The following is a 72,089-nucleotide window of genomic DNA, read 5'->3' on the forward strand; positions in this document are numbered from 1 at the left end:
GGGCACACAGGGTCAGTCATATCTGCCCTGTGGATTGGCACACTGGGTCAGTCATATCCTCTCTGTTGATGGTAACACTGGGTCAGTCATATCTGCCCTGTGGATGGGCACAATGGGTAAGTCATAGCAGCTTTGTGAATGGGCCTATGGGGTTAGTCATATCTGCCCTGTGGATGGGCACAATGGGTAAGTCATATCCGCTTTGTGAATGGGCCTATGGGGCCAGTCATATCTGCCCTGTGGATGGGCACACGGAGCCTGTCATATCTGCCCTGTGGATGGGCACACAGAGCCAATCATATTTGCCCTGTGGATGGGCACACGGGGTCAGTCATATCTGCCCTCAGGATGGGGACACGGTGTCAGTCATACTCCCTGTGGATGGTCACACAGGGTCCGTCATATTCTTCCTATGGATGGGCACACGGGTTCAAACATATCTGCCCTGTGGATGAGCACACTGGGTCAGTCATATCTGCCCTGTGGATGGGCACACTAGGTCAGTCATATTTGCCCTGTGGATGGGCACACTGGGTCAGTCATATCCTCTCTGTGGATGGGCACACTGGGTCAGTCATATCTGCCCTGCAGATGGGCACAATGAGTAAGTCATATCCGCTTTGTGAGTCAGCACACGGGGTCAGACATATCTGCCCTGTGGATGGGCACACAGGGTCAATCATATCTGCCTTGTGGATGGGCATATAAGGTCAGTCGTATCCACCCTGTGGATGGGCACACGGGGCCAATCATATCCGCCCTGTGGATGGGCACACAGGGTCAGTCATACCCGCCCTATGGATGGGTACCAGGAGTCAGTCATATCTGCCCTGTGGAAAGGCACATGGGATCAGTCATATCTGCCCTGTGGATGGGCACACGGGTTCAGTCACATCCTCAATTTGCTTACATTATTGGCCTGAGTTTTACAGCGTTTCCACCACATGTTGCACTCGTCCTAGTCATATGAAACTTAGTGAAGTTTCATTGCAGGAATCAGCATGAAAGTCACATGCAAAAGCCACTTTCATATCAACTGATGGGGAATCACAAGAAAATCATGTTAAATATTCTCGTGATAAAAAAAAATAAATTACACCCTGTCATAAGTAAATTGCTCTGGTGGACTTGACTGCACAATTAAATGTTTGGCCAAAGGCAGCTTTTTCCTGGTGATTTTAGCTGATTTAGGGTTACATATACTGTATGTCACGACTCTGTTGTCTGGTGTCCCTGGGCCAGGTGCTCCTTCCCTGTCCCTAACTCTATGGTGCCTTAATTCGCCCTGTTCCCCCGATTTTTTCTGATGGTAAAAACGCCAGGGCCACGTACCTTGCCTTACCTCCTGAATCCGCCCTCAGTCTGTACCCTTCCACCACTGAGGGAAGAGGGAAGTAGTAGTGTACTGTAATACACCAACCAGACTAACAAGGTAATATGAACAGCAATAACGAAAAATACCAATCATACAAATATACGCACACAACAGAGGAATTCACGGTGGAGTGGAAGATGGGGTAAAACCAAAGTAGGAGAAGAAAAGGAACTATCACACACTCAAAACCTAGCAACAGATAAATCCACCAAACGCCTTCTCAAATAACAACCACCAACAATCTCCAACTATGCAACATAAGATTTCTCTGGCAATGAGTGCTAGCCAGGGCCCAGATTATTTAGGACAGTGGTGGCGAACCTATGGCACACGTGTCAGAGGGGGCACCCAGAGGTATATCCTCAAAACTAGCTTAGCCATCACTCTCCTCAGCCCGCTCACCATCTCCCTCATCACTAGTGCCGCGGCCACTCTCCTCTGCACGTGCACCGTCCCATCATATTGTGCGCTGTCCCATCATGCTGCACGCTGTCCCATCAGGCTGCACACCATCACATCATGCCACATGCCATCCCATCAGTCTACATGCGTGCTGAGTAGGGGGTTGGAGCGTGGGCTGAGGAGAGTGGCGATGCTATTGCTGAGGAAATGGCGCGTGCCCACCGGTAGAATTGTGATATATGAAAAGACCAGATCAGCGTTGCAACGGGCAAAGGTGAGTAGTAATTTTTTTTTGGTTGTGAGGCCGGTTTACAGTATGGAGCATCATGTGGGGCCATTATACAATATGCAGCAACATGTGGGGCCATTATAAAATATGACGCATTATATGGGGACATTATACAGTATGGAGCATTATTTGTGGCCATTGTACAATATGGAGCATCATTTGGGCTTATTATACAGTATGGAGCATCATGTGTGGCCATTATACAATATGGAGCATCATGTGGGGTCATTATACAGTATGGAGCATCATGTGGGGTCATTATACATTATGGAACATCATGTATGGCCATTATACAATATGGGACATCATGTGGGGTCATTATACAGTATGGAGCATCATTTGGGGTCATTATACAGTATGGAGCATCATGTGTGGCCATTATACAATATGGAGCATCATGTGGGTTCATTATACAGTATGGAGCATCGTGTGGGGTCATTATACATTATGGAACATCATGTATGGCCATTATACAATATGGGACATCATGTGGGGTCATTATACAGTATGGAGCATCATTTGGGGTCATTATACAGTATGGAGCATCATGTGGGGCCATTATACAGCAAGGAGCATCATGTAGGGCCATTATACTGTATGGAGCATCACGTGGGGCCATTATACAGTATGGGGCATCATGTGGGGGTCATTATGCAGAATGGAGCATCATGTGGGCCATTATACAGTATGCAGCATCATGTGGGACCATTATACAATATGGAGCATCATGTGGGGTCATTATACAGTATGGAGCATCATGTGGGGTCATAAAGTATGGAACATCATGTAGGGCCATTATACAGTATGGAGCACTATGTTGGGCCATTATAAAATATCCAGCACTATGTGAGGCCATTATACAGTGTGGAGAACTATGTTGGGCCATTATACAATATGAAACACCATGTGGGGCCATTATCAGAGACGTAGCTAGGGTTTTGGTTCGGGGGGCGAAGCTTCTGAGTGGGCCCCTAACCAGGTAACCTTCATTACAATTCGGTGACGCGCCCTAATAGAGGAGGAGAACGTCAGCAGATGACTGCGCTATTACTGAAGATAATCTCTATATAACGACCAACATAGATATTACCGCCATATGATCAGTTGTAGATACCAGATACAGAACATGTAAGAGATCACAGCACAGTTACAGATAATGTTTTACCGCTGATGTTCTCTGATGGAATCGTTCACTTTTCCCGTCTTTTCCATCTGGCACAGACCGACATGACAACTTCTTCCAGCCACGCCTCGGCTGCAGAGAATACAACAAAGACACATTTCACTTCTCATATTCCAGCCCCATCACCATCTACTCCCAACCTGCACAAACTCCTCATCCTGCTGATACCCCAAATACTAAGCCGCTGCTGCCGTATGTGTCCCTATTACTGCCCCTGATACCCCAATACTGAGCCTCTGCTGCCGTATGTGTCCTGATTACTGCCCCTGATACCCCAATACTGAGCCGCTGCTGCCGAATGTGTCTTTATTACTGTACAGTACCTGCTGTGCGGTTCTCTGTGCCTTCTAAATTCTAAAGCACCCCTCTATAATATAGTAATGCCGGGTATTTTGCTCCCTAGAAAGTAATATTGCCATGTGTGCCCCTTTGATACTCACAATAACCTGAGATCCCCTATAACAAGAAGTGCCCACTTTACATTTAATAATGTCCCGAGTCTGCCCCTCTGTATAGCTCCCCTATACAGTGTAATGCCCCCTCACTGTATAGTACCATCCACACAGTATACTGACCCCTTAGTAGCCCCCAAACTGTTTGATGGCTCCAACACTGTATGATGGCCCCTTCACTATAATCTCCACACTGTATGATGGCCCACTAGATGGACTCCATATAGTATAATGCACCAGATCATCCTAAATATAGTATAATGCACTCCCCATAGGTCTCCATATAGTATTATGCACTCCCCATAGGACTCCATATAGTATAATGCACTTCCCATAGGACTCCATATAGTATAATGCACTCCCCATAGGCCTACTCTATAGCACAAGGCAGTACCCATAAGCAGACTCTATAGCACAAGACAGCACCCCCATTGGTAGACTCTGTAGTATAAGACAGCACCCCATAGGCAGACCCTGTAGTATAAGGCAGCACCCCATAGGCAGATCCAGTAGTAAAAGGCAGCACCCCATAGGCAGATTCTGGAGTATAAGGCAGCACCCATATAGGCAGACCCTGTAGTATAAGGCAGTCCCCCATAGGCAGACTCTACTAAAATGCAGCACCCCATAGGCAAACCCTGTAGTATAAGACAGCATCCCATAGGCAGACCCTGTAGTAAAAGGCAGTACCCCTTATAGGCATATCCTGAAGTTTAAGGCAGCCCCCCTATAAGCAGATCCTGAAGTATAAGGCAGCCCCCCTATAGGCAGATCATGAAGTATAAGGCAGCACCCATATAGGCAGATCCTGAAATATAAGGCAGCCCCCCTATAGGCAGATCCTGAAGTATAAGGCAGCACCCATATAGGCAGATCCTGAAGTATAAGGCAGCACCCCCATAGGCAGATCCTGAAGTATAAGGCAGCCCCACTAAAGGCAGATCCTGAAGTAAAAAGCAGCACCCTTATAGGCAGATCCTGAAGTATAAGGCAGCACCCCTATATGCAGATCCTGAACTATAAGGCAGCCCCCCTATAGGCAGATCCTGAACTATAAGGCAGCCCCCCTATAGGCAGATGCTGAAGTATAAGGCAGCACCCCTATAGGCAGATCCTGAAGTATAAGGCAGCCCCCTTATAGGCAGATCCTGAAGTATAAGGCAGCCCCCCTATAGGTAGATCCTGAAGTATAAAGCAGCACGCCAATAGGCAGATCCTGAAGTATAAGGCAGCCCCCTATAGGCAGATCCTGAAATATAAGGCAGCCCCCCTATAGGCAGATCCTGAAGTATAAGGCAGCACCCATATAGGCAGATCCTGAAGTATAAGGCAGCACCCCCATAGGCAGATCCTGAAGTATAAGGCAGCCCCACTAAAGGCAGATCCTGAAGTAAAAGGCAGCACCCTTATAGGCAGATCCTGAAGTATAAGGCAGCACCCCTATATGCAGATCCTGAACTATAAGGCAGCCCCCCTATAGGCAGATCCTGATATATAAGGCAGCCCCCCTATAGGCAGATGCTGAAGTATAAGGCAGCACCCCTATAGGCAGATCCTGAAGTATAAGGCAGCCCCCTTATAGGCAGATCCTGAAGTATAAGGCAGCCCCCCTATAGGTAGATCCTGAAGTATAAAGCAGCACGCCAATAGGCAGATCCTGAAGTATAAGGCAGCCCCCTATAGGCAGATCCTGAAGTATGAGGCAGCCCCCCCATAGGCAGATCCTGAAGTATAAGGCAGCCCCCTATAGGCAGATCCTGAAGTATAAGGCAGCACGCCAATAGGCAGATCCTGAAGTATAAGGCTGCCCCCCTATAGGCACATCCTGAAGAATAAGGCAGCCCCCCTATAGGCAGATCCTGAAGTATAAGGCAGCCCCCCTATAGGCAGATTCTGAAGTATAAGGCAGCACCCCTATAGGCAGATCCTGAAGTATAAAGCAGCCCCCCTGTAGGCAGATCCTGAAGTATAAGGCAGCCCCCCTATAGGCAGATCCTGAAGTATAAAGCAGCCCCCCTATAGGCAGATCCTGAAGTATATGGCAGCCCCCTATAGGCAGATCCTGAAGTATAAAGCAGCACCCATATAGGCAGATCCTGAAGTATAAAGCAGCCCTCCTATAGGCAGATCCTGAAGTATAAGGCAGCCCCCTATAGGCAGATCCTGAAGTATAAGGCAGCCCCCCTATAGGCACATCCTGAAGTATAAGGCAGCCCCCTATAGGCAGATCCTGAAGTATAGGGCAGCACGCCAATAGGCAGATCCTGAAGTAAAAGACAGCACCCCTATAGGCAGATCCTGAAGTATAAGGCAGCACACATATAGGCAGATCCTGAAGTATAAGGCAGCCCCCCCTATAGGCAGATCCTGAGGTATAGGGCAGCCCCCCAATAGGCAGATCCTGAAGTATAAGGAAGTATAAGGCAGCACCCCTATAGGCAGATCCTGAAGTATAAGGCAGCCCCCCTATAGGCAGATCCTGAGGTATAAGGCAGCCCCCCAATAGGCAGATCTGTTGTGAATTTGGATTCTGGGCTCCCCCGGTGGCTACTGGTGGAATTGAACTGTGTCTTCATCTTCTCTGTTCACCTGTTCCCATCAAGATGTGGGAGTCGCTATATAACCTTGCTGCTCTGTTAGTTGCTTGCCGGTCAACAATGTTATCAGAAGCCTCTCTGTGCTTGTTCCTGCTCCTAGACAACTACTAGATAAGTTGGACTCTTGTCCATGTTTGTTTTTGCATTTTTGTTCCAGTTCACAGCTGTAGTTTCGTTACTGTGTCTGGAAAGCTCTTGTGAACAGGAATTGCCACTCTGGTGTTATGAGTTAATGCCAGAGTTTTAAAGTAATTTCTGGATGGTGTTTTGATAGGGTTTTCAGCTGACCATGAAAGTGTCCTTTCTGTCTTCTGCTATGTAGTAAGTGGACCTCAAATTTGCTCAACCTATTTTCATACTACGTTTGTTATTTCATCTTAATTCACCGCCAATACATGTGGGGGGGCCTCTGTCTCCTTTCGGGGTATTTCTCTAGAGGTGAGCTAGGACTAATATTTTCCTCTGCTAGCATTATTTAGTCCTCCGGCTGGTGCTGGGCATCTAGAATCAACGTAGGCATGCTACCCGGCCACTGCTAGTTGTGTGTTAGGTTTAGTTCATGGTCAGCTCAGTTCCCATCTTCCAAGAGCTAGTTCCTATATATGCTGATGCTATGTTCTCTTGCCATTGAGAACATGACAGTTTGACCGGCCCACTAAAGGGTTAAAATCCTTGGCTGAGAAAGGAGAGAAATAAGAAGTCTGCTGAGATTTTTTTTTTATTTTTTTTTTTTTTCTCCTTCTAATCTTTGAATGGCTCTGTGTCCACCTGTTTGTAATGGATCTTCAGAGTGTAACTGCAGGTTTGAATAATCTCGCCACGAAGGTACAAAATTTGCAAGACTTTGTTTGTCATGCACCTGTATCTGAGCCGAGAATTCCTTTGCCGGAATTTTTCTCGGGGAATAGATCTGGGTTTCAGAATTTTCGAAATAATTGCAAATTATTTTTGTCCCTGAAATTTCGCTCTGCCGGAGATCCTGCACAGCAGGTCAGGATTGTGATTTCCTTGCTCCGGGGCGACCCTCAAGACTGGGCTTTCTCATTGACACCAGGGGATCCTGCGTTGCTCAATGTGGATGCGTTTTTTCTGGCCTTGGGGTTGCTTTATGACGAACCTCATTTGGAGCTTCAGGCAGAAAAAACTTTGATGTCCCTATCTCAGGGGCAAGATGAAGCGGAAATTTACTGCCAAAGATTCCGTAAATGGTCTGTGCTTACTCAGTGGAATGAGTGCGCCCTGGCGGCGACTTTCAGAGAGGGTCTCTCTGATGCCATTAAGGATGTTATGGTGGGGTTCCCTGTGCCTGCGGGTCTGAATGAGTCCATGACAATGGCTATTCAGATCGATAGGCGTCTGCGGGAGCGCAAACCAGTGCACCATCTGGCGGTGTCCACTGAGAAGTCGCCAGAGAGTATGCAGTGTGATAGAATTCTGTCCCGAAGCGAGCGGCAGAATTTTAGACGGAAAAAGGGGTTGTGTTTCTATTGTGGTGATTCTACTCATGTTATATCAGCATGCTCTAAGCGCACTAAAAAGCTTGATAAATCTGTTTCCATTTGCACCTTACCGTCTAAGTTTATTCTATCTGTGACCCTGATTTGCTCTTTGTCATCTATTACCACGGACGCCTATGTCGACTCTGGCGCCGCTTTGAGTCTTATGGATTGGTCCTTTGCCAAACGCTGTGGGTATGATTTAGAGCCTTTGGAGACTCCTATTCCTCTGAAGGGGATTGACTCCACCCCATTGGCTAATAATAAACCACAATACTGGACACAAGTAACTATGCGTATTAATCCGGATCACCAGGAGATTATTCGCTTTCTGGTGCTGTATAATCTACATGATGATTTGGTGCTAGGATTGCCTTGGCTGCAATCTCACAACCCAGTCCTCGACTGGAGAGCTATGTCTGTGTTGAGCTGGGGATGTAAGGGGGCTCATGGGGATGTACCTGTGGTTTCCATTTCATCATCTATTCCCTCTGAAATTCCTGAGTTCCTGTCTGACTATCGTGACGTCTTTGAAGAATCCAAGCTTGTTTCGTTACCTCCGCACCGAGAGTGCGATTGTGCCATAGATTTAATCCCGGGTAGTAAATACCCAAAGGGTCGTTTGTTTAATCTGTCTGTGCCTGAACATGCTGCTATGCGAGAATATATAAAGGAGTCCTTGGAAAAGGGACATATTCGTCCATCGTCATCTCCCTTAGGAGCCGGTTTTTTCTTTGTGTCAAAAAAAGACGGCTCTTTGAGACCATGTATCGATTATCGGCTTTTGAACAAAATCACTGTTAAATATCAATACCCATTGCCGTTGCTGACTGATTTGTTTGCTCGCATAAAGGGGGCCAAGTGGTTCTCTAAGATTGACCTTCGTGGGGCGTATAATTTGGTGCGAATCAGGCAGGGGGATGAGTGGAAGACCGCATTTAATACGCCCGAGGGCCACTTTGAGTATTTAGTGATGCCTTTTGGTCTTTCAAATGCTCCGTCAGTTTTCCAGTCCTTTATGCATGATATTTTTCGCGATTATTTGGATAAATTTATGATTGTGTATCTGGATGATATTCTGATTTTTTCGGATGACTGGGACTCTCATGTCCAGCAAGTCAGGAGGGTTTTCCAGGTTTTGCGGTCTAATTCTTTGTGTGTGAAGGGTTCTAAGTGTGTTTTTGGGGTACAGAGGATTTCCTTTTTGGGATATATTTTTTCTCCCTCTTCCATTGAAATGGATCCTGTCAAAGTTCAAGCTATTTGTGATTGGACGCAGCCCTCTTCTCTTAAGAGTCTTCAGAAATTTTTGGGCTTTGCTAACTTTTATCGTCGATTTATTGCTGGTTTTTCGGATATTGCTAAGCCATTGACCGATTTGACTAAGAAGGGTGCTGATGTTGATGATTGGTCCCCTGACGCTGTGGAGGCCTTTCGGGAGCTTAAGCGCCGTTTTTCCTCTGCCCCTGTGTTGCGTCAGCCTGATGTTGCTCTACCTTTTCAGGTTGAGGTCGACGCTTCTGAGATCGGAGCTGGGGCAGTGTTGTCGCAGAAAAGTTCTGACTGCTCCGTGATGAGGCCTTGTGCCTTCTTTTCCCGTAAATTTTCGCCCGCTGAGCGGAATTATGATGTTGGGAATCGGGAGCTTTTGGCCATGAAGTGGGCTTTTGAGGAGTGGCGCCATTGGCTTGAGGGGGCCAGACATCAGGTGGTGGTATTGACTGACCACAAAAATTTGATTTATCTTGAGACTGCCAGGCGCCTGAATCCTAGACAGGCGCGCTGGTCATTATTTTTCTCTCGGTTTAATTTTGTGGTGTCATACCTACCGGGTTCTAAGAATGTTAAGGCGGATGCCCTTTCTAGGAGTTTTGAGCCTGACTCGCCTGGTAACTCTGAGCCCACAGGTATCCTTAAGGATGGAGTGGTATTGTCAGCCGTTTCTCCAGACCTGCGGCGGGCCTTGCAGGAGTTTCAGGCGGATAGACCGGATCGTTGCCCACCTGATAAACTGTTTGTTCCTGATGATTGGACCAGTAGAGTCATCTCTGAGGTTCATTCTTCTGCGTTGGCAGGTCATCCTGGCATTTTTGGTACCAGGGATTTGGTGGCAAGGTCCTTCTGGTGGCCTTCCCTGTCACGAGATGTGCGAGGCTTTGTGCAGGCTTGTGACGTTTGTGCTCGGGCCAAGCCTTGTTGTTCTCGGGCTAGTGGATTATTGTTGCCCTTGCCTATTCCTAAGAGGCCTTGGACGCACATCTCGATGGATTTTATTTCAGATCTGCCTGTTTCTCAGAAGATGTCTGTTATCTGGGTGGTGTGTGACCGTTTCTCTAAGATGGTCCATTTGGTTCCTCTGCCCAAGTTGCCTTCTTCTTCCGAGTTGGTTCCTCTGTTTTTTCAAAATGTTGTTCGTTTGCATGGTATTCCTGAGAATATCATTTCTGACAGAGGGACCCAATTCGTGTCTAGATTTTGGCGGGCATTCTGTGCTAGGATGGGCATAGATTTATCTTTTTCGTCCGCTTTCCATCCTCAGACGAATGGCCAGACCGAGCGGACTAATCAGACCCTGGAGACATATCTGAGGTGTTTTGTGTCTGCTGACCAGGATGATTGGGTTGCTTTTTTGCCATTGGCAGAGTTCGCTCTCAATAATCGGGCCAGCTCTGCCACTTTGGTGTCCCCGTTTTTCTGTAATTCGGGGTTTCATCCTCGATTTTCCTCTGGTCAGGTGGAATCTTCGGATTGTCCTGGAGTGGATGCTGTGGTGGAGAGATTGCATCAGATCTGGGAGCAGGTGGTGGACAATTTGAGGTTGTCCCAGGAGAAGACTCAGCTTTTTGCCAACCGCCACCGTCGTGTTGGTCCTCGGCTTTGTGTTGGGGACTTGGTGTGGTTGTCTTCTCGTTTTGTCCCTATGAGGGTCTCTTCTCCTAAGTTTAAGCCTCGTTTCATCGGCCCGTATAAGATATTGGAGATTCTTAACCCTGTTTCCTTCCGTTTGGACCTCCCTGCATCCTTTTCTATTCATAACGTTTTTCATCGGTCATTATTGCGCAGGTATGAGGTACCGGTTGTGCCTTCCGTTGAGCCTCCTGCTCCGGTGTTGGTTGAGGGTGAGTTGGAGTACGTTGTGGAGAAAATCTTAGACTCTCGTGTTTCCAGACGGAGACTCCAGTATCTGGTCAAGTGGAAGGGATACGGCCAGGAGGATAATTCTTGGGTGAATGCATCTGATGTTCATGCCTCTGATTTGGTTCGTGCCTTTCATAGGGCCCATCCTGATCGCCCTGGTGGTTCTGGTGAGGGTTCGGTGCCCCCTCCTTGAGGGGGGGGTACTGTTGTGAATTTGGATTCTGGGCTCCCCCGGTGGCTACTGGTGGAATTGAACTGTGTCTTCATCTTCTCTGTTCACCTGTTCCCATCAAGATGTGGGAGTCGCTATATAACCTTGCTGCTCTGTTAGTTGCTTGCCGGTCAACAATGTTATCAGAAGCCTCTCTGTGCTTGTTCCTGCTCCTAGACAACTACTAGATAAGTTGGACTCTTGTCCATGTTTGTTTTTGCATTTTTGTTCCAGTTCACAGCTGTAGTTTCGTTACTGTGTCTGGAAAGCTCTTGTGAACAGGAATTGCCACTCTGGTGTTATGAGTTAATGCCAGAGTTTTAAAGTAATTTCTGGATGGTGTTTTGATAGGGTTTTCAGCTGACCATGAAAGTGTCCTTTCTGTCTTCTGCTATGTAGTAAGTGGACCTCAAATTTGCTCAACCTATTTTCATACTACGTTTGTTATTTCATCTTAATTCACCGCCAATACATGTGGGGGGGCCTCTGTCTCCTTTCGGGGTATTTCTCTAGAGGTGAGCTAGAACTAATATTTTCCTCTGCTAGCATTATTTAGTCCTCCGGCTGGTGCTGGGCATCTAGAATCAACGTAGGCATGCTACCCGGCCACTGCTAGTTGTGTGTTAGGTTTAGTTCATGGTCAGCTCAGTTCCCATCTTCCAAGAGCTAGTTCCTATATATGCTGATGCTATGTTCTCTTGCCATTGAGAACATGACACAGATCCTGAAGTATAAGGCAGCACCCCTATAGGCAGATCCTAAAGTATAAGGCAGCCCCCCCATAGGCAGATCTTGAAATATAAGGCATCCCCCTATAGGCAGATCCTTAAGTATAAGGCAGCCCCCCTATAGGCAGAACCTGAAGCATAAGGCAGCACGCCAATAGGCAGATCCTGAAGTATAAGGCAGCACCTCTATAAGCAGATCCTGAAGTAAAAGGCAGCCCCCTTAAAGGCAGATCCTGAAGTATAAAGCAGCACCCTTATAGGCAGATCCTGTAGTATAAGGCAGCCCCTATAGGCAGATCCTGAAGTATAAGGCCGCCCCCCATAGGCAGACTCTAGTAAAAGGCAGCACCCCATAGGCAGACCCTGTAGTATGAGGCAGCACACCATAGGCAGACTCTAGTAAAGAGCAGCACCCCATAGGCAGACCCTGTAGTGTAAGACAGCACCCATAAGCAGACTCTGTAGTAAAAGGCAGTACCCCCATAGGCAGATTCTGAAGTATAAGGCAGCACCCATATAGGCAGATCCTGAAGTATAAGGCAGCCCCCGATAGGCAGATCCTGAAGTATAAGGCAGCCCCCTATAGGCAGATCCTGAAGTATAAGGCAGCGCCCCATAAGCAGATCCTGAAGTATAAGGCAGCCCCCCAATAGGCAGATCCTGAAGTATAAGGCAGCCCCCTATAGGCAGATCCTGAAGTATAAGTCAGCCCCCCTATAGGCAGAGCCTGAAGTATAAGGCAGCACGCCAATAGGCAGATCCTGAAGTATAAGGCAGCACCCATATAGGCAGACCCTGCAGTATAAGGCAGCCCCCCAATAGGCAGATCCCGAGGTATAAGGCAGCCCCCCAATAGGCAGATCCTGAAGTATAAGGCAGCACCCCTATAGGCAGATCCTGAAGTATAAGGCAGCCCCCCTATAGGCAGATCCTGAAGTATAAGGCAGCACCCATATAGGCAGATCCTGAAGTATAAGGCAGCCCCCCATAGGCAGATCCTGAAGTATAAGGCAGCCCCCCTATAGGCAGATCCTGAAATATAAGGCAGCACCCCTATAGGCAGATCCTGAAGTATAAGGCAGCACCCTTATAGGCAGATCCTGAAGTATAAGGCAGCCCCCCTATAGGCAGATCCTGAAGTATAAGGCAGCCCCCTATAGGCAGATCCTGAAGTATAAGGCAGCCCTCTATAGGCAGATCCTGAAGTATAAGGCAGCGCCCCTATAGGCAGATCCTGAAGTATAAGGCAGCCCCCCTATAGGCAGATCCTGAAGTTTTAAGGCAGCACCCTTATAGGCAGATCCTGAAGTATTAGGCAGCCCCCATAAAAAAAACAATAAATTCTCACCTCTCTTCCTCCTTGTTCCAGTGGTGCTCCAACCTCTCGCTCATCTTCTGACAGTGGGCACCAGGTGGTGACGTCATCGCGCCCTCTGTCAGCGTCAGTGACGCCAGATGCTGACACGTGGATGATTGGAGAAGGAGCGCAGTGCTCTTTCTCTCATCAGTGCGGTGACGGGCGGGGTGCCCACTACTGGCACCGGGCCCCCCCAGCCTGTTCAGGGGCCCCATAGCGGGCAGCAGAGCAGGGAGATCGATTCTCCCTGCTCTGCCGCAAAAGGTAACTGTATCGGTGCGCTGCGATACAGTTACAGTAGCGTAGCTCCGGGTGGGCCCCCTATGAGCATCGGGCCTGGGGCGATAGCCCCCTCTGCCCCCCTGTAGCTATGCTACTGTCCATTATACAGCGTGGAGCATCATGTTGGGCCACTATACATCATGGAGCACAATGTTGGCACATTATACAGTTTGGAGCATCATGTGGGGCCATTATACTGTATGGAGCACCATGTGAGGCCATTAAACAAGAATGGAGAACCATGTGGGGCCTTTATATAGTATGGAGTACTATGTGGCACTATTATACAGTATGGAGCACTATGTGGGGCCATTATACAGTATCCTTTATATATTTAAATTATGCCATTGGGCTACATGATTTTTACTGCTCTTACATAACATTATACTGTGTTATTCCACTATAATTCCAAAAGATACACAAATATGATGTAAGGGGGCACCACAGGCAGTGGGATACCACCAGGACCTATACTAAGGTAGACATTAACAAAGAAAAGCAGACTAGGTCCTATGAATGGGGATCACCAGAGTACGAAAATGGCATAAGTATAGACACAGCTTTATTAGGAAACAGAAATGACAAAAAACACTCACATTAAAAACATTTAAAAAGCATAAACATGCTATAAACAACAGCCCCTAATACGGCAATAACCCACATAGGACTCAAACATATAGTGGCAAGTGCAGTGTACAATCATAGTACCAAACCATAGTGCAGCGCCCCAGAGTCCTGGTCGTTGCAGTACTGTTGCTCCGCCACTAAGGGGAGTGATGGTATGTCCGATGACACTTAAGGAGTTCACCTGACCAGGTATCACAGGCACCAATACACTTCACAGTCTGGCCTCCAGGGAGAGCAAAGGGTACTATGTATTAGGCCACTCCTCACAATCTGGTAAAACTGGGGGTTGGATAGGAAGTTAGAGAGAAGCTGACTGGGTTGGAACCAGGCAACATCCTGTGGCAGAGGGTGTTGCGGGGAAAGATTCAGGGGGGTCTCTGTCAGGGGTGGGATCCTGACAGAGGCCTAGCGAACAAGACAGAACTGTCATGATCCATTCCGGAGTTTAGTTCTGTCTTCGGCTTGTGAACCTGACTCTGGAAACCCTTGGTTTGTCCTGCTGTGTACCCTGACTTGTCCTGTGTTTGTTATCTCCCTCTGTCTGCCCTTTCCCTGCGTTTGTCTGTTCTGCTTGATTCCCTGATTCTGATACCTGTGCCCGTGCTAAGAGCTCCCATAACCGGCCGGCCGGGGAATTGGTGCCATTGCCAATTCCGGATAGACCTTGGACTCATTTCTCCATGGATTTTATCACTGACCTCCCTTCTAATGGCAAAACTGTAATCTGGGTAGTGGTTGACAGATTCAGTAAACAGGCGCATTTTGTACCTCTGGCAGGATTGCCTAATGCTGAAACATTATCTAAGCTGTTTATTGAGCATGTTGTACGGTTGCATGGTATGCCTTTGAATGTGGTTTCTGATAGAGGGGTACAATTTGTGTCCAAATTTTGGAGGGCTTTTTGTAAAAAATTGGGTGTTTGTTTGACGTTCTCCTCTGCTTACCATCCTGAGACTAACGGTCAGACGGAGAGGACCAATCAGTCTCTTGAACAGATTTTGAGGTGTCTTGCTACGTCTCGGCAGGATGATTGGTGTTCTTCGTTGCCCCTGGCTGAGTTTGCATTTAACAATCGGGTTAACCAGTCCACGGGCACCTCCCCGTTCTTCTGTATACGGTTTTCACCCTCATTTTGGTGAATTTTCTAGGCTGGATTCAGGATGTCCAGGGGCTGATACAGCAGTGCAACAATTGGGGGAGGTGTGGAGGGAGGTCCAGAAGAACATCGGAGAGGCTCAGGGCAAACATAAACTTTTTGCGGATAAGCGACGGTCTGTGGGACCTATGTTCCTGGTGGGAGATAAAGTGTGGTTGTCTACCAGGAACATTCGTCTCAAGGTTCCTTCGGCTAAGCTAGGCCCCAGGTTTATTGGTCCTTATGAGATCATTGAGGTGATCAATCCAGTTGCCTTTCGCTTATGACTTCCTCCAACACTTCGGATTCCCAATGTGTTCCATAAGTCCCTTCTTAAGTCATTTTTACTATCCTCTGCTGGGCCTCCATCCCCTCCGCCTCCTGTCTCTGTGGATGGTCAGACCGAGTATGAAGTGGAACAGATTGTAGATTCTCGCATGGTCCGTAGTTCTATTCAGTACTTGGTCCATTGGAAGGGTTACGGTCCTGAGGATCGATCTTGGGTTCCGGCACGATCTGTCCATGCTAATCGACTGGTCCGGGCATTTCATGCACGTTATCCTGGAAAACCTGGGGGTCTGGTGGCCCCCCCTTGAGAGGAGGGTACTGTCATGATCCATTCCGGAGTTTAGTTCTGTCTTCAGCTTGTGAACCTGACTCTGGAAACCCTTGGTTTGTCCTGCTGTGTACCCTGACTTGTCCTGTGTTTGTTATCTCCCTCTGTCTGCCCTGCGTTTGTCTGTTCTGCTTGATTCCCTGATTATGATCTCCTGGCTTGGCTATTGACTCTGTTTGGATTTTTCCCTTTTGTACCGTATTTTGCTCGTCCCGGTTTACTGATCTCTTGCTACGTCCTGACTATCCTTTTTGTTTTACTCCTTTTTGTACTGACATGTTATCTTGTGCCCTGACTCGGCTTTTTCTGACTACTCTCTTGCCACTAGGTGGCATCTGTTCAGCTGCTCAGTGTGTGCAGTCTCGCATCCCGATAAAGCTCCCCCTGGTGAAGGTTGCGCTGTACTGCACTGCAGCTGCATGACAAGAACGTTAAGGAACCGCGCCTGCACTACATTGCGGCGGTATCTCAAGAAAGGACAGGAAGCGAGGTTTATTGTGGAGAAGTGAGAAACGAGATCACAGCAAAAAGGAGATAATACCAGTAGGAGTCGTGCCGTAAGATCGAGGCAACATCCTACTGAGGCGCGTAGCCGGTGGCCGGAACGCCGAGGAAGTATTAGGCTCCAAGCATTACTTCAAACCAACGGCAGGACAGTTAATTTTAGGTTGGCTGTCTCACCTAAATCACCTAAGCAGACATAGGAGGCAACTGTGGGAGAGGGTCGACACTAGGGTCCCGGAAGAACTCCAGGTCTACCCATCATACGGGTGCATCCTAGCCATATCATCTGGGGGACGGAGAGAACGAACATCAGAATATAAACAAGAGTTGTGAGAAAGAACATCAGAAACAGACACAACAGTTGTGAGGAGTATCCCGTGGTGCTCAGCAGGGAGGTACTACAACACACAGGCGCTAGAAGGTAGGCACTGATTTCCACCTGCAAAGGGAACTCTGGATGTGCCTTCGGACCGGCCAGTCTCAGCCAGCCCTGTTAGCAGTACTCTGGATTGAGGATCCTGAAGCCTTCAGTAAAGAGGTAAAGAGACTGCAACCCTGTGTCCTCGTTATTCATCGCGACCTGCACCACGCACCACCACCTTTAATTGGACGCCCCTTAGCAGGGTCACAGACCGGGTCAGGCCACCGTGACAACTCCAAGACCGAGACAGAGAGGCCCGGTACCGAGTGCCCCGCGGCCCTGCGTCTGGGGGCGCTCCAAACTTGGCGTCACGAACAGGATCTACTTAAGCCTGAAGAATCAGGTCATGTGTGCCTTGGAACTGTGATTGAATTGTGCTTGAACTGTGATTTATTGCAAAGACTGTGGAGTGCCACTTTGTTATGACCCCAATGGCAGAGGGTCTCAAAAGTACATACCAAGTCTGCAAACATAAAAACCAGCTCATAGGGCAGTGGTAACTGGGCTAACCGTATATCTAATCCTAGCACCACAAATAGCAGCAGCCAGGGAACGTGCCTACGTTGGTTCTAGACGTCTCGCGCCAGCCGGAGAACTAACTAACCCTAGAAGGGAAAAGATAGATCTTCCTTGCCTCCAGAGAAAAGACCCCAAAAGTTGGATACAAGCCCCCCACAAATAATAACGGTGAGGTAAGGAGAAAAGACAAACGTAAGAATGAACTAGATATTTAGCAAAGAGAGGCCCATTGACTAATAGCAGAATATAGTAAGATGACTTATACGGTCAGCAAAAACCCTATCAAAATTTCCACGCTGGATATTCAAGAACCCCCGAACCGTCTAACGGCCTGGGGGGAGAATACCAGCCCCCTAGAGCTTCCAGCAAAATCAGGAATCACATTTAGTACAAGCTGGACAGAAAATAAAAGCAATACAAATAACCAAAAAACAAGGAAGCAGGACTTAGCTTAATTTTGCAAGAAACAGGACCAGCAGACAGGAGCAAACAGAAGGGATCTGATTACAACGATGCCAGGCACTGGACTGAGAATCCAGGAAGCTTATATAGCAACACCCCTGGACTAACGACCCAGGTGGGTGCCAAACTGAGGAAAGACAATCCCAGAGTCATATCACCAGTGACCACAAGAGGGAGCCAAAAAAGTCTAATTCACAACACCACTTGCCGCCAAAAGTTCCCGCCAAAACCGCCACCATTGCAGCGCCACGAGGAGCGCAGAGGAAGAAGAAGGGCGTGCCATGAGACGAGACTATCAAAGCGGCGCCAAAAGTGGCGACCGCCCCCTCCGACTACTGCTGCGAGATGACGACCTGCCCAGAAGCAGAGGAGAACCGCCCCCTGATTTGCAACGGCGGGAACGAGAGGAAGGAGAAGCTACGCCCTCAGAAAATGGAGGGGCAGTGTGCATGTGCCACCGAAGATCCCGGAGCAGGGATGGCGACCAGCGAGTCCCAGAGCGATGGCGAAGTGATCCCGGCCTGTCCTCGCCCACCGAAGACGGACCCGAACCCACCGCAGCTGGAGGATCCGGACCTCTCGGAGCTACAGGCGGCGGAGCCGGGCCAGCCTATCCCGAATGTGGAGCCAGCCGCTGTGAGGCCACGGAAGTTGGAGCCGGGCGAGAGGGCCACATTAGAGGAACCGCAGTCCGGGCTACCCTGCGGCAGTGGGGGCGCTACAATTTGGCGTCACGAACAGGATCTACTTAAGCCTGAAAAATCAGGTCATGTGTGCCTTGGAACTGTGATTTATTGTGCTTGGACTGTGTATTGCCATTTACCGCCAAAATTCGCCATTGCCGCGCACGGAGGGAGGAGCCTTAGCTTCGTGGGCGGAACCGGCCAAAAGAAGCGCGGAACGGAAAGCGCGGTAAGGCGCCAATTCCGGAAGAGGAACTCCGACCTCCAGCAGGTTAGTGGGAGGAAGGGACAGCTATGTCCGAGTCGGGAGGAGAGGAGGTGGCGGCCGCAGCCGCGGATGCAGGGGCAGCTCCGGTCCCCGCAGCGGGCGAAGCCGCGGCCCTAATACCACCACCGGTTGCCGCAGAACCCGCTGTTCCCCTCAGCCACTCGGACACTGCCGCTAACACAAAAGCCATAATGCCCTTCTCTATGCCGTACCTGCCCGGAGCAGCCTGGCTCCCACGATACTCTGGGGAGTCGCATACATTCACTGACTTTAAGGAAGGGCTCTGCAGCCTGCTCGAGTTCTATCCCCTGACAGAGCCTCAGAAGGTTCATATGATAACTGGCCAACTCTTTGGGGCGGCTCTGAGAGAATTGAAGTCCTGGCCCGCCGAGGATAAGGGAACTGCACAGCAGATTTTTGCAAAGCTTAAAGCCACCTTTGATACTCGCACTGCTACAGAAATTAAACTGACTTTCTATGGATGCAAACAGCGACCACAGGATAGCTTACGGGACTATGCCCTCAATCTCCAGGAGGCGATGCGGGCCATTAAGCAGAGTGACCCCGGCAGCATGCAGGATGAGGATAAACTCCTGAAGGAGCGGTTCATTGAGGGGCTCCTGTGCAGTCACCAGCGGGGCCAATTGCACTTCCTGGCCATGCAAAATCCAGACTTGACTTTTGCGCAATTCAAAGATAAAGCTATCCAGGCATGGCAGGAGCGACAGCCCAGCCGCGCAGTACCACCCAGGCGCCCCGCTCTCACCTACCACCAGGAGGTGGCATCGGATACCCCAGTTGCCGCGGAGGCCGACGCCCAGAGCTTCGAGGACGACTCCCCTGCAGGACTCAGTCTTCAGATGCAGGAGCTGACCAAGAGCGTTGCTGCCCTAGCCCGGACGGTGCAGTCCCTACAGGAGGCCCCCAAGGAAAAGATCCGGCTAGCCTCCAGACCAGAAGATATCCCCTGGACGCAACAGAAGAGGACCCCACCGACCAGAGGCCGGGACAGCGATCGCTTCCATCAGGACGGACGACCCATCTGCCGCCGCTGTCACCAGGTGGGCCACCTTGCAAGGTACTGTCCTTTAAACGAGCAACCCCTGGGGCAAAGGGCCAACCCCCAGGAGTAGGACGGTCAGGCCCGCAGCATTGGAGAACCAAGTATATTGGAGGACGACCAGTTCTCCCTGTAGTGGTTGATGGAATCCCCTTGAACGCTTTGCTGGACACCGGTTCTCAGGTGACGACTATACCTTACGTGCTTTATAAACGGTATTGGGAGGACACTGATATTACTCGTGGCCCTGATGATGATTTCACCATAATAGCCAGTAATGGTCAGCCGTTGCCACAAGTGGGGTATAAGGAGGTCACCATCAAGGTGATGCGGGTGGAATTGAAAGCCCAAGGGATTGTGATTGTTAATATTGATCGTCGAGAATGTAATCCCATGATGACTCTTGGTACTAATGTTATAGAAAATTGTCTTGCAGAAGTTATTGTTTTGTTGCAACAGGTGGCAGAAACCGCTGGCCACAGTGAGCAACGTGCCCTGCAGAAGGAAATCAGAGCTCTGATGCAGAGACAGCAGGTAGAGCTGACTGGTGGTGAGATTGGTCGTGTCACTGTGAGTGATTCAAACCCCATCGCGATACCCCCCAGGAGTGAAATGTTAATATGGTGTCGGGCAGCCATAGGCCTCAGGGGAAAGGACTACCAGGCCTTGGTAGAACCCGTATATTCAGACAATAGGCCTACTATTCTGACAGCCCGGGGGGTGGTCGACGTTCGCCAGGGGAGAGTGCTCGTACGTGTCCTCAATTGTGGGGAGGAAGAGGTTCACCTCACCAAGTATGCCACGCTTGCCAAATTGTTCACTGTTAATAATAGTGTGATACAGACACCTGAACCCTTGGTCCCGTCAAACGTGGCGGAGGACAACGGTTCTGCAGAGCACTCGAAAGACTGGTGTCGGGAATTGCATGTGGGCACTGACTCTACCCCATCCCATCAAAAACAGGGGGCCTACAGGGTGGTACACGAGTACGAGCAGGTATTCAGCAAACACCCCTTAGATTTTGGGCAAGTGAAAGGGATCCAACATCATATCCCCACGGGAGATCACCGACCCATAAAAGAGAGATATCGCCCTGTACCCCCAGCTCATTACCAGTGTGCCAAGGACATGTTGCGGGAAATGAAGGAGGCTGGGGTGGTGAGAGACAGCTGTAGCCCCTGGGCAGCTCCGTTAGTCCTTGTTAAAAAGAAAGATGGTACAATGAGGATGTGTGTTGATTACAGGCAGTTGAATCGCATTACACATAAGGACGCATACCCACTGCCCAGGATAGAGGAGTCTCTGGCTGCCTTAAAATCTGCTAACTACTTCTCTACCTTAGATCTCACCAGTGGGTACTGGCAGGTTCCTGTAGCGGAGGCGGACAAAGAGAAGACGGCCTTCACGACGCCAATGGGTCTCTGCGAATTCAATTACATGCCATTCGGATTGTGCAATGCTCCCGGGACGTTCCAGAGGATGATGGAGTGCTGCCTGGGGCACATGAACTTCGAAACCGTGCTGCTGTATTTGGATGATGTCATTGTGTTCTCTAAGACCTACGAAGATCATCTGAAGCACCTGGCCGAGGTGTTTGAAACCCTGTCCAACTTTGGCTTAAAGGTGAAACCGTCCAAGTGTCATCTGCTGAAACCTAAAGTGCAATACCTGGGCCATGTGGTGAGCGCTGAAGGAGTGGCCCAGGACCCCGACAAGGTCACGGTGATCAAGGACTGGCCAAAGCCCAGTGACCTCCACGATGTCCGGCAGTTCCTCGGGCTGGTAGGCTATTACCGGAGGTTCATTAAGGACTTCACCAGGAAGGCTGCACCCTTGCAAAACCTGTTGGTAGGCCAGCCAAAGAAGACCAAGGGGAAGAACACCCCCTTTGATTGGAACGAGGAGCTGGAGGGATCCTTCACTTGTTTGAAGTCGGCACTGACGGGAGAAGAGGTACTGGCTTACCCCGAATACGACCAACCGTTTGTGCTGTACACAGATGCCAGCAATGTGGGATTAGGAGCCGTGCTGTCCCAGGTCCAGAAAGGCAAAGAAAGGGTGATCGCGTACGCCAGCAGGAAACTCCGTCCCACGGAAAGGAACCCTGACAACTACAGTTCCTTTAAGCTGGAATTCCTTGCCATCGTCTGGGCAGTGACAGAGAGGTTCAAACACTACCTGGCCTCCGCGAAATTCACCGTCTTTACGGATAACAATCCGCTAACGCATCTGGATACTGCCAAACTTGGAGCCTTGGAACAGCGGTGGATGGCCCGGCTGTCCAACTACGATTTCACCATCAAGTACCGGGCAGGACACAAGAATGCCAATGCCGATGCCTTGTCCCGAATGCCCAATTTGCCAGAAACGGGAGAAGACCCAGAGGCACTTGAAGAGGTGGAGCTGCCTGCGTTCCATCGCCCCAAAGCCACTCAGAACTCTCATCATGTGAAGAACAGGCACAGGAACCAACCGGATGCCACGCTGAATCCCCTGCCCCATCACGGGTGGGCGGAGACCCAGGATGGTGACCCCGCGGTCCGTCGGGTGAAAGAGCTCTTGACGCAGGCAGGGTTGCATCCCGGCCCAGATGATCCACAGGAAACCCAACAGCTGTGGAAGGGGAGAAGCAAACTGTTTATCCATGATGGCAAGCTGTGCAGGAGGAGCATCGACCCACATACTCATGAATTGGTGTGGCAGATAGTGGTGCCAAGGCGAGATGCGCCCATGGTTCTGGGAGCCTACCATGATGGAGCCGGACACTTCGGATGGAGGAAGCTAGAGAGGCTACTCCGACGGAGGTTCTATTGGATTGGCATGAAGAGAGCCATTGAGAAGTGGTGCCGGGAGTGCGGTCCATGTAGCCTACGCAGGAAGGACCGAGGCAGCCAACGGGCTCCCCTGCAGCCTATCATCACCAAACGGCCGCTCGAACTGGTCGCACTGGATCATGTGAAGTTGACACCTAGCCGGTCAGGCTATATCTACGCTCTTACCATCGTAGATCACTACTCCAGATTTTTGGTGGTTGTACCTGTCAAGGATCTAACGGCCAGGACTGCCGCCAAGGCTTTCCAGCAGTACTTTTGTAGGCCCCATGGCTACCCGGAGAAGGTACTGACCGATCAGGGACCAGCATTCGAAGCCGAAGTGTTCCAAGAGTTCTGCCAACTGTACGGGTGTAAGAAGATCCGAACCACGCCGTACCATCCTCAAACCAATGGGATGTGCGAAAAGATGAACCAGGTGGTGATCGACTTATTGAAGACCTTGCCCGTAGAGGAACGGAACCTGTGGCCGACGAAGTTGCCTGATTTGGTGGATATCTACAATCACATCCCAGTAAATTCCACCAACTGTACTCCAGCGTACCTAATGAGGGGAAGGCCTAGCCAGTTACCCGTTGATCTGGACATGGGGGTCCTAGTCCCCGAAGATACCTCACCGGATGCGGATTGGGATGCAGAAAGGCAGAGAAGGTACCGCAAAGTACAGGAGTGCGTGGAAAGAAGTCTCGCTCAGGCTAGGCAAAAACAAGAAAGGGACTACAACCCGCACACTCCTGCGATTCCCCTGTCACCTGGTGAGCAAGTACTTAAACGAAAGAGGAGACTACACAAGCTCGATGACCAATGGGAAGCGGAACCATATACCATCCTGCCATCCGATTTTGACAACACGAAGGTCTGCCTCATCAGCAAGGACAGAGGGGAGACCTCGACAGCGGTATCCAGGGATCACCTTAAGGTCTGCCCCGATAAGTTGAGAGAGAGGGACACGGCCCCAGGAATCTCCCCGCCGGTGGAAAAGGAGAAGATGATCCATACCGTCCTTGGTGACTTTCCCCAGTCCTGGACTCAGATAAATCAGGCCATCGTGGTACCCGTTCTAATGTTTTAGCAGCCGGACCCACCAGAAACAATGGTGGTACCAGATAATCCGGCCCCGCAACCTCAACAAGCCTTACCTGAAGATGCCATGCCAACCGTTGACCTGGCAAATCCTCCCTCTGCTAGCGGTGAATCTGCTGTACCCACTGTTGATAGCAGCAGCTCTGAGAACTGCAGCCTGCCAGTGCTACCCAGACTCACTAGAAGTGTAGCTAGAAGACTGTGCACTACACCAGTGGTAGCAAGCATAGTGGGCCCTGTTAGGCCAGTAGCAACCCCTGCACTGCGAAGGTCCACACGCAGCACTCAAAACCAAACTCCCCTCCGCTACAAAACTTGGAGGTATTGATAAGGGCTGCTATCTAGTTGAAAATGTTTGTGTACATATCTTTTGTTACAGGTTGTAAAATGGACAATAGAGTAATGGACGGTGAATTGCTCAAAAACTTTCCAAAGGTGGGACCCCTTTGTTTACCCGGGGTCCCCGCCATTTCAACCACTGGACTGAGAGTCATAAACTGTGCATGACCTAACTTTCGCAACGTTCAAGAGTCCTCACCTCCCATAAAGGGAAGCACTGTTATGTTTACTTGTTTATGCTATTTCGAAATTTTGTGTGTTTTCTGTTAACATGTATTATTGTTCTTGTTTTCCCAGTCCGGGAGTACTGGATTTAACCGGGGGGGAGTGCAGCGCCCCAGAGTCCTGGTCGTTGCAGTACTGTGGCTCCGCCACTAAGGGGAGCTATGGTACGTCTGATTGCACTAAAGGAGTTTCTCTGACCAGGTAACACTCACACTACCCTTCACTCTACGGCCACCAGGGGGGGTGGTTCTATCTAGTAGGCCACTCCTCACACTCTGGTAAAACTGGGGGTTGGACAGGAAGACAGAGAGAGAAGTAACTGGGAAGAGCTAGTGAGAGGATCTGTCAGGGATGGGATCCTGGCAGACTCCTAAGAGCAGAACTAACCAGTGAACAACGGGAATACAGTAAAGAGGAATTAAGACCAGAAGGAGTCGTGCTGTTAGACCGAGGCAACATCCTTCTGAGGCGCAAACAGTCGGTGGCCGGAACGCCGAGCAAGTAAGAGACTCTAAGTACTACTGCAAACCACGGCAGGGCAGCCAATTATAGGTTGGCTGTCTCACACAAATCACCTAAGCAGACAACGGAGGCAGCTGTGGGAGAGGGGCGACTCTAGGGTCCCGGAAGAACTCCAGGCCTACCCCGTCATACGGGTGCGTCCTACCATATCACCTGGGGGACGGAGAGAACGAACATCAGAGACAGGCAGAATCAGTTGTGAGGACTATCCCGGGAGCTCAGCAGGGAAAGACTACAACACACAGCGCTAGGAGGTAGACACTGATTCCCACCTGTAAAGAGAACTCCTGATGTGCCTTTGGACCGGCCGGTCTCTGACAGCCCTGTTGACAGCACTCTGGACTGAGGACTCTAAAACCTTCAGTAAAGAGGTAAAGAGACTGCAACCTGGTGTCCTCGTTATTTACTACGACCTACATTGCACCGCAACATTACCATCGCATCTATCATTGTGCGCTCCTCAGCAGGGTCACGGACCGGGTCTAGCCACCGTGACCACCCCAGAGCAGAGACTCAGAGGCCCGGTACTGGGTACCCCTCGGCCCTGCGGCAGTGGGGGCGCTACAGACAACTTGAAGTTGTCACAGGAGAAGGCTCAGCGTTTTGCCAACCGCCGCCGCGGTGTGGGTCCCCGACTTCGTGTTGGGGATTTGGTATGGCTGTCTTCTCGATTTGTTCCTATGAAGGTCTCCTCTCCTAAATTTAAGCCTCGCTTCATCGGTCCTTACAAGATATTGGAAATCCTTAATCCTGTGTCCTTTCGCTTGAATCTTCCGGTGTCGTTTGCCATTCACAACGTGTTCCATAGGTCTTTGTTGCGGCGGTACGTTGTACCTGTGGTTCCTTCTGTTGAGCTTCCTGCTCCGGTCTTGGTTGAGGGCGAGTTGGAGTACGTGGTGGAGAAGATCTTGGATTCTCGTTTCTCCAGGCGGAGGCTTCAGTATCTGGTCAAGTGGAAGGGTGTTGTGGATTCTGTTTTTGGGCTCCCTCTGGTGGTTACAGCTGGTACTGGGTGACTTTGGTGGGTTGCGGTCTCTGGTTTCCACCTGTCCATCAGAGGCTGGGTGTTTCCTATTTAACCTGGCTTTCCTGTCATTCCCTTGCCGGCTATCAATGTATCAGTGTGTCTCTGTTACCTTTGCTACCTGCTCCTAGGCCTTCAAGACAAGCTAAGTCTGGATTTCCCTGTTTCATGTTTGCTTTCATGTTTTTAGTCCAGCTTGCAGATATGTAATTCTCTGCTGCTGGTTGCTCTAGTGGGCTGAAATTACCACTCATGTACCATGAGTTGGCACATGAGTTCAAGTAATTTCAGGATGGTATTTTGAAGGGTTTTAAGCTGACCACGCAGTTCACCTTTTGTATCCTCTGCTATCTAGCTTAAGCGGGCCTCATTTTGCTGAATCTGTTTTCATAACTACGTTTGTGCCTTCCTCTCATTTCACCGTCATTATATGTGGGGGGCTGCTATTTCTGTGGGAATATTTCTCTGGAGGCAAGATAGGTCTGTGATTCTTCTGATAGGGGTAGCTAGATCTCCGGCTGGCGCGAGACGTCTAGAATCCCCCCAGGAACGTTCCCCGGCTGCTGTTAGTTGAGTGTTGAGGTTCAGGATCGCGGTCAGCTCAGGTTCCATCACCCTAGAGCTCGTCCTGTTTTTGCCCGTGTTATGTGTTTAATTCCCTGCCATTGGGAACATGAGAAAAAGAAGTGTTGAAGGGAAATTTTTTTTTTTTTCCCCTCAGAGTTTTGCTGCCTAGCCCTTAATTGCTGTCTAGCTGCTTCTTACCTCCTCTTAACCCTTGAATGGCTCTGACCTTAGCTGTTTAACATGGATGTCCAGAGTTTGGCTTCCAGCCTGAATAATCTTGCTGCAAAAGTTCAAAACATACAGGATTTTTTTGTTCACACTCCTATGTCTGAATCTAGAATTCCTATTCCAGAGTTTTTTTCTGGAGATAGATCTACCTTCCTGAATTTCAGGAACAATTGCAAATTGTTTCTTTCTTTGAAATCTCGCTCCTCTGGAGACCCTGCTCAGCAGGTCAAAATTGTAATATCTTTCCTGCGGGGCGACCCTCAGAATTGGGCATTTGCATTGGCACCAGGGGATCCTGCATTGCTCAGTGTGGATGCGTTTTTTCTGGCACTGGGATTGCTCTATGAGGAACCTAACCTGGAGATTCAGGCTGAAAAGGCTTTATTAGCCCTCTCTCAGGGGCATGATGAAGCGGAAGTATAGTGTCAAAAATTTCGGAAATGGTCGGTGCTTACTCAGTGGAATGAGTGCGCCCTGGCTGCAAACTTCAGAGATGGTCTTTCTGAGGCCATTAAGGATATTATGGTGGGGTTCCCTGCGCCTACAGGTCTGAATGGGTCTATGGCTATGGCCATTCAGATTGATCGGCGTTTACGGGAGCGCAAACCTGTGCACCAGTTGGCGGTGTCTTCTGAACAGGCACCTGAGACTATGCAATGTGATAGAATTCAGTCCAGAAGTAAACGGCAAAATTATAGGCGGAAAAATGGATTGTGTTTTTATTGTGGTGATTCAGCTCATGTTATATCAGCATGCTCTAAACGCACAAAAAAGGTTGATAAATCTTTTGCCATTAGTACTCTGCAGTCTAAGTTCATTTTGTCTGTAACTCTGATTTGTTCACTGTCATCCATTTCCGTCGATGCCTATGTGGATTCGGGCGCTGCCCTGAGTCTTATGGATTGGTAATTTGCCAAACGCTGCGGTTTTAGTCTGGAGCCTCTGGAAGTTCCTATTCCTTTGAAGGGAATTGACTCTACACCATTGGCTATGAATAAACCGCAGTACTGGACACAAGTGACCATGCGCATGACTCCCGTTCATCAGGAGGTAATTCGCTTCCTTGTACTGTATAATTTACATGATGTACTAGTGCTTGGTCTGCCATGGTTACAAACTCATAATCCAGTCCTGGATTGGAAAACAATGTCTGTGTTAAGCTGGGGATGTCAGGGGGTTCATGATGATGCACCTCTGATTTCAATCGCTTCATCTACTCCTTCTGAGGTCCCTGCGTTTTTGTCTGACTATCGGGATGTTTTTGAGGAGCCTAAGCTCAATTCGCTCCCTCCTCATAGGGATTGTGACTGTGCTATAGAATTAATTCCTGGCAGTAAGTTCCCTAAGGGTCGTTTATTTAATCTGTCAGTGCCAGAGCATACTGCTATGCGGAATTATATTAAGGAGTCCTTGGAAAAGGGACAAATTCGTCCATCTTCGTCCCCTCTGGGAGCAGGTTTTTTTTTCGTGGCAAAAAAAGATGGTTCCCTGAGGCCTTGTATAGATTATCGCCTTCTGAATAAGATTACAGTCAAATATCAGTATCCATTGCCATTATTGACTGATTTGTTTGCTCGCATTAAGGGGGCTAGGTGGTTCACTAAGATAGATCTTCGCGGTGTGTATAATCTTGTGCGGATAAAGCAGGGTGATGAGTGGAAAACCGCATTTAATACGCCTGAGGGCCATTTTGAGTATTTGGTAATGCCTTTTGGACTTTCTAATGCTCCTTCAGTCTTTCAGTCCTTTATGCACAATATTTTCCGTGAATATCTGGATAAGTTTATGATTGTGTATTTGGATGATATTTTGGTGTTTTCTGATGACTGGGAGTCTCATGTTCTACAGGTCAGGAAGGTGTTTCAAGTCCTGCGGGCCAATTCTCTGTTTGTGAAGGGCTCAAAATGTCTCTTCGGAGTCCAGAAGATTTCTTTTTTGGGGTACATTTTTTCTCCTTCTACTATTGAGATGGATCCCGTCAAGGTTCAGGCGATTTGTGACTGGACACAACCTACATCTGTTAAGAGTCTTCAGAAGTTCTTGGGTTTTGCTAATTTTGTTGTTAAACCTTTGACTGATTTGACTAAAAAGGGTGCTGATGTTGCTAATTGGTCTCCTACGGCTGTGGAGGCCTTTCAGGAACTTAAGCGCCGGTTTTCTTCTGCTCCTGTGTTATGTCAACCAGATGTTTCACTTCCTTTTCAGGTTGAGGTTGATGCTTCCGAGATTGGAGCGGGGGCGGTTTTGTCACAGAGAAGTTCCGATGGCTCGGTGATGAAGCCATGTGCGTTCTTTTCTAGAAAATTCTCGCCCGCCGAGCGCAATTATGATGTGGGTAATCGGGAGCTTTTGGCCATGAAGTGGGCATTTGAGGAGTGGCGTCATTGGCTTGAGGGTGCTAGACATCATGTGGTGGTCTTGACTGATCACAAAAATCTGATTTACCTTGAGTCTGCCAGGCGTCTGAATCCTAGACAGGCTCGTTGGTCGTTGTTTTTTTTCTCGTTTCAATTTTGTGGTTTCATACCTGCCAGGTTCAAAGAATGTGAAGGCAGATGCTCTTTCCAGGAGTTTTGTGCCTGACTCTCCTGGAGACTCTGGGCCTACTGGTATCCTTAGGGATGGGGTAATATTGTCCGCCGTCTCCCCAGACTTGCGATGTGCATTGCAGGAGTTTCAGGCGGATAAACCTGATCGTTGTCCACCAGAAAGACTGTTTGTTCCGGATGATTGGACCAGTAGAGTCATCTCCGAGGTCCATTCTTCTGTGTTGGCTGGTCATCCTGGAATATTTGGTACTAGAGACTTGGTGGCCAGGTCTTTTTGGTGGCCTTCCTTGTCAAGGGATGTGCGCACCTTTGTGCAGTCTTGTGAAGTGTGTGCTCGGGCTAAGCCTTGCTGTTCTCGGGCCAGTGGGTTGTTGTTATCCTTGCCTATCCCGAAGAGGCCTTAGACGCACATTTCCATGGATTTTATTTCAGATCTCCCTGTCTCACAGAAAATGTCCGTTATCTGGGTTGTGTGTGACCGCTTTTCTAAGATGGTTCATTTGGTACCCTTGCCTAAGTTGCCTTCCTCCTCTGAGTTGGTCCCTTTATTTTTTCAGAACATGGTTCGTTTGCATGGGATTCCGGAGAATATTGTTTCTGACAGGGGATCCCAGTTTGTGTCTAGATTTTGGCGGACGTTTTGTGCTAAGATGGACATTGATTTGTCTTTCTCGTCTGCATTCCATCCTCAGACGAATGGCCAGACGGAGCGAACTAATCAGACCTTGGAAACTTATTTAAGGTGTTTTGTTTCTGCTGATCAAGATGACTGGGTTGCCTTTTTGCCACTGGCCGAATTTGCCCTTAATAATCGGGCTAGTTCTGCTACTTTGGTTTCTCCTTTCTTTTGTAATTCGGGGTTTCATCCTCATTTTTCCTCTGGTCAGGTGGAGCCTTCGGATTGTCCTGGAGTGGACGTGGTGGTGGACAGGCTACATCAGATTTGGAATCAGGTGGTGGACAATTTGAAGTTGTCTCAGGAGAAGACTCAGCAGTTTGCTAATCGCCGTCGCCGCGTGGGTCCCCGACTTCTTGTTGGGGACTTGGTGTGGTTGTCTTCTCGTTTTGTCCCTATGAAGGTCTCTTCTCCTAAGTTCAAGCCTCGGTTCATCGGTCCTTATAAGATCTTGGAGATTCTTAACCCTGTATCTTTTCGTTTGGATCTCCCAGCATCGTTTGCTATTCATAATGTGTTCCATCGGTCGTTATTGCGGAGGTATGAGGTGCCCGTTGTTCCTTCGGTTGAGCCTCCTGCTCTGGTGCTGGTGGAGGGAGAATTGGAGTATGTTGTTGAGAAGATCTTGGATTCTCGTGTTTCCAGACGTAAACTCCAGTATTTGGTTAAGTGGAAGGGTTATGGTCAGGAGGATAATTCCTGGGTGGTCGCCTCTGATGTTCATGCGACTGATTTGGTCCGCGCCTTCCATAGAGCTCATCCTGATCGCCCTGGGGGTTCTCGTGAGGGTTCGGTGACCCCTCCTCAAGGGGGGGGTACTGTTGTGGATTCTGTTTTTGGGCTCCCTCTGGTGGTTACAGCTGGTACTGGGTGACTTTGGTGGGTTGCGGTCTCTGGTTTCCACCTGTCCATCAGAGGCTGGGTGTTTCCTATTTAACCTGGCTTTCCTGTCATTTCCTTGCCGGCTATCAATGTATCAGTGTGTCTCTGTTACCTTTGCTACCTGCTCCTAGGCCTTCAAGACAAGCTAAGTCTGGATTTCCCTGTTTCATGTTTGCTTTCATGTTTTTAGTCCAGCTTGCAGATATGTAATTCTCTGCTGCTGGTTGCTCTAGTGGGCTGAAATTACCACTCATGTACCATGAGTTGGCACATGAGTTCAAGTAATTTCAGGATGGTATTTTGAAGGGTTTTAAGCTGACCGCGCAGTTCACCTTTTGTATCCTCTGCTATCTAGCTTAAGCGGGCCTCATTTTGCTGAATCTGTTTTCATAACTACGTTTGTGCCTTCCTCTCATTTCACCGTCATTATATGTGGGGGGCTGCTATTTCTGTGGGAATATTTCTCTGGAGGCAAGATAGGTCTGTGATTCTTCTGATAGGGGTAGCTAGATCTCCGGCTGGCGCGAGACGTCTAGAGTCCCCCCAGGAACGTTCCCCGGCTGCTGTTAGTTGAGTGTTGAGGTTCAGGATCGCGGTCAGCTCAGGTTCCATCACCCTAGAGCTCGTCCTGTTTTTGCCCGTGTTATGTGTTTAATTCCCTGCCATTGGGAACATGACAGAAGGGCTATGGTCAGGAGGATAATTCCTGGGTGGTTGCCTCTGATGTGCATGCGGCCGACTTAGTTCGTGCCTTTCACGCTGCTCATCCTGATCGCCCTGGTGGTCTTGGTGAGGGTTCGGTGACCCCTCCTTAAAGGGGGGGTACTGTTGTGAATTAGACTTTTTTGGCTCCCTCTTGTGGTCACTGGTGATATGACTCTGAGATTGTCTTTCTCAGTTTGGCACCCACCTGGGTCGTTAGTCCAGGGGTGTTGCTATATAAGCTTCCTGGATTCTCAGTCCAGTGCCTGGCATCGTTGTAATCAGATCCTTTCTGTTTGCTCCTGTCTGCTGGTCCTGGTTCTTTCAAAACTAAGCTAAGTCGTGCTTCCTTGTTTTTTGGTTATTTGTATGGCTCTTATTTTCTGTCCAGCTTGTACTAAATGTGATTCCTGATTTTGCTGGAAGCTCTAGGGGGCTGGTATTCTCCCCCCGGCCCGTTAGACGGTTCGGGGGTTTTTGAATATCCAGCGTGGAAATTTTGATAGGGTTTTTGCTGACCGTATAAGTCATCTTACTATATTCTGCTATTAGTCAGTGGGCCTCTCTTTGCTAAATATCTAGTTCATTCTTACGTTTGTCTTTTCTCCTTACCTCACCGTTATTATTTGTGGGGGGCTTGTATCCAACTTTTGGGGTCTTTTCTCTGGAGGCAAGAAAGGTCTATCTTTTCCCTTCTAGGGTTAGTTAGTTCTCCGGCTGGCGCGAGACGTCTAGAACCAACGTAGGCACGTTCCCCGGCTGCTGCTATTTGTGGTGCTAGGATTAGATATACGGTTAGCCCAGTTACCACTGCCCTATGAGCTGGTTTTTTATGTTTGCAGACTTGGTATGTACTTTTGAGACCTTCTGCCATTGGGGTCATAACACTAACCCCAGGCACCATGGAGAAGCTGGTGCCTCCGTTACCAACAACAATGGGGAAACTGCTAGATGTGAGCTCAGAGGGGGTGACCTTCCAGTGGGATACCCCACAGATCGGGCCGGATGGGGCCAGGCAGGAGGGCCTCAGCATTGCTGCGTTCACCTGGGAACAGTATAAGCAATGCTTAATTCAACAATGGCAAAACCAAAAAGAGACAGAACCAAATGACCCACCGAGAGTACAGAGACCAAGGACTGAACACAATAAGAGGAACGCGGTAAGGCAGGGGACTGTACTGGCCTTTCACCCGAAGCGGGGTTGGGGCTCTATACAAGAACCGGGACTGCCGACTGAAATCTTCTTTACCAGCTACAATGTGAAAACCCCGTCCCGCAATCGATATGACAATCAGCTACCATGTAAAGGGGACCAGGTGACCTACACTCGCCACCGGAGTGCGCAGGGGTGGTGCGCTCTTGACGTCCAACGATGCGAGCCGGCAGTAGCGCCACCTGTTGTCCCGACTACGACTAACCCGGATTTGACCAACGCCACAACTGTCGCCACGGTGTGTATTATCGCCGCCACTGAACTTGCAACCACAGCTGACATTCGAATTCAGACACCGGGTGATTTGACCGCATCTGGGAGACCAACCAATGATACCGATTCTGCATCCGCCGAGGACAGAGGACCGCAGCCTTACCGGCCAGAGAGTGTCCGCCACCAGCAGATGCCGTGTAACCTCATGTAAGGATAAACCCCGGAACCATGAAAATGTAAATAGTTAACTGTTTGTTTCCCTGCTTTTTGCTGCTAATACCCGACTAGGGTTATTCTTAGAGGGATCCCTTTGTTTACCCGGGATCCCTTTTATTTTGCTTTTTGTGTTTTTGCTTCTTTTGTACGTCACCATGTTAAAAAGACTGCCGAATCATGGACGGTGAATGGTTCACAAACTGCATTGTAAATAGTTCGCACCTTATTAAGGGTGCCCCCTACTGGTTTTACAAGAAAAGGAACTCTTTTCGAAGAAACTGTTCCTGGAAACAGTACAGGAGTTCCTGCTGTAAACGGTCTTGCGACTTGAGAAGTTGCGCTACCTGTCATGTTCTCAATGGCAAGAGAACATAGCATCAGCATATCTAGGAACTAGCTCTTGGAAGATGGGAACTGAGCTGACCATGAACTAAACCTAACACACAACTAGCAGTGGCCGGGTAGCATGCCTACGTTGATTCTAGATGCCCAGCACCAGCCGGAGGACTAAATAATGCTAGCAGAGGAAAATATTAGTCCTAGCTCACCTCTAGAGAAATACCCCGAAAGGAGACAGAGGCCCCCCACATGTATTGGCGGTGAATTAAGATGAAATAACAAACGTAGTATGAAAATAGGTTTAGCAAATTTGAGGTCCACTTACTACATAGCAGAAGACAGAAAGGACACTTTCATGGTCAGCTGAAAACCCTATCAAAAGACCATCCAGAAATTACTTTAAAACTCTGGCATTAACTCATAACACCAGAGTGGCAATTCCTGTTCACAAGAGCTTTCCAGACACAGTAACGAAACTACAGCTGTGAACTGGAACAAAAATGCAAAAACAAACATGGACAAGAGTCCAACTTATCTAGTAGTTGTCTAGGAGCAGGAACAAGCACAGAGAGGCTTCTGATAACATTGTTGACCGGCAAGCAACTAACAGAGCAGCAAGGTTATATAGCGACTCCCACATCTTGATGGGAACAGGTGAACAGAGAAGATGAAGACACCAGTTCAATTCCACCAGTAGCCACCGGGGGAGCCCAGAATCCAAATTCACAACAGTACCCCCCCCTCAAGGAGGGGGCACCGAACCCTCACCAGAACCACCAGGGCGATCAGGATGGGCCCTATGAAAGGCACGAACCAAATCAGAGGCATGAACATCAGATGCATTCACCCAAGAATTATCCTCCTGGCCGTATCCCTTCCACTTGACCAGATACTGGAGTCTCCGTCTGGAAACACGAGAGTCTAAGATTTTCTCCACAACGTACTCCAACTCACCCTCAACCAACACCGGAGCAGGAGGCTCAACGGAAGGCACAACCGGTACCTCATACCTGCGCAATAATGACCGATGAAAAACGTTATGAATAGAAAAGGATGCAGGGAGGTCCAAACGGAAGGAAACAGGGTTAAGAATCTCCAATATCTTATACGGGCCGATGAACCGAGGCTTAAACTTAGGAGAAGAGACCCTCATAGGGACAAAACGAGAAGACAACCACACCAAATCCCCAACACAAAGCCGAGGACCAACACGACGGTGGCGGTTGGCAAAAAGCTGAGTCTTCTCCTGGGACAACCTCAAATTGTCCACCACCTGCCCCCAGATCTGATGCAATCTCTCCACCACAGCATCCACTCCAGGACAATCCGAAGATTCCACCTGACCAGAGGAAAATCGAGGATGAAACCCCAAATTACAGAAAAACGGGGACACCAAAGTGGCAGAGCTGGCCCGATTATTGAGAGCGAACTCTGCCAATGGCAAAAAAGCAACCCAATCATCCTGGTCAGCAGACACAAAACACCTCAGATATGTCTCCAGGGTCTGATTAGTCCGCTCGGTCTGGCCATTCGTCTGAGGATGGAAAGCGGACGAAAAAGATAAATCTATGCCCATCCTAGCACAGAATGCCCGCCAAAATCTAGACACGAACTGGGTCCCTCTGTCAGAAATGATATTCTCAGGAATACCATGCAAACGAACAACATTTTGAAAAAACAGAGGAACCAACTCGGAAGAAGAAGGCAACTTGGGCAGAGGAACCAAATGGACCATCTTAGAGAAACGGTCACACACCACCCAGATGACAGACATCTTCTGAGAAACAGGCAGATCTGAAATAAAATCCATCGAGATGTGCGTCCAAGGCCTCTTAGGAATAGGCAAGGGCAACAATAATCCACTAGCCCGAGAACAACAAGGCTTGGCCCGAGCACAAACGTCACAAGACTGCACAAAGCCTCGCACATCTCGTGACAGGGAAGGCCACCAGAAGGACCTTGCCACCAAATCCCTGGTACCAAAAATGCCAGGATGACCTGCCAACGCAGAAGAATGAACCTCAGAGATGACTCTACTGGTCCAATCATCAGGAACAAACAGTTTATCAGGTGGGCAACGATCCGGTCTATCCGCCTGAAACTCCTGCAAGGCCCGCCGCAGGTCTGGAGAAACGGCTGACAATACCACTCCATCCTTAAGGATACCTGTGGGCTCAGAGTTACCAGGCGAGTCAGGCTCAAAACTCCTAGAAAGGGCATCCGCCTTAACATTCTTAGAACCCGGTAGGTATGACACCACAAAATTAAACCGAGAGAAAAATAATGACCAGCGCGCCTGTCTAGGATTCAGGCGCCTGGCGGTCTCAAGATAAATCAAATTTTTGTGGTCAGTCAATACCACCACCTGATGTCTGGCCCCCTCAAGCCAATGGCGCCACTCCTCAAAAGCCCACTTCATGGCCAAAAGCTCCCGATTCCCAACATCATAATTCCGCTCAGCGGGCGAAAATTTACGGGAAAAGAAGGCACAAGGCCTCATCACGGAGCAGTCAGAACTTTTCTGCGACAACACTGCCCCAGCTCCGATCTCAGAAGCGTCGACCTCAACCTGAAAAGGTAGAGCAACATCAGGCTGACGCAACACAGGGGCAGAGGAAAAACGGCGCTTAAGCTCCCGAAAGGCCTCCACAGCGTCAGGGGACCAATCAGCCACATCAGCACCCTTCTTAGTCAAATCGGTCAATGGCTTAGCAATATCCGAAAAACCAGCAATAAATCGACGATAAAAGTTAGCAAAGCCCAAAAATTTCTGAAGACTCTTAAGAGAAGAGGGCTGCGTCCAATCACAAATAGCTTGAACCTTGACAGGATCCATTTCAATGGAAGAGGGAGAAAAAATATATCCCAAAAAGGAAATCCTCTGTACCCCAAAAACACACTTAGAACCCTTCACACACAAAGAATTAGACCGCAAAACCTGGAAAACCCTCCTGACTTGCTGGACATGAGAGTCCCAGTCATCCGAAAAAATCAGAATATCATCCAGATACACAATCATAAATTTATCCAAATAATCGCGAAAAATATCATGCATAAAGGACTGGAAAACTGACGGAGCATTTGAAAGACCAAAAGGCATCACTAAATACTCAAAGTGGCCCTCGGGCGTATTAAATGCGGTCTTCCACTCGTCCCCCTGCCTGATTCGCACCAAATTATACGCCCCACGAAGGTCAATCTTAGAGAACCACTTGGACCCCTTTATGCGAGCAAACAAATCAGTCAGCAACGGCAATGGGTATTGATATTTAACAGTGATTTTGTTCAAAAGCCGATAATCGATACATGGTCTCAAAGAGCCGTCTTTTTTTGACACAAAGAAAAAACCGGCTCCTAAGGGAGATGACGATGGACGAATATGTCCCTTTTCCAAGGACTCCTTTATATATTCTCGCATAGCAGCATGTTCAGGCACAGACAGATTAAACAAACGACCCTTTGGGTATTTACTACCCGGGATTAAATCTATGGCACAATCGCACTCTCGGTGCGGAGGTAACGAAACAAGCTTGGATTCTTCAAAGACGTCACGATAGTCAGACAGGAACTCAGGAATTTCAGAGGGAATAGATGATGAAATGGAAACCACAGGTACATCCCCATGAGCCCCCTTACATCCCCAGCTCAACACAGACATAGCTCTCCAGTCGAGGACTGGGTTGTGAGATTGCAGCCAAGGCAATCCTAGCACCAAATCATCATGTAGATTATACAGCACCAGAAAGCGAATAATCTCCTGGTGATCCGGATTAATCCGCATAGTTACTTGTGTCCAATATTGTGGTTTATTATTATTAGCCAATGGGGTGGAGTCAATCCCCTTCAGAGGAATAGGAGTCTCCAAAGGCTCTAAATCATACCCACAGCGTTTGGCAAAGGACCAATCCATAAGACTCAAAGCGGCGCCAGAGTCGACATAGGCGTCCGTGGTAAAAGATGACAAAGAGCAAATCAGGGTCACAGATAGAATAAACTTAGACGGTAAGGTGCAAATTGAAACAGATTTATCAAGCTTTTTAGTGCGCTTAGAGCATGCTGATATAACATGAGTAGAATCACCACAATAGAAACACAACCCATTTTTCCATCTAAAATTCTGCCGCTCACTTCGGGACAGAATTCTATCACACTGCATACTCTCTGGCGACTTCTCAGTGGACACCGCCAGATGGTGCACTGGTTTGCGCTCCCGCAAACGCCTATCGATCTGAATAGCCATTGTCATGGACTCATTCAGACCCGCAGGCACAGGGAACCCCACCATAACATCCTTAATGGCATCAGAGAGACCCTCTCTGAAAGTCGCCGCCAGGGCGCACTCATTCCACTGAGTAAGCACAGACCATTTACGGAATCTTTGGCAGTAAATTTCCGCTTCATCTTGCCCCTGAGATAGGGACATCAAAGTTTTTTCTGCCTGAAGCTCCAAATGAGGTTCGTCATAAAGCAACCCCAAGGCCAGAAAAAACGCATCCACATTGAGCAACGCAGGATCCCCTGGTGTCAATGAGAAAGCCCAGTCTTGAGGGTCGCCCCGGAGCAAGGAAATCACAATCCTGACCTGCTGTGCAGGGTCTCCGACAGAGCGAAATTTCAGGGACAAAAATAATTTGCAATTATTTCGAAAATTCTGAAACCCAGATCTATTCCCCGAGAAAAATTCCGGCAAAGGAATTCTCGGCTCAGATACCGGTGCATGACAAACAAAGTCTTGCAAATCTTGTACCTTCGTGGCGAGATTATTCAAACCTGCAGTTACACTCTGAAGATCCATTACAAACAGGTGGACACAGAGCCATTCAAAGATTAGAAGGAGAAAAAAAAAAAAATCTCAGCAGACTTCTAATTTCTCTCCTTTCTCAGCCAAGGATTTTAACCCTTTAGTGGGCCGGTCAAACTGTCATGTTCTCAATGGCAAGAGAACATAGCATCAGCATATCTAGGAACTAGCTCTTGGAAGATGGGAACTGAGCTGACCATGAACTAAACCTAACACACAACTAGCAGTGGCCGGGTAGCATGCCTACGTTGATTCTAGATGCCCAGCACCAGCCGGAGGACTAAATAATGCTAGCAGAGGAAAATATTAGTCCTAGCTCACCTCTAGAGAAATACCCCGAAAGGAGACAGAGGCCCCCCACATGTATTGGCGGTGAATTAAGATGAAATAACAAACGTAGTATGAAAATAGGTTTAGCAAATTTGAGGTCCACTTACTACATAGCAGAAGACAGAAAGGACACTTTCATGGTCAGCTGAAAACCCTATCAAAAGACCATCCAGAAATTACTTTAAAACTCTGGCATTAACTCATAACACCAGAGTGGCAATTCCTGTTCACAAGAGCTTTCCAGACACAGTAACGAAACTACAGCTGTGAACTGGAACAAAAATGCAAAAACAAACATGGACAAGAGTCCAACTTATCTAGTAGTTGTCTAGGAGCAGGAACAAGCACAGAGAGGCTTCTGATAACATTGTTGACCGGCAAGCAACTAACAGAGCAGCAAGGTTATATAGCGACTCCCACATCTTGATGGGAACAGGTGAACAGAGAAGATGAAGACACCAGTTCAATTCCACCAGTAGCCACCGGGGGAGCCCAGAATCCAAATTCACAACAGCTACCTCAAAGAGACTTGGTTCCCTCTTAAAGGGAACGTTCACTAGTTGCACTTAATGTATAATGTTGCCTTAAAAGAAAGTGAATAGTAATAATGTTTTACATAGCAAGTAACATGTAGCCAGTTAGATAGTCATAGAAAATGTTTAATGATGTTATTAAAAGACTGAGGACAGGAAAAGAACTGAAAGCGGAATTTCAGGGAAGAGTGAACCTGTAGAGGTTAGTGTTGTGTATCCGCTTTTTGGGCTCCCCTGGTGGTTGCTGGTGGTACTGGTGACTTGTTTGCACTTTGCTTCTTCTGTTCACCTGCTTCCATCAGTGTTTGGGAGTTTCCTATTTAGCCTTGCTCTCCAGTCATTTCCTTGCCGGTCATCATTGTAACCAGAGCCTTCGGTTGCATGTTCCTGCTACTAGTCTGCTGATCAGCTAAGTGGACTTTGTCCTTTTGTTTTGTACCTTTTGTCCAGTTTGCAGTTTTTGTATTTCTCTGTAGCTGGAAGCTCTTGCGGGCTGAAATTGCCACTCCTGTGTCATGAGTTGACACAGGAGTCTTAAAGTAATTTCAGGATGGTTTTTGAAAGGGTTTTCAGTTGACCGTGAAGTCCTCTTTTGTATCCTTCTGCTATCTAGTAAGTGGACCTCTCTTTGCTAAATCTACTTTCATACTGTGTATGTCTTTTCCTCTTAATTCACCGTTATTACATGTGGGGGGCTGCTATCATCTTTTGGGGTATTTCCCTAGAGGTAAGCCAGGTCTGTTTCTTCCTCTACCAGGCGTAGTTAGTCCTCCGGCTGGCGCGTGGCATATAGGAAGCCGTAGGTATGCTCCCTGGCTACTGTTAGTTGTGTGGTAGATTTAGCTCACGGTCAACTCAAGTTTCCATCACCCGAGAGCTCGTTCGTTACTTATGTGTTCTTTACGTTCCCTTGCCATTGGGAACCATGACAGTATGACCGGCCCACAAAGTGTTAATTGTTTGGGCTGAAGCAGGAGAAAAAGAAGTGTTGAAGGGAGATTTTTTATTTTTTTTTTCTTTCCCTCAGAGTTTTGCTGCCTAGCCCTTAATTGCTGTCTAGCTGCTTCTTACCTCCTCTTAACCCTTGAATGGCTCTGACCTTAGCTGTTTAACATGGATGTCCAGAGTTTTGCTGCAGGTTTAAATAATCTTGTTACGAAAGTTCAAAATTTACAAGATTTTGTTATACATGCTCCTATTTCTGAACCTAAAATCCCTACTCCAGAGGTGTTTTCCGGAGATAGATCTCGGTTTTTGAATTTCAAATATAATTGTAAATTATTTCTTTCTCTCAGACCTCACTCCTCAGGAGATCCTGTCCAGCAGGTTAAGATTGTAATCTCTTTGCTGCGAGGTGACCCTCAAAATTGGGCATTTTCATTGGCACCAGGGGATCCTGCGTTGCTCAATGTGGATGCGTTTTTCCTGGCTTTAGGGTTGCTTTATGAGGAACCTAATTTGGAGATTCAAGCTGAAAAAGCTTTGATAGCCCTATCTCAAGGGCAAGATGAAGCGGAGATATACTGCCAAAAATTTCGTAGGTGGTCTGTGCTTACTCAGTGGAATGAGTGCGCCTTAGCGGCAAATTTCAGAGAGGGCCTTTCTGATGCCGTTAAAGATGTTATGGTCGGGTTCCCTGCGCCTACAGGTCTGAATGAGTCCATGACAATGGCAATTCAGATTGATCGGCGTTTGCGGGAGCGCAAACCCGTGCACCATTTGGCGGTATCTTCTGAAGAGACGCCAGAGAAAATGCAATGTGACAGAGTTATGTCCAGAAGCGAGCGGCAGAATTATAGGCGTAAAAATGGGTTGTGCTTCTATTGTGGTGATTCTGCTCATGTTATATCGGCATGCTCTAAGCGTACTAGGAAGGTTGACAAGTCCATTTCAATTGGCACTTTACAGTCCAAATTTATTTTGTCTGTAACCTTGATTTGTTCATTATCAGTTATTACCGTGGATGCCTATGTGGACTTAGGCGCCGCTCTGAGTCTTATGGACTGGTCCTTTGCCAGGCGCTGTGGGTTTGATTTAGAGCCTCTGGAAGTCCCTATACCTCTGAAGGGTATTGATTCTACACCTTTGGCTTGTAATAAACCACAGTTCTGGACGCAAGTGACTATGCGTATGACTCCAGACCATCAGGAGGTGATTCGCTTCCTTGTGTTGTACAATTTACATAATGTTTTGGTGCTTGGATTACCATGGTTACAGTCTCATAACCCAGTCCTTGACTGGAAGGCTATGTCTGTGTTAAGCTGGGGATGTCGGGGGGCTCATGGGGACACTCCTATGGTGTCCATTTCGTCATCTATTCCATCTGAGATTCCGGCATTTTTGTCTGATTATCGTGATATTTTTGAAGAGCCTAAGATTGGTTCACTCCCTCCTCACAGAGATTGTGATTGCGCCATAGATCTGATTCCTGGCAGTAAATTTCCGTTTGTTTAACCTATCTGTACCTGAACATGCTGCTATGCGCGAGTATATTAAGGAGTCCCTGGAAAAGGGACATATTCGTCCTTCTTCATCACCTTTAGGAGCCGGTTTTTTCTTTGTCTCTAAAAAGGATGGCTCTCTGAGGCCTTGTATTGATTATCGTCTCCTGAATAAAATTACAGTCAAATATCAGTATCCGTTGCCTTTGCTGACTGATTTGTTTGCTCGCATAAGGGGGGCTAAGTGGTTCTCTAAGATTGATCTTCGTGGGGCGTATAATTTGGTGCGAATTAAGCAGGGGGATGAGTGGAAGACCGCATTTAATACGCCTGAGGGCCATTTTGAGTATTTGGTAATGCCTTTCGGCCTTTCTAATGCACCTTCTGTCTTTCAGTCCTTAATGCATGATATTTTCCGGGAATATTTGGATAAATTTATGATTGTGTACTTGGATGATATTTTGATTTTTTCTGATGACTGGAGAGCAAGGCTAAATAGGAAACTCCCAAACACTGATGGAAGCAGGTGAACAGAAGAAGCAAAGTGCAAACAAGTCACCAGTACCACCAGCAACCACCAGGGGAGCCCAAAAAGCGGATACACAACAGGTTAGTGAGTCCTCCTAGGAGCCATAGAGAGATGGCTCAGTGATCCTGTACTAAGAAAAGAGGCAGTAGGCCTGGGCAGATAGACAGGCGGTCCTGCATATGAACAATCAGAGAGTAAAAAGAAGAGTATTGCACTTAGAAGAGAAAAATAAAGAAAAAGTTAATTTATATTTTAGAAGTTTTATAGTAAGCCTTTAGTGGGTTCAGCTTATACACCCTTAAATTAAAAGTTAAATTATTGTTCAGAATTTGCAAGTAGAATTCCCGGCTGGGTAATAGAAGTTATTTATAGTATGTTATTTAAGAATATTTAACCATGTTTTGTTTGTAACGTTCAAGAGTCCTCACCTCCCATAAAGGGAAGCACTGTTATAATTATTTGTTCATAGCATTTTCAAAATTTGTATGTCTTTTGCTGACATGTATTGTTGTTTTCTTCCCAGTCCGAGAGTACTGGATTTAACCGGGGGGGAGTGCAGCGTCCCTGAGTCCTGGTCGTTGCAGTACTGTTGCTCCGCCACTTAGGGGAGTGATGGTATGTCCGATGGCACTTAAGGAGTTCACCTGACCAGGTATCACAGGCACCAATACACTTCACAGTCTGGCCTCCAGGGGGAGCAAAGGGTACTATGTATTAGGCCACTCCTCACAATCTGGTAAAACTGGGGGTTGGATAGGAAGTTAGAGAGAAGCTGACTGGGTTGGAACCAGGCAACATCCTGTGACAGAGGGTGTTGCGGGGAAAGATTCAGGGGGGTCTCTGTCAGGGGTGGGATCCTGACAGAGGCCTAGCGAACAAGACAGAACGTTAAGGAACCGCACCTGCACTACATTGCGGCGGTATTTTAAGAAAGGACAGGAAGCGAGGTTTATTGTGGAGAAGTGAGAAACGAGATCACAGCAAAAAGGAGATAATACCAGTAGGAGTCGTGCCGTAAGATCGAGGCAACATCCTACTGAGGCGCGTAGCTGGTGGCCGGAACGCCGAGGAAGTATTAGGCTCCAAGCATTACTTCAAACCAACGGCAGGACAGTTAATTATAGGTTGGCTGTCTCACCTAAATCACCTAAGCAGACATAGGAGGCAATTGTGGGAGAGGGGCGACACTAGGGTCCCGGAAGAACTCCAGGCCTACCCGTCATTGTTGAACAGGGCACTGCATGTTACGTCTGGGATTACTCCATGTGTCGGATAAGCATTAACACAGCTGAATGCGGTAACGTTATCTAATTATTTCTACTTAAGTGACGTACACTTGGTCTCTAGATTACCCCTGACGAAGCCACCCTGTGTGGTGGCGATACGCGTTGGGTCTTGGTATAGCCCACATTGGGACTCTTTTGGGAGGTTCGGCTGTGGTAATATAGAGCTTTGGGCATGAAATACTATGTGCCTTTGGTCCACAGGCTACCTTGAAACTCTCCCTGTGCCATTTTATTAGCCCTCTCTGTGGTACATCATAGGTCACATATTGTTAGTGGCTGTATTGCTTGCCTAATATGTCCGTGTTATCCTTTATTCTTTACGTTTACATGCATACCTGCTTTTAAATCGTTAGATAGGTTCATTTTTGTGCAGGTCTTTATTTTTGGATGCAGGGATATATATGTCAGTGTGAGCTCCACATTCAGATGGTACAGGTTTACAGATTTGGGTTTATTTGCACATTTATCATGTTTTTCTTATAAATTATCTGGGGGAGTTCCTAAATATTATGGTCCATATGTACTATACTATGGTTTGGTACTATGATTGTACACTGCACTTGCCACTATATGTTTGAGTCTATATGTTAGGGGCTGTTGTTTATAGCATGTTTATGCTTTTTAAATGTTTTTAATGTGAGTGTTTTTTGTCATTTCTATCTGTTTCCTAATAAAGCTGTGTCTATACTTATGCCATTTTCATACTGTGGTGATCCCCATTCATAGGACCTAGTCTGCTTTTCTTTGTTAATTCCAAAAGATAACACTGGTCAACAGCATTTTTGGTGCCAAAGATATTTCATCGAATTTAGGGTATTTTTGGGGTGCTGATTCTGAATATGTCATCAGTTTTGCCAGATTGGCTCAAGTTTTTGAGATTTTTGGTATCTTATTTATAGCACTTGTTGGTAAATGCGACGCATCATCTCATTAATTTCTTTGGATTAGTACTTGAACTGAGCAGTTCTCAATATAGTTTTGTGTTAATTAGTGTTCTAAAAGTTTGTTCATAGCTTGATTTTTGCACTAAGTTTATGTTGTTGTCTGTTTTCCAGTGAAAAGCATGAACTCATCAAGAAGAAGTTGTCTTAACGATCCAGACTCATTCTGTTACATTTGTGGTGAATACACACTGCCAAAACAAAGAAGAAACTGTTATTTATGGTAAACACAGGTACAGGCACATCTTCACAATGAGGGACAGGCCTTCTTGCAGATTCCATGTTACTCCCATTTTCGTTTCTTATGCTTATTGAATCCTTGCACTTGCACTGCACAGAAATAACAGTCATCATGATGATTTTTTGGCTCTCTCCACACCATTGGAACACCAAATTTGAAGCTTTTTCTTTGTCCTTTGCTCCATTTTCGTAATAATTCGATACATGCTTTGCACACTATGTGTGGTGCCCAAAACTTGTCTTGGTCCCCAAGCATAACCCCAAAATAGGCAAAATACACTTTTTTTACGAAGTCTGTTATGTTTCTTCTATGTTTTGGCAGTGTATATTCACCACAAATGTAACAGAATGAGTCTGGATCGTTAAGACAACTTCTTCTTGATGAGTTCATGCTTTTCACTGGAAAACAGACAACAACATAAAGTTAGTGCAAAAATCAAGCTATGAACAAACTTTTAGAACACTAATTAACACAAAACTATATTGAGAACTGCTCAGTTCAAGTACTAATCCAAAGAAATTAATGAGATGATGCGTCGCATTTACCAACAAGATACCAAAGATACCAAAAATGTCAAACACATGAGCCAATCTGGCAAAACTGATAGCATATTCAGAATCAGCACCCCAAAAATACCCCAAATTCATTAAAATATTTTGGACACCAGAAAAAAAAATTTTTTTTGTTGACCTGTGTAATCATTTTATTTGGTAAGGAAAAACTTCATCAATTGTAGACTTTTTTTAAAGAAATATCAAGGTTGGTCAGTGACTTTGTGCAAGCTTTTACTGTAGCTTTTGCCCTCTGTGTATTTGAGTTTGACATCCCTGGCTTAAAGAGCTATTTCCATCATGATAAAGGGCTACAATTGCAAAGCGGTTGTAAAAACAAACATCTTTGCAATTTTACCTTTGATTCAAAATCATCTCCATTCTCCAGAACAGACCTCCACTGCAATCAGTGGCTAGTATCTTAGAGGTGGGCGCTATGGTATAGTAGCTTGGAGTGCAGTGCTTACAAGCTCTTTGCTATAGACTGTATACCGTGCTAAATTACAAGTTGTTTTTCTAATCTAAAACCTCAGTATTCAGGTTAAATTGCCGTGTTGGCAGTTTGCGATAAATGCCGTATATACTCGTGTATAAGCCGAGATTTTCAGCACATTTTTTTTGTGCTGAAAACGCCCCCTCGGCTTATACACGAGTCATTGTCCAGAAAGCTGGCGGGGGAGGGGGAGCGGCGGAGCAGCGGCAGGAGCTGGCTAACAGAAGACATCATACTCGCCTTTCTCGTTCGTTGCTGCATCTCCATCCCTGCATCTCCGTCCTGGCGCCGGCGGCTCTTCCTGTGCTGAGAGGTCACGTGATACCGCTCATTAAGGTAATGAATATGCACGCGTCTCCACTCCCATAGGCGAGGAGCACATATTCATTACCTTAATGAGTGGTACCACGTGACCGCTCAGCACAGGAAAGCTGCCGGGTGAGGAGGGTGAGTAGGACGGGGGGGGGGGAGGAGAAGTTAGCCATGCATAGAATGATGGGACAGGGGGTGAGCCATGCATACAAAAGGGGGAGCCACACATACCAGGACAGGACGTGCGGGAGCCACACATAGCAGGACAGGGGAGCCACACATACCAGGACGGGGGGAGCCACACATAGCAGGATAGGACGGGGGAGCCACACATACCAGGACAAGACGAGGGAGCCACATACCAGGACAGGACGAGGAAGCCATATACCAGGACAGTGACAGGGGGAACCACACATAACAGGACAGTGACAGGGGGGAGCCACGCATAGCAGGGCAGGGATGAGGGGACAATACATACCCGGCTTATACTCAAGTCAATAAGCTTACCCATACATCATAAGCAATAAGGTCAATTGAGCAAAACTCAAAGTTAGAGGAATGCCCTAATATAGAGATGAGCGTAGGAGACCTGTAACAACAGCGTCCTCTAGGGACGCGCAGGAGAATAGGCATAGGTGATGAAAAAGTGACGCCTCTTAGTCTGGGTTCACAAGAGCGTTTTTCATGGTCTGTATACAAGGCGCAATGCCCAGTCTGGCAGCGGATAGCTCGACCCAAATAAATTGTGTTTTCGCATCTGTCCCAAATCCATGCTGTGCTCCCCTCACTCTGGTCCCCTGATCTCTGTGATGCTCCACGTCAGGCTTTGCACTTGACCCAGCGTGATCCCATATGATAATCTGCCATGGCCTATGTAAGGCTTGCCTAGACATACCTGTGTCTTGGTATTATGACTTTCTAGTTGCTTTGGAGTTCTGTTTGCTACCTGTTCTCGGTCGGTCTTCCAGGATTTCTGCTACCTGTCTATGGCCTGCAGGACCTCTGCTACCTGCCTATTGCCTCCAGGACCTCTGCTACCTGTTTACGGCCTCCAGGATCTCTGTTGCCTCTCTATGGCCTCCAGGACTTCTGCTACCTGTCTATGGCCTGCAGGACCTCTGCTACCTGTCTACGGCTTCCAGGGCCTCTGCTACCTGTTTCTTCACTTCTGTCTGTCTGCGGTCTCCTGTACCTCTGCTGCCTGTTTCCCGCGTGCCTCAACTGTCTGATGCATCGGCAACCGTGTGCCCACCCGGACTTTGGGCTTGAGGATCCACCTCACCTAGTGAGCCCAACAGTGTCTATGAGGTTGTAAGTTTGTGTCTGGAGACCCTCACTCATTCCGGGTATTGAGACCCTCACTCAGTCCGGGGATTGTGGTCCTGTATATGGTCCGTGAAATAAGCTTGTGTGAACCCAGCTTTACAGCGTCACTGGTAAAGAGTCATTATGGGAATTGTAGGCACGGGGGAACCTATGTGAGCAAACAGATGTTAGGGCATCAGTAAAGAAATGAAGATAACTGAAAGCACAGCAGTTCAGAAAATGGTAATGGAATGCTGCAGAAATCAAGCAAAATACATTTTTCTTGTATAATGTAACATTCTGAAAAATATTATAAAAAGAAATTGCTGGGACTTCTCTTTTATAAAGAAGTAATCTCCATGTTATTGAAATGCATCGCTTTTCAACTCTGTCATATAGTGAAATATTACCCATGAGTGTTACAAATACAACATCTCTACTAATGTTCGCTGTGGCGGTTTTGTGTTAGCAGCGTCCAAAGCGATGAATAAACTACAGAAGCGAGGAGACCTGAGTAAACAGTGTATTAAAGCCACATCTCAATGGCAGCACACATACTCGTTTTGTGAATCTATGATGTTTTTATTCACAGAGTGGCAAATACAAGACTCGTCTGTTCCCCGAACACTGGCTTAAGTGTAGTAGACGTACGAAGGTGGAAGAGTCTCTACATTTTCACTCATGGTATGGTAGCAAAAGTCTTGGAGACATTACAAACAAATTCATGCAGTCTGCCTTATCTTTCTATTGAAATCGCTCCTGTTTTGTCCCTTTATAACAGATTTTTCCTGGAGCTATTGGAGCTCTGTTATGAAGCATAGTTTATACTTTATTCTTTTGTGGTCATGCATCTGGATTGAGATGCTGTTAATATTTATATTAAAGGGATTTTCCAGGCTTGGGATTAAAGTCCGCCGTCACACTATGTAACAATCTTGCAAATCCTCATAGCGCTCACCGCACATGCTGTCATGATTCTCTGGGGGCAGGCGGTCGCGATTTACATACAAACTCTGCATTTTATAACACTGACGCCATTAGGCGGTAGTGAAACATATCTCCCCTCAAGCACTTTACCAGGGTGTTCGTCACAAAGTGAATTGAGCAAGGCAAGACAAGTCTTGTTGGAATTTGGAATGTATCCGAAAGTATGCAAATCACATGACCTGTCCGCACAGTGAGCGCGCTGTGAGTTTTCACATGTCTGCGGTCACATAGCGTGACTGCAGACTTTATCCACAAGCCTGGAGAACCGCTTTAATGCTGGTCCAATCATAACTATGTATTAGTTTACATTACAGTCTGTGTATGCAGCCTATTCATAGCCTGGCGGTACATATGTAAATGGTACACAACATCTCCATGTAGCTCTGGCGCTCGAGGGCTCAGCTTTGGAAATATGTCAGACTATACAGTATAGTAACATGAAAAAAGCTATAGGTCCATGAAGTTCAATCTTTCTCAATCAATTGTATATTGTTTATTGCTATATTATCTATAACCAGTAGTGATGAACGAATATACTCAGATAAGATGTTATCCGACCATGCTCAGGTGCTAACCGAGTGTCTTTGGCGTGCTCAAAACATAAGTTTGTGTCCCCCCTGGCTGTATGTCTCGAGGCTGTTTGACAGCCGCAACACATGCAGGGATTGCCTAACAAACAGTCAATCCCTGTGTAACGGATCGTATAGGGGAAGGGGTGTGTCGACTTCACTTACCTCTGGGGAGGGGAGAGAATGACCCAGCAGGGATCGGCTCTCTGGTGCCAACACGTACCCCAGGTCATGCAGGGAACTGCACAAAGGGCAAATAGTCACCGAAGAGGCTTCCCTTATATGTACGAGTTATTGAGGAGCTCCCAGTGAGGGGGGGATATATATCACCAGTCCAGGCTGGGGATATATATGTAAACCTCCCAGCTGTCACTGTCAGAGTTCCTCACTAACACAGTACGGTATACTGCCACTAGTTCCTCGTTAGATATAAGTCCCGTCTGACAACAGGCTTATATCGGGTTAGAAACTAACCCCGGGGTAGTGTATAATAACCAACCAAGCGTGCGGAGGTGGGGATTCGTGAATTGAGATAAAAGAGCAGCCCAAGATTAATTTTATATTTCATCGCCAAAAGGCGCACTAGAAAGATACAGGTGTATATATATACAGTATATATATATATATATATATATATATATATATATATATATATATATATATATAGTGCAGCCCAAAAGTTTGGACACACCTTCTCATTTAAAGATTTTTTTCTATTTTCATGACTATGAAAATTGTACATTCACACTGAAGGCATCAAAACTTTGAATTAACACATGTTGAATTATGTACTTAACAAAAAAGTGTGAAACAACTGAAATTATGTCTTATAGTCTAGGTTCTTCAAAGTAGCCACCTTTTGCTTTGATGACTGCTTTGCAGACTCTTGGCATTCTCTTGATGAGCTTCAAGAGGTATTCACCGGGAATGGTTTTCACTTCAAAGGTGTGCCCTTTCAGGTTTAATAAGTGGGATTTCTTGCCTTATAAACGGGGTTGGGACCATCAGTTGTGTTGTGCAGAAGTCTGGTGGACACACAGCCGATAGTCCTACTGAATAGACTGTTAGAATTTGTATTATGGCAAGAAAAAGCAGCTAAGTTAAGAAAAACGAGTGGCCATCATTACTTTAAGAAATGAAGGTCAGTCAGTCTGAAAAATTGGGAAAACTTTGAAAGTGTCCCTAAGTGCAGTTGCAAAAACCATCAAGTGCTACAAAGAAACTAGCTCACATGAGGACCGCCCCAGGAAAGGAAGACCAAGAGTCACCTCTGCTTCTGAGGATAAGTTTATCTGAGTCACCAGCCTCAGAAATCGCAGGTTAACAGCAGCTCAGATTAGAGACCAGGTCAATGCCACACAGAGTTCTAGCAGCAGACACATCTCTACAACAACTGTTAAGAGGAGACTTTGTGCAGCAGGCCTTCATGGTAAAATAGCTGCTAGGAAACCACTGCTAAGGACAGGCAACAAGCAGAAGAGACTTGTTTGGGCTAAAGAACACAAGGAATGGACATTAGACCAGTGGAAATCTGTGCTTTGTTCTGAATAAGTCCAAATTTGAGATCTTTGGTTCCAACCACTGTGTTTTTGTGTGACGCAGAAAAGGTGAACGGATGGACTCTACATGCCTGTTTCCCACCGTGAAGCATGGAGGAGGAGGTGTGATGGTGTGGGGGTGCTTTTCTGGTGACACTGTTGGGGATTTATTCAAAATTGAAGGCGTACTGAACCAGCATGGCTACCACAGCATCTTGCAACGGCATGCTATTCCATCCGGTTTGCGTTTAGTTGGACCATCATTTATTTTTCAACAGGACAATGACCTCAAACACACCTCCAGGCTGTGTAAGGGCTATTTGACCAAGTAGGAGAGTGATGGAGTGCTACACCAGATGACCTGGCCTCCAGTCACCAGACCTGAACCCAATCGAGATGGTTTGGGGTGAGCTGGACTGCAGAGTGAAGGCAAAAGGGCCAACAATTGCTAAGCATCTCTGGGAACTCCTTCAAGATTGTTGGAAGACCATTCCCGGTGACTACCTCTTGAAGCTCAGCAAGAGAATGCCAAGTGTGTGCAAAGCAGTCATCAAAGTAAAAGGTGGCTACTTTAAAGAACCTAGAATATAAGACATAATTTCAGTTGTTTCACACGTTTTTGTTAAGTATATAATTCCACATGTGTTAATTCAAAGTTTTGATGCCTTCAGTGTGAATGTACAATTTTCATAGTCATGAAAATACAGAAAAATCTTTAAATGAGAAGGTGTGTCCAAACTTTTGGTCTGTACTGTACTGTATATATATATATATATATATATATATATATATATATATATATATACACAAGAACAAATATACAAGTATACAGGGGAGGCGCTGATGGATTGATGGATCACAGGTCCAAATCTTTGTTACATGCTTCTCTTTCGCGTCAGCTAACAGGCCTCCTGCCAGTAGAAAAACTGAGTCCAAAATGGGGAGCTGCCTATTATCCCCTAGGCTTCTCCCTTCCGCACGCTGAACCAACCCTTGGGCTGTGCAGCCTCTCTCCTCTCATATCCGAGTGCGTGGTTTTCTGGAAGCAGAGTTCCAGAGCTGGCTGCATGCTATGGGCTTGTGGGAAAGGAATGCAGATTCCGATTATGTGCTTGGCTAGGTTCAGAAATAATGCATTATTTTATTATAGGTAATTTTCTAGATTCAATATCACAGAGCCTTGTGCTGGGAACCTCTGACCTGTGGTGAAAATATGTCTGCATGTCAGCATAAGTCAAACAAAGGAAGCCAGTTGGCTGGTAACTGCACAAGAGTTCACTCCCCTGTGATAATTACTGGGGACACAGGATCTATGCCTTTTGACCCCCCCTGGAAAGAGTTTCAAAGGCCTAGTTGCTTGAGCTACGGTAATTAAAAGGTGGGGGCTGAGTTTGGAGCAAGTATTTTTGGGCCAAACTGTATCTGGTAGAGAATTCCATCAGATATCAAAATTATGTTAATTAGATACCATTTTCCCAAATCTCACACCCTGTATGTGTTGCACCTGTCGAACAGCCACGAGACATACAGCCACGGGGACCCAAACATATTTTTCGAGCATGCTCAGATAACACCTAACCCGAGCTCATTTGTTCATCACTAATAAACAGCAATGTCATTTGTTATGAGCAAAGTGTTCACAAGTTTTTAAAATACTGATATAATGTCTGCCATTACCACATCTTACTGTCGGGAATTCCACAGTCTAACTAGTCTAAAGCCCAGCATACACATTAGATGGCTATCGGCTAAATGGTGGTTCAGCCGGCAGCTTTCTTGCCCAACTCTTCCATAAACACAGGAGCACATCAGGAGCGAGTCAGCATCAGAATCAGACTTGCCTGATCCTTCTACCCTCCATCATCATTAGACTGTCAGACAGACCCATCGATATCGTTCGGTTGATTTTAGTCTGATCTACACACAGAAGGTTTTTATTTTAGGTAGTCAAAAATCTAGTTTTTTAGTGGAAAACCCTAATTATTTGGGACGTTTTTGGAGTATTTTGTTTTCTAAAGAAGGCTTTGAAGAGTTTTTGAAACGTTTTAGGAGAGTTTTTTCCCTGAAACATTTTTTGCATCCTTTTCATTGTACAATGCCTAGTTTGGAGCGTTTTCCGCTAAGAGCCGATCCAAGAAAGTGAAATTCACTTTCTTTTTTCCCAACCAGGAGTTTTTCAAAACCTTAAGTGGAAAAAAATACTCAAAAGACTGAACATGTGGACAGCAAATTTGTTTTAGAAGTAAATAGAAAGAGCCTCTAAAGTGTTTTTTGAGCAATTTTTCAGTTTTTGTTTTTTTTAAGTGGACCTGCTCCAAGAGAACTCTTTAAAAAAACAACTCAGTTTGCACATAGCATAATATTGTTTATCTACCTTGAGGGTATGTGCACATGTTGAGGAAAGGTGTGCGGATTTTTCCGCACTGATTTTGGTAAATCCGCAGGAAATCCGCACTGCGGATTCCCTGCGGATTTACCGCGATTTTTCCGCGTTTTTGTGCAGATTTCAACTGCGGTTTTAAACCTGCGGATTCCTATTGAGGAGCAGGAGTAAACCGCTGCGGAATCCGCACAAAGAATTGACATGCTGCGGAATAAACAACACAGCGTTTCCGTGCGTTTTTTTCTACAGCATGTGCACTGCGGATTTTGTTTTCCATAGGTTTACATGGTATTGTAAACTCATTGAAAACTGCTGCGAATCTGCAGCAAAATCCGCAACATGTGCACATACCCTTATTCATTGGATCTGAAACTCTGTGAACCCTTGATTTAGCTGATTACTGTAAGTGCCAGGAGTAGGACCTCCATTGACATTGATGGCCAATCCTAAGGTTTGGCCATAAATTATAGCGGCCGTTCACACATAGCTGGATTGTTGCAGAAAGTTTCTGTGAGAATTCCTTAAAGTGAGCCCTCATATCAGCTAAGCATGTTTTAGGCCTGTCTCACATGTCTCTGTGTTTTGCACACGGATACACGGTCCGTGAAAACATGCTGACATCTGCAGAGACACATTTATTTTAATGTGTCTACGTGTGTCAGTGTCTCCGGCACGTGAGGAAACTGTCACCACATGTACCGGAGCCTTTGACGTGCGAAATCGGCCTTATATGTATTTAATAGCCAATCAGGGACCATGCCACTTGGGTGCCTGGTGCAAGAGTCTGGTCCCCGGTGGCTTCTCCCTGCCCTGCTTCCCTTGAGTGACAGTTCCCTCCCTGTATACACAAGAAGGGAACTGTCACTCAGGCCGGTTTCACACGTCAGTGGCTCCGGTACGTGTAGTGACAGTTTTCTCACGTAGCGAAGACACTGACACACGTAGACCCATTCAAATGAATGGGTCTATGCACATGCCTGTGTGTTTTCACAGACCGTGTGTCCATGTGCAAAACACGGAGACATGTCCGTGTTTCTCCGGCAGCACGGTCCGCAAAGCACCCCGCACACGTGCACACGGAGAACAGTGTGCACTCTCCTCCGTGTGCACGTACTGCCACATGAGAAACAGCGCTACAGTTAAGCACTGTCCCCTGCGTGTGGTGCTGAAGCTGGCATACATCCCTTCTGTCCTGCTCGGCTGAAAGCTACGCTTGCAGGAGAGAAGGGATGAAAGATCAAGTTTTTTCTTGTTAAAGCCGGCAGCTTGTCCTGTCTCAGCGGTCACGTGGTACCGCTCATTACAGTGATGAATAATGCGGCTCCACCTCCCATAGGACGTGACCGCTCACACAAGACAGGCTGCCGGCGCTAAGAGGAGGCATCGCGGGAGCTGGGTGATTATTTCTCTGCAAGCGGGCGGGCGCGTGGGGGGTGGGGAGGGGTGGGACGCGGGAGGTGACCCCAAACTTTATTTTTAACGAAAAAAAATTGATCTTTCATCCCTTCTCTCCTGCAAGCGATGCTTTCAGCCGAGCAGGACAGAAGGGATGAATGCCGGCTTCAGTACCACATGCTGGGGACAGCGTTTACTGTAGCGCTGTCTCTCCTGCACGGTCCGTGTGGTCCTCAGGCGGCACACGGGCGGCACACGGCTGCCGCACGTGTGCCACACTGATGTGCTACGTGAGCACACGGACATGGATAACTCCGGTACCGTTTTCTCCGGTACCGGAATTATCTGGACGTGTGAGACTGGCCTCACTGTCACAAAAGTAATCGAAGGGTATCTAGTGTGTGTGGTTTATTAAAACTTAGATCTTGCTTTGTATTGGCGTTTTTACATTACTCTTGTTTTTTTGTTTTAATATAATCTACTATTTTCATATTGGATGAGAAAACATATGTTGAGATCATATTTATAATATGGCAAGAGCGCCAGGTGACAAATACACATGAGATTACACTTGTAACTTGAGAATTGCTGCAGGTGGCTGTTATTGGTAATTATTTAAAAATAACACAACAGTGCAAATATGTTGTCAGATGAGATTAAAAAAGAAATGTCCCGCTGCAGTTAGCCCAATATTTACTGAAAAAACAACCACCCCCAATATAACTGCTGCTGAGACTCCCCCCCTTATCCTCTATTATGTTTGTTGGAATTTGGCATCAAGTCTTTGATTTCCTTGCAGCACCATCAAAATTGGATTGCTGCTCCTTGTAGCCTGTAGCCTTTCATCTTGATTTGTAATACATGCTTTTTCTTATCCTGCACATTCAACTTTGATGTGGTCTGTGGTCATAAATGAAGTTAAAAATATCTAAAAAAAAAAATAGATAGATAAAAGAATTGTAACCCCCCTCCCCAACATACAAACCCCTTAAACGTCTCTGCATTTGATCAGTGCAACATTTTTAATGAAACTTAAGTACAGTAAAAAATATTTTGACACCAAAATACATGCATTTAAGTAAGAAAAACCTTAATTAATTATACCATGGGTGCTTTGCACCTTAACCCTTAAAGGACCAGGTCTTTTTTTTTTCTTTTCTTTTATTTTTTTCTCCCCTTATTTCAAGAACCAGGGCCGGCGTCAGCACCCGGCGTACCCGGGCAAGTGCCAGGGCCCTGGCGAGACAGGGGGCCCATTGAGGACTGGCGTTAGGGGCAGGCAGCTGCCAGTGCCTAGGGCCCCCGCTCCCCCTGGGGCCCTTAGCTAGCGGCACATCATGCAGCTGCTATGGGGCCCCTGTGAGGCAGGGGGGCCCACCTGTTGCAAGCGCCAACTCCCCCGCCGCCGCTTTGAACTTTATCGGCGTCTGTAACTATAACAAACTGTTATAGTTACAAAAAAAATAAAAAATACTCCTCACCTCTCAACGTGCCCGCGCCGCTCCCTCCCTGCTCTGGTCTCGGCGGCTGCCACTGCACTGCCTGACACATCATTTGCTTTGAACTTTACCGGAAGACGCCGGTAAAGTTCAAAGTGGCGGCGGGGGAGTTGGCGCTTGCAACAGGCAGGTTCCCCTGCCTCACAGGGACCCCATAGCAGCTACATGATGTGCCACTAGCTGAGGGCCCCTGGGGGAGCGGAGGCCCTAGGCACTGGCAGCTGCCTGCCCCTATCGCTGGCCCTGAATGGGCCCCCCTGTCTCGCCAGGGCCTTGGCACTTGCCCGGGTACGCCGGGTGCTGACGCCGGCCCTGATAACAGTGAGTACTGGACTATGGGGCCATTCTTGGGGGGAGGGGGGCTGTGCTGTATACTACATGTCTGTGCTATATACTACATGTCTGTGCTATATACTACATGGCTGTTCTATATACTACATGGCTGTGCTATATACTACATGGCTGTGCTATATACTATGTGGGCCGTGTTATATACTACGTGGGCCGTGTTATATACTATGTGGGCTGTGCTATATACTACATGGCTGTTCTATATACTATGTGGGCTGTGTTACATAATATGTGGCTGTGCTATATACTATATGGGCTGTTATATGCTACGTGGGCTGTTATATACTACATGGCTGTGTTATATGCTACGTGGCTGTGCTATATACTACGTGGGCTGTGTTATATACTACATGGCTGTGTTATATGCGATCATGAATCATGGTATGTGTTTAAGGGGGGGCCCACTGAGACTCTTTCGCCTGGGGCCCTCAAAAACCTGGAGCCGGCCCTGTCAAGAACCATATGGTTGTTTGTTTTCATCATCATGGTCATAATGGGGCATTTTTTTTTCATTGCAGGACAAATTGTAGGTTTGAGTGACATTACTCATTTTCATATATAATGTACTGAAAAACAGGAAAAAAATCCCAGTTAAGCTTCTCCATTTTTTTTTACCTATTGGATAACTTCAACTTTTACTTTGAGATAAGACTGACCTGGTAACTTTGTTTTACTGGTAAGTACAGCTATGGTGATACCAAATTTATATATATATGTATATATATATATATATATATATATATATGTACATACATACGTACTGTATATATAGGTTTGTTTTTTAACTTCTTAGAAACAAAAAATTGCAAAAAAATTTGACATAAGCCATCATATTTTCAGAACCATAACGTTTTCATTTTTGGTTTGATAGCATTTTATCAGGGCTTATTTTTTTGTGGGACAAGCTTTAGTTTTTATACATACCATACGACTTTCTGCAAAGTTGCAAAAAATCTGTGATTTTGCCTTTAGTACATTTATTTCTGTTTTGGAGTTCACCATATGGGATAAGTATTATGATGTGGTATTAATATGGACAATTACACACGCAGTGATATCAAATATGTCAATTTTATTATTATTATATACCATATTTTCCGGCGTACAAGACGACTGGGCGTATAAGACGACCCCCAGCTTTTCCAGTTATAGTATAGAATTTGGGATATATACACCGTATAAGACTACCCCTCTTCCGGTGTTTGCTGCGCTGTCATGTGCATGACAGCGTGGCAAACACCGCTTCTGAAATCATTCCCACCGGTCAGATAGCCGCGGTTCCCACTCTGTCAAACGCTGTGATCAGAGGTATAAACTTTACCTCCGGTCACTGGTGTCAGCTCATAGGACAACCGCTCCCATCATCCGACACCTACAGCCATCAATTGCAGTGAGAGCAGGAGCATTCATCTGCCGCTCCTGCTCTGTAAATAAATACTGTAATACTTTACTCTGTAAATAAAAACTGTGTGGGTTTTCCTCTATTTTTGATAACCAGCCAGACAAAACTCACAGCTGGGGGCTGCAACCCTCAGCTATCAGCTTCAGCCAGACTAGTTACCAAGAATAGAGGGGTTCCCACGCTGTTTTTTAACTATTTAAATACATTTTTTTTTTTTTTTTTTAAACGGCGTGGGGTCTCCCCCCATTTTTGACAACCAACCTTGCTAAAGCTGACAGCTGGGGGCTGATATTCTCAGGCTGGTAAGGGGCCATGGATATTGACGTTCCCGCCTAAAAATAGCAGCTCGCAGCTGCCCAGAAAAGGCACATCTATTAGATGCGCCAATTCTGGCGCTTTGCCCGGCTCTTCCCACTTGCCCTGTAGTGGTGGCAAGTTGGGTTCATATTTGTGGGGTTGATTTCACCTTTGCATTGTCAGGTGACATCAAGCCCATAGCTTAGTAATGGAGAAGCGTCTATAAGACACCTATCCATTACTAATCCTATAGTTGTATGGTAAATAAAGACACAGAATAAAGTCCTTTATTAGAAATAAAACAAAACACTGTTTTCAATTTTTATTTAACCCCTTCCCGACCTGTGACGCCACGTAGGCGTCATGAAAGTCGGTGCCAATCTGACCTGTGACGCCTATGTGGCGTAATGGAGGGATCGCATCCCTGCAGATCGGGTGAAAGGGTTAACTCCAATTTCACCCAATCTGCAGGGACAGGGGGCGTGGTACTTTAGCCCAGGGGGGTGGCTTTGCCCCCACGTGGCTACGATCGCTCTGATTGGCTGTAGCAAGTGCAACAGCTAATCAGAGCAATTTGTAATATTTCACCTATGATATTTGGTGAAATATTACAATCCAGCCATGGCCAATGCTGCAATATCATCGGCCATGGCTGGAGACCGCGATCTGACCCCACCACACCGACTGACAGCGGCAATCTGCCGCCGCTGTCAGTCTTTCCACCCCTCCGTTCGGTGCTTTGGTGCTCCGCTGCTTTCCTCTCCCCTCCTCTCCCCTCCGGTGCCCCCCCTGCTGCCCGATCCCACCCCCCGCTGTCCGATCCCACCCCCCATACCGCTGGAGTCCCGGGAGCTCCGTCCGGCATCTTCGATGGGCGCCGCCATCTTCCAAAATGGCGGGCGCATGCGCAGTGCGTCCGCCGAATCTGCCGGCCGGCAGATTCGTTGCAGGTACATTTTGATCACTGTGATAGGTTATATCACAGTGATCAAAATAAAAAAAATAGTAAATAAAGCCCCCCCTTATCACCCCCATAGGTAGGGAAAATAATGAAATAAATAAAATACATTTATTTTTATTTTTCCACTTTAGGGTTAGAACTAGGGTTAGGGCTAGGGTTAGGGTTAGAATTAGGGTTAGGGCTAGGGTTAGGGTTAGAACTAGGGTTAGGGTTAGGGCTAGGGCTAGGTTTGCAATTAGGGTTAGAATTAGGCTATGTGCACACGGTGCGGATTTGGCTGAGGATTCGTGGCAGTTTTCCATCACGTTTACAGTACCATGTAAACCTAGGGAAAACCAAATCCGCTGTGCCCATGGTGCGGAAAATACCGTGCGGAAACGCTGCGTTGTATTTTCCGCAACATGTCAATTCTTTGTGCAGATTCCGCAAAGTTTTACACCTGTTCCTCAATAGGAATCCGCAGGTGAAATCCGCACAAAAAACACTAGAAATCCGCAGTAAATCCACAAGTAAAACGCAGTGCGTTTTACCTGCGGATTTTTCAAAAACAGTGCGGAAAAATCTGCACACGATTCCGCAACGTGCGCACATAGCCTTAGGGTTAGGGCTGGAACTAGAGTTAGGGTTGGAATTAGGGTTAAGATTAGGGTTAGGGGTGTGTTGAGGTTAGGGTTAGGCTTGTGGTTAGGGTTATGGTTAGGGTTGGGATTAGGGTTGGTTATGTGTTGGGGTTAGCGTTGGGATTAGGGTTAGGGTTGGGATTAGGGTTAGGGGTGTGTTGGGGTTAGGGGTGTGATTAGGGGTGTGTTGGGGTTAGGGTTGTGATTACGTACGGTTATGGTTAGAGTTGGGATTAGAGTTAGGGGTGTGTTGGGGTTAGTGTTGGAGTTAGAATTGAGGGGTTTCCACTGTTTAGGCACATCAGGGGGTCTCCAATCACGACATTTCGCCACCATTGATTCCAGCCAAACTTGCATTCAAAAAATCAAATGGTTCTCCCTCCCTTCCGAGCCCCGACGTGCGCCCAAACAGTGGTTTACCCCCACATGTGGGGTATCAGCGTACTCAGGAAAAATTGTACAACAATTTTGGGGGTCTAATTTCTCCTGTTACCCTTGGAAAAATTAAAAAATGGGGGCTAAAAAATTATTTTTGTGGGGAAAAAAAGATTTTTTATTTTCACGGCTTGTTCATTTTTGTGACTAAAAAGTTAAAAGTTCATTTTTTCCTTCCATGTTGCTTCTGGTGCTGTGAAGCACCTGAAGGGTTAATAAACTTCTTGAATGTGGTTTTGAGCACCTTGAGGGGTGCAGTTTTTAGAATGGTGTCACTTTTGGTTTTTTTCAGCCATATAGACCCCTCAAAGTGACTTCAAATGTGAGGTGGTCCCTAAAAAAAATGGTTTTGTAAATTTTGTTGTAAAAATTAGAAATCACTGGTCAAATTTTAACCCTTATAACTTCCTAGCAAAAAAAAATGTTGTTTCCAAAATTATGCTGATGTAAAGTAGACACGTGGGAAATGTAATTTATTAACTATTTTGGGTCACATAAGTCTCTGGTTTAACAGAATAAAAATTAAAAATTGCAAAATTTTCAAAATTTTCACCAAATTTCCATTTTTTTCACAAATAACCGCAAAAATTATCGACCTAAATTTATCATTATCATGAAGCTTAATATGTCACGAAAAAACAATCTCAGAATCGCTAGGATCCGTTGAAGCGTTCTTGAGTTATTACCTCATAAAGGGACACTGGTCAGAATTGCAAACAATGGCCATGTCATTAAGGTCAAAAAAAGGATGGGTCATGAAGGGGTTAAACACCTAATTCCAGTGAAGCTCCTGTTCTCCTGTAATAAAAGTAGACAAAAAAAAACAACAGTATACCACACCTGTCCGTTGTTCTGTCCCACGCCATAATCCATGTCTGGGGGATAAACAGTTTTCCACCTGGACGGTGCCAACATGCGACCATCCAGGCTGAAATGACTGGTGACTGAATTGCTGCAAGGACAGCCTCAGAGACCGGTGGTGAGGTTACGTCCGGCCACTGAGGCTCCGTTCACAGCCGGGCTGAATTGCCGTGACCTCGGTGACATCCCTGCCAGCACCGTGAGAGGTCACCGCAGTTCAGCCCAGCTGGGAAAGCAGCCTTAGTGATGTCACCGCTAGTCACTGAGACTGCACTGGCAGCAGCTCATTCACCAGTGGTTTTCAGCCTGGACTGACGCATGTTGGCAACATCCAGGTTGAAAACTGTTTATCCCCCATACTTGGATTACGGCGTGGGACAGAACGACGGGCAGGTATGGTATATTGTTGTTTTTTTACTTTTGGTTTATTACAGGAGATCGATGGCTTTGGTGGAATTAGGCGAGGTCGTAAGTATGGTTTAATTGAGATTATTAAAGGAGTCTGTGTCATTCTTTCAATTTCAATTTCTTTTTTCTGGGTATCTGTGTTTTCTTACTTGACTATAGGATTAGTAATGGATACCTGTCTTATAGATGCCTCTCCATTACTAAGCCGTGGGCTTGATGTCACCGGACAATACAAAGGTGACATCAACCCCCACAACTATCCCCCCACTTGCCACTGCTACAGGGCAAGCGGGAAGAGCGGGCAAAGCGTCAGAATTTATGCACCTAATTGATGTGCCTTTTCTGGGCAGCTGGTTGTCAAAAATGGGGGGACCCCAGGTGTCTTTTTAATTATTTATTTAAATACTTTTAAAAGTACAATGTGGGGACCCCTCTATTCTTGAAAGCCAACCTTGCTGATGTTGACAGCTGAGAGTTGCAGCCCCCAGCTGTGAGTTTTGCCTGGCTGGTTATCAATAATACAGGGGAACCCACGCCTTTTTTTTAAAATATTTATTTACAGCGCAGGAAGGTTGATGAATACTCCCATCCGCCGCTTCTGCTCTCACTGTAATTAGCGGTAGCAGGTGTCGGATGACGGGAGCAGAAGTCCCATCAGCTGACACCAGTGACTGGAGGTAAACTTTTTACCTCCGATCACAGCTGAGTGCTCACTCTATCTTCTGACAGCGTGGGAACCGCGGCCCTCTGACCAGCGAGGATGATTTCCCGGCCGATCAGAAGCGTTTTTTTCCACGCTGTCATGCACATGACAGTGCGACAAACACCTGGTGTTCGGCGAACCCAAACAGTACGGAACTTTACTGTTCGGGTTCGCCCATCTCTACTCCTGAGGACTGCAGTGAAGCGGTGCAGACAACTCTCTTTTTTCCATACCCCGTGCATCCCGGACGCCTGCAGCTTGCTTCACTAAAGACGACACCCGGCGTATAAGACGGCCCCCGACTTTGGAGAAATGGTGTAAATTACAGAGTCTCACTCTTCCGCTGGCTCTCTGGTATTAGAGCAACTGTGACTTCAGGGCATCCAAGGCCGACTACCCCCACCAGTAACCACAAGCTTAGGAAGCTGACAGTCCATTGAGGTACGCGGCAAGGTGACCTGATTGTCCCAATCTGGCTTCTCCGAAAGTCTCCATGGGGCCAGGTGATGGTCCTAACCTGGATTCTCGGAACCTCTCCATGTGGCCAGGTGACCTGATGGTCCCAACCTGGCTTCTACCGAACGTCTCCATGAGGCTAGGTGACCAGATGGTCCCATCCTGGCTTCTCCGAACGTCTCCATGAGGCCAGGTAACCGGATGGTTCCAACCTGGCTTCTCCGAATGTCTCCATGGGTTCAGTGATGGTCAATGGATCAGATGTGTATTCCTCCTCAAATATCTATCACTTTGGTTGAAGCAATTGTATCCTGGCTGCTGTTCTGTACCGTCTCTATGCATAAGGAGAAAGGTCCCTTTTTATACCCACATCTGTCCTTCAGGCCATCATCCGTAGGGCAGAGGAAGGTGGGATGAGGTCAACTCTCATTGTTTGAGCATTTCATCAATTCACATAGTTTATTTTCTATGTTTAAGGGTCAACAAACTGCATTGTGTGGTACAATGGGTAATCAGCATATTAGCAAACATCAATTGTTCAATTACCCAGCATCCTTGTCCTCCAAGCATAGTAACACAATAATCAATTCAAGAGTCAGCATTTAGGCTCATATGAGCACGAGACCCCATCTCATGCCACCGTGAATGGAGATGTGACTGTGCATCCACGGCTTTCTCCATTGACTTTTCTTCATATCCTGAAATTACCCAAGCACTTCAGCACGTCTGATAATACAGGAACATGGAGCTCTGACTGCTATAGAGATGTCTTAAGAAATTTAGCAGCTCAGAATTTTGGATGTATTAACAGTTTAAAGGTGGACACTTCTTTTTAAATGTAAATTTCCCCATTATACAGATAGGACTTGAGCTGCGATTCCCTTTAAACACTACTTATTGAAATAATTGGTGTTGTTAGCAATCCATGAAAAATCAACAACTGGCTCCTGTGCTATATAATTGTGACTATTATCTCTCTTCTGTTCCACGGAGAAAGTATTCTTTGTACCTGGAGGTGTAAAGAGACCAACTGAAAAAAAAAACCACATACAGACATGAAAACAAAGAAAGACTGCTAGCTCCAGAGCAGACCGAGCACTATGCATCAATCTTAGGTAAAAGAGAAGCCCGACTGTTGATTGTCACCCTCTTAATCAGCCGATTGCTTTTGTGTAACTGGAGAGGAGTAAAGGCTCATTCAGTCAGGCAGATTGACGTTGATTTGCTCACCTGTTGGCACTACTGTTATGACCCCAATGGCAGAGGGTCTCAAAAGTAAATACCAAGTCTGCAAACACAAAAAAACAGCTCATAGGGCAGTGGTAACTGGGCTGACCGTATATCTAATCCTAGCACCACAAATAGCAGCAGCCGGGGAACGTGCCTACGTTGGTTCTAGACGTCTCGCGCCAGCCGGAGAACTAACTAACCCTAGAAGGGAAAAGATAGACCTTTCTTGCCTCCAGAGAAAAGACCCCAAAAGTTGGATACAAGCCCCCAACAAATAATAACGGTGAGGTAAGAAGAAAAGACAAACGTAAGAATGAACTAGATATTTAGCAAAGAGAGGCCCACTGACTAATAGCAGAATATAGTAAGATGACTTATACGGTCAGCAAAAACCCTATCAAAATTTCCACGCTGGATATTCAAGAACCCCCGAACCGTCTAACGGCCCGGGGGGAGAATACCAGCCCCCTAGAGCTTCCAGCAAAATCAGGAATCACATTTAGTACAAGCTGGACAAAAAATAAGAGCAATGCAAATAACCAAAAAACCAAGAAGCAGGACTTAGCTTAATTTTGCAAGATCCAGGACCAGCAGACAGGAGCAAACAGAAAGGAACTGATTACAACGATGCCAGGCACCAGACTGAGAATTCAGGAAGTTTATATAGCAACACCCCTGGACTAACGACCCAGGTGGGTGCCAAACTGAGGAAAGACAATCCCAGAGTCATATCACTAGTGACCACAAGAGGGAGCCAAAAAAGTCTAATTCACAACAGTACCCCCCTTTAAGGAGGGGTCACCGAACCCTCACCAAGACCACCAGGGCGATCAGGATGAGCAGCGTGAAAGGCACGAACTAAATCGGCCGCATGCACATCAGAGGCAACCACCCAGGAATTATCCTCCTGACCATAGCCCTTCCACTTGACCAGATACTGAAGCCTCCGCCTGGAGAGACGAGAATCCAAGATCTTCTCCACCACATACTCCAACTCGCCCTCAACCAACACCGGAGCAGGAGGCTCAACAGAAGGAACCACAGGCACAACGTACCGCCGCAACAAAGACCTATGGAACACGTTGTGAATGGCAAACGACACCGGAAGATCCAAGCGAAAGGACACAAGATTAAGGATTTCCAATATCTTGTAAGGACCGATGAAGCGAGGCTTAAATTTAGGAGAGGAGACCTTCATAGGAACAAATCGAGAAGACAGCCATACCAAATCCCCAACACGAAGTCTGGGACCCACACCGCGGCGGCGGTTGGCAAAACGCTGAGCCTTCTCCTGTGACAACTTTAAGTTGTCCACCACATGATTCCAAATCTGCTGCAACCTATCCACCACGGAATCTACCCCAGGACAGTCAGAAGGCTCCACATGTCCCGAGGAAAAACAAGGATGGAAACCAGAGTTGCAGAAAAATGGCGAAACCAAAGTAGCGGAACTAGCCCGATTATTAAGGGCAAACTCAGCCAACGGCAAGAAGGTCACCCAATCATCCTGATCAACAGAAACAAAACACCTCAAATAAGCCTCCAGAGTCTGATTAGTTCGCTCCGTTTGTCCATTAGTCTGAGGATGAAAGGCAGACGAAAATGACAAATCAATGCCCATCTTAGCACAAAAGGATCGCCAGAACCTGGAAACAAACTGGGATCCTCTGTCAGACACAATATTCTCAGGAATGCCGTGTAAACGAACCACATTCTGAAAGAACAAAGGAACCAGATCGGAAGAGGAAGGCAGCTTAGGCAAAGATACCAAATGGACCATCTTGGAAAAGCGATCACATACCACCCAGATGACAGACATGCCCTGAGACACCGGAAGCTCTGAAATGAAATCCATGGAAATGTGTGTCCAAGGCCTCTTCGGGACAGGCAAGGGCAAGAGCAACCCGCTGGCACGAGAACAGCAAGGCTTAGCTCGAGCACAAGTCCCACAGGACTGCACAAAAGACCGCACATCCCGCGACAAGGAAGGCCACCAAAAGGACCTAGCCACCAAATCTCTGGTGCCAAAAATTCCTGGATGCCCTGCCAACACCGAGGAATGAACCTCGGAAATGACTCTGCTGGTCCACTTATCAGGAACAAACAGTCTGTCAGGTGGACAAGAGTCAGGTCTACCAGCCTGAAATCTCTGCAACACACGTCGCAAATCCGGAGAAATGGCTGACAAAATAACTCCCTCTTTAAGAATACCAACTGGTTCTGCGACTCCAGGAGAGTCAGGCACAAAGCTCCTTGAAAGAGCATCAGCCTTCACATTCTTTGAACCTGGTAAATACGAGACCACAAAGTCAAAACGGGAGAAAAACAATGACCAACGGGCCTGTCTAGGATTCAGGCGTTTAGCAGACTCGAGATACATCAGATTTTTGTGATCAGTCAAGACCACCACACGATGCTTAGCACCCTCGAGCCAATGACGCCACTCCTCAAATGCCCACTTCATGGCCAACAACTCCCGATTGCCAACATCATAATTCCGCTCAGCAGGCGAAAACTTCCTAGAGAAAAAAGCACATGGTCTCATTACAGAGCAACCAGGGTCTCTCTGCGACAAAACGGCCCCTGCCCCAATCTCAGAAGCATCCACTTCAACCTGAAAGGGAAGTGAGACATTAGGCTGGCACAAAACAGGCGCCGAAGTAAACCGGCGCTTCAACTCTTGGAAAGCTTCCACGGCTGCAGGAGCCCAGTTAGAAACATCTGAACCTTTCTTGGTCATATCCGTCAAAGGTTTAATAACGCTAGAAAAGTTAGCGATAAAACGACGGTAGAAGTTAGCAAAACCCAAGAACTTCTGAAGACTCTTAACTGACGTGGGTTGAGTCCAATCATGAATAGCTCGGACCTTGACTGGGTCCATCTCCACCGCAGAAGGGGAAAAAATAAAACCCAAAAAGGGAACCTTCTGTACTCCAAAGAGACACTTTGAGCCCTTAACAAACAAAGCATTCTCACGCAAAACCTGAAACACCATCCTGACCTGCTCTACATGCGAGTCCCAATCATCAGAAAAAAACAGAATATCATCCAGATAAACAATCATAAATTTATCCAGATACTTCCGGAAAATATCATGCATAAAGGACTGAAACACTGAAGGAGCATTAGAGAGCCCAAAAGGCATCACCAAGTACTCAAAATGACCTTCGGGCGTATTAAATGCAGTTTTCCATTCATCTCCTTGCTTAATGCGCACAAGGTTGTACGCACCACGAAGATCTATCTTGGTGAACCACTTGGCACCTTTAATCCGGGCAAACAAGTCCGACAACAGAGGCAAAGGATACTGAAATTTAACAGTGATTTTATTCAGAAGCCGATAGTCAATACAAGGTCTCAAAGATCCGTCCTTCTTGGCCACAAAAAAGAATCCCGCACCAAGAGGGGAAGAGGATGGACGGATATGCCCCTTCTCCAGAGATTCCTTGATATACGAACGCATTGCGGTATGCTCAGGTACAGACAGATTAAATAATCTTCCCTTAGGAAATTTACTACCTGGAATCAAATCTATAGCGCAGTCACAGTCCCTATGAGGAGGCAGAGCACTGGACCTGGACTCGCTGAATACATCCTGATAATCAGACAAATACTCAGGAACTTCCGAAGGAGTAGAGGAAGCAATAGACACCGGCGGGGAATCACCATGAATTCCCTGACAGCCCCAACTTGACACAGACATTGCCTTCCAATCCAAGACTGGATTATGGGTCTGTAACCATGGCAGACCCAAAACGACCAAATCATGCATTTTATGCAGAACAAGAAAACGAATCACCTCCCGATGTTCAGGAGTCATGCACATGGTTACCTGTGTCCAAAACTGCGGTTTATTTTCCGCCAATGGCGTAGCATCAATACCTCTAAGAGGGATAGGATTTACCAACGGCTCAAGAACAAAACCACAGCGCTTGGCAAATGACAGATCCATAAGACTCAGGGCAGCACCTGAATCCACAAATGCCATAACAGGGTAGGAGGACAATGAGCAAATTAAAGTCACAGACAAAATAAATTTAGGTTGCAAATTACCAATGGTGACAGGACTAACAACCCTTATTAGGCGTTTAGAGCATGCTGATATAACATGTGTAGAATCACCACAGTAAAAACACAACCCATTCTGACGTCTATGATTTTTCCGTTCATTTCTAGTCTGAATTCTACCACATTGCATTAAATCAGGTGTTTGTTCAGACAACACCACCAGAGGATTAGCGGCTTTGCGCTCCCGCAAACGCCGGTCAATTTGAATAGCCAGCGCCATGGAATCATTCAGACTTGTAGGAATGGGGAAACCCACCATCACATTCTTAATGGCTTCAGAAAGGCCATTTCTGAAATTTGCGGCCAGAGCACACTCATTCCACTGAGTAAGCACGGACCATTTCCGAAATTTTTGGCAATACACTTCAGCTTCATCCTGGCCCTGAGAAATAGCCAGCAAGGCTTTTTCTGCCTGAATTTCAAGATTGGGTTCCTCGTAAAGCAATCCGAGCGCCAGAAAAAACGCATCAATATTTGCCAATGCCGGATCTCCTGGCGCTAGCGAGAAAGCCCAATCCTGAGGGTCGCCCCGTAAGAAAGAGATAACAATTTTAACTTGCTGAGCTGAGTCTCCAGATGAACGGGGTCTCAGAGATAGAAACAATTTACAATTATTCCTGAAATTCCTAAACTTAAATCGGTCTCCAGAGAACAGTTCAGGAATAGGTATTTTAGGTTCAGACATTGGACTACTGGTAACAAAATTTTGTATGCCCTGCACACGAGCAGCAAGCTGATCCACACTTGTAATCAAGGTCTGGACAATCATGTCTGCAGCAAGCTCAAGCCACTCAGAGGTAATGGGGAGGAAGAAAGAGAGGAAAAAAAAAAAAACTCAGAATTTCCTTTCTTATAATCCCACTTCTGCAATGCATTAAACATTCAACTTTGGCCTGGCATACTGTTATGACCCCAATGGCAGAGGGTCTCAAAAGTAAATACCAAGTCTGCAAACACAAAAAACCAGCTCATAGGGCAGTGGTAACTGGGCTGACCGTATATCTAATCCTAGCACCACAAATAGCAGCAGCCGGGGAACGTGCCTACGTTGGTTCTAGACGTCTCGTGCCAGCCGGAGAACTAACTAACCCTAGAAGGGAAAAGATAGACCTTTCTTGCCTCCAGAGAAAAGACCCCAAAAGTTGGATACAAGCCCCCAACAAATAATAACGGTGAGGTAAGAAGAAAAGACAAACGTAAGAATGAACTAGATATTTAGCAAAGAGAGGCCCACTGACTAATAGCAGAATATAGTAAGATGACTTATACGGTCAGCAAAAACCCTATCAAAATTTCCACGCTGGATATTCAAGAACCCCCGAACCGTCTAACGGGCCGGGGGGAGAATACCAGCCCCCTAGAGCTTCCAGCAAAATCAGGAATCACATTTAGTACAAGCTGGACAAAAAATAAGAGCAATGCAAATAACCAAGAAGCAGGACTTAGCTTAATTTTGCAAGATCCAGGACCAGCAGACAGGAGCAAACAGAAAGGAACTGATTACAACGATGCCAGGCACCAGACTGAGAATTCAGGAAGTTTATATAGCAACACCCCTGGACTAACGACCCAGGTGGGTGCCAAACTGAGGAAAGACAATCCCAGAGTCATATCACTAGTGACCACAAGAGGGAGCCAAAAAAGTCTAATTCACAACACACTACTAGTAAAAACTCTAGAACAAAGAGATCATTAAGATGATTGTTCTGTCCTCATACATCATTATGTTGTTGACAGCACATCTTATGTGCTGCCAACAACAACGTAAAGTGTGATGATGTGCTGCCGATAACGATGGTTTTATACCTACAACCTGATCACCTTCATAAGTGTGCTCGTTACTGATTATGGGTTGGTGGAAACATCCCAAAGCAGTTGTTCGTGGGGTGGTTGGGAACACACTCGTTTGACAAATATTGACTTGTCTAAATGGGTTTTAAAGGAGTTATCCTCTGCTATAAAACATTTTATTAATGTGCAAAGAATGGTTAAAAAGCAGAGGAAAACTGATACTCTCTAACTGGTCTCTTAACTTCCTTTCCCAGATGGGGATCAGCCTTGATTTATTTATTTAGGTTTTTCTTATATAGCACCATCATATACAGCAGCTCTTTATATACATTACCATCAGTGCTGTCCCCAATGGGGCTCACAATCTACATTTCCTATCAGTATGTCTTTGGAGTGTCGGAGAAAAGGGAAGAACCTTAAGAAAACCCACGCAAACATGGAGAGAACACACAAACTCTTTGAAGATGTTGTCCTTGGTGAGATTAGAACACATGATCACAGCACTGCAAAGCAACAGTGGTAACCTCTGATCCACCATACAGTGCTAATCACTGAGCCACTGTGATGTCATCAAGGCTCTCCTGACCTCTCTGGGACAGAAGAGAAAGCCAGCGAGGAATTGTGGCATTGATACGGAGGACAATCCACAGGAATCACTGACCAAGAATTATTGACAGTGTCTACCAAAGCAGAAGTATCTCTTCTTAGTGGTTTATGGGCCCAGCTCATGTGGTAAGGCCCAAAGGTAGCACAGAAGACTTAAGGCCCCCATTCACCTTAGATAACCGTTAAAGCAATCAGTTGAAAGACAGCCATCTCTCACAACTCCCCCATACACAGGAGTGCTCCTGTGTGCTCTATAAGAAAGTCTCTGCCAGAGGAATCTTATCTTCATGCTGAATAAAGGTACCTTCACACTAAGCGACTTTGCAGCGAGAACGACGACGATCCGTGACGTTGCAGCGTCCTGGATAGCGATCTCGTTGTGTTTGACACGCAGCAGCGATCTGGATCCCGCTGTGATATCGCTGGTCGGAGCTAGAAGTCCAGAACTTTATTTCGTCGCTGATCACCCGCTGTCATCGCTGGATCGGTGTGTGTGACGCCGATCCAGTGATGTGTTCACTTGTAACCAGGGTAAATACCGGGTTACTAAGCGCAGGGCTGCGCTTAGTAACCCGATATTTACCCTGGTTACCATTGTAAAAGTAAAAAAAAAAAACACTACATACTCACCTTCTGATGTCTGTCACGTCCCCCGCCGGCGGCTTCCCTGCACTGAATGTGTCAGCGCCGGCCGTAAAGCAGAGCACAGCGGTGACGTCACCGCTGTGCTCTGCTTTACGGCCGGCCGGTGCTGACACATTCAGTGCAGGGAAGCCGCCGGCGGGGGACGTGACAGACATCAGAAGGTGAGTATGTAGTGTTTTTTTTTTACTTTTACAATGGTAACCAGGGTAAATATTGGGTTACTAAGCGTGGCCCTGCACTTAGTAACCCGATGTTTACCCTGGTTACCCGGGTGCTGCAGGGGGACTTCGGCATCGTAGAAGACAGTTTCAACGATGCCGAAGTCGTTCCCCTGATCGTTGGTCGCTGGAGAGAGCTGTCTGTGTGACAGCTCCCCAGCAACCTAAACAGCGACGCTGCAGCGATCATCTCGTTGTCTATATCGCTGCAGCGTCGCTGAGTGTGACGGTACCGTAAGAGGATTAAAAGTGGAAATTTCAATTGCCGGCTTCTAATCTCCCCCTACTTTATCTGTTGAGGGGAAAGCTGGTAGGTGCCCATACATAATAGACTTTCTGTCTATCCTATCAATATCAGAGGATTCAGATGACTTTAGTCTAATGTGAATGGGGTCTTTAGCAAGCAGGCTGGGATGCTTTAGAAATGGCCAAAACAGTTCTGAACCCTTAAAGCGAACCTGTCACCTCAGAAAACGCTATCTACTGTGGTAGGTTACTCACTGACCGGAACCATTTCTATTTGAAGTCTGCCTGGTTTATTGCAATCCTCATAAACCGTTTCACCAGAAAACGTAAATACAGCCTTTGTCCAGCAGAAAGTAAAACATGAAGTAACAAGTCCATACAATAGTGCTGTTACCCCACCTTACTTAAGGTACCGTCACACTAAGCGACGCTGCAGCGATACAGACAACGATGCCGATCGCTGCAGCTTCGCTGTTTGGTAGCTGGAGAGCCGTCACACAGACCGCTCTCCAGCGACCAACGATGCCGAGGTCCCCGGGTAACCAGGGTAAACATCGGGTTGCTAAGCGCAGGGCCGCGCTTAGTAACGCGAAGTTTACCCTGGTTACCAGTGTAAAATGTAAAAAAACAAACAGTACATACTCACCTTCGCGTCCCCCGGCGTCCGCTTCCTGCACTGACTGTGAGTGCTGGCCCTAACAGCAGAGCGGTGACGTCACCGCTGTGCTGTGCTTTCACTTTGCGGCCGGCGCTCAGTCAGTGCAGGAAGCGGACGGCAAGGGACGTGTGACAGACATCAGAGGGTGAGTATGTACTGTTTGTTTTTTTACATTTTACACTGGTAACCAGGGTAAACATCGGGTTACTAAGCGCGGCCCTGCGCTTAGTAACCCGATATTTACCCTGGTTACCATTGTAAAACATCGCTGGTATTGTTGCTTTTGCTGTCAAACACAACGATACACGGCGATCTGACGACCAAATAAAGTTCTGAACTTTAATCAACGACCAGCGATATCACAGCAGGATCCTGATCGCTGCTGCGTGTCAAACACAACGATATCGCTAGCCAGGACGCTGCAACGTCACGGATCACTAGCGATATCGTTTAGTGTGACGGTACCTTTAGATTCCAGCTTCCATATCTTTTTAGCAAAGGACATTCAATCAAAAAGACCTGCAATCTCCATATGTCCAGTTTTTCTTAACACAAAAGCACATTTTCAGAGCTTGAACCTCCAAA

The sequence above is a fragment of the Ranitomeya variabilis genome, chromosome 1, assembly GCF_051348905.1.
Source record: "Ranitomeya variabilis isolate aRanVar5 chromosome 1, aRanVar5.hap1, whole genome shotgun sequence".
NCBI lineage: Eukaryota > Metazoa > Chordata > Amphibia > Anura > Dendrobatidae > Ranitomeya > Ranitomeya variabilis.